General features: G+C 38.4%; 4 protein-coding genes and 1 long non-coding RNA gene across 8 annotated transcripts; 2 read left to right on the forward strand and 3 right to left on the reverse strand.

Annotated features, from left to right (window-relative positions):
• The first annotated feature begins 15,544 nt into the window (after window positions 1–15,544).
• On the forward strand, window positions 15,545–20,988 carry LOC131310467 (protein NSP-INTERACTING KINASE 1-like). The gene is made up of 11 exons (XM_058337490.1): window positions 15,545–15,924; window positions 16,057–16,186; window positions 16,281–16,352; window positions 16,450–16,593; window positions 17,281–17,352; window positions 17,505–17,564; window positions 17,648–17,745; window positions 18,277–18,426; window positions 18,708–19,049; window positions 19,488–19,867; window positions 20,358–20,988. Exons 1-11 carry the CDS (start codon window positions 15,822–15,824, stop codon window positions 20,676–20,678), a joined length of 1,872 nt encoding a protein of 623 aa, XP_058193473.1. The 5' UTR covers window positions 15,545–15,821; the 3' UTR covers window positions 20,679–20,988.
• Window positions 20,989–22,426: 1,438 nt separating this feature from the next.
• On the reverse strand, window positions 22,427–31,293 carry LOC131310468 (F-box/FBD/LRR-repeat protein At1g13570-like). Of its 2 annotated transcripts, XM_058337492.1 has the most exons (4): window positions 31,220–31,293; window positions 23,149–24,001; window positions 22,890–23,048; window positions 22,427–22,812 (listed from the first exon to the last, which is right to left on the reverse strand). In XM_058337492.1, the coding sequence occupies exons 2-4, from the start codon at window positions 23,998–24,000 to the stop codon at window positions 22,513–22,515; spliced, it is 1,311 nt and encodes a 436-aa protein (XP_058193475.1). In that variant the 5' UTR covers window position 24,001; window positions 31,220–31,293; the 3' UTR covers window positions 22,427–22,512. The 2 variants fall into 2 exon arrangements, with proteins under 2 accessions (XP_058193475.1, XP_058193474.1); XM_058337491.1 differs by lacking the exon at window positions 31,220–31,293 and having other exon boundaries at window positions 23,149–24,520.
• A 2,590-nt stretch (window positions 31,294–33,883) lies between these two features.
• LOC131310474 (F-box/FBD/LRR-repeat protein At1g13570-like) lies at window positions 33,884–37,035 on the reverse strand. Of its 2 annotated transcripts, none has more exons than XM_058337499.1 (4): window positions 36,877–37,035; window positions 34,685–35,575; window positions 34,429–34,587; window positions 33,884–34,332 (listed from the first exon to the last, which is right to left on the reverse strand). In XM_058337499.1, exons 2-3 carry the CDS (start codon window positions 35,531–35,533, stop codon window positions 34,543–34,545), a joined length of 894 nt encoding a protein of 297 aa, XP_058193482.1. In that variant the 5' UTR covers window positions 35,534–35,575; window positions 36,877–37,035; the 3' UTR covers window positions 33,884–34,332; window positions 34,429–34,542. The 2 variants fall into 2 exon arrangements, with proteins under 2 accessions (XP_058193482.1, XP_058193481.1); XM_058337498.1 differs by having other exon boundaries at window positions 34,685–35,602.
• Window positions 37,036–44,965: 7,930 nt separating this feature from the next.
• LOC131310476 (F-box/FBD/LRR-repeat protein At1g13570-like) lies at window positions 44,966–48,963 on the reverse strand. 2 transcript variants are annotated; one of them, XM_058337502.1, is made up of 4 exons: window positions 48,878–48,963; window positions 45,807–46,723; window positions 45,606–45,704; window positions 44,966–45,447 (listed from the first exon to the last, which is right to left on the reverse strand). In XM_058337502.1, exons 2-4 carry the CDS (start codon window positions 46,656–46,658, stop codon window positions 45,160–45,162), a joined length of 1,239 nt encoding a protein of 412 aa, XP_058193485.1. In that variant the 5' UTR covers window positions 46,659–46,723; window positions 48,878–48,963; the 3' UTR covers window positions 44,966–45,159. The 2 variants fall into 2 exon arrangements, with proteins under 2 accessions (XP_058193485.1, XP_058193484.1); XM_058337501.1 differs by having other exon boundaries at window positions 45,546–45,704.
• Window positions 48,964–50,867: 1,904 nt separating this feature from the next.
• LOC131310477 (uncharacterized) lies at window positions 50,868–53,417 on the forward strand. The gene is made up of 2 exons (XR_009195218.1): window positions 50,868–51,229; window positions 53,116–53,417. It is a non-coding gene; the product is annotated as an uncharacterized LOC131310477 (long non-coding RNA).
• Window positions 53,418–61,667: the final 8,250 nt, after the last annotated feature.

The raw sequence follows: 61,667 nt of genomic DNA on the forward strand, positions 1-61,667 counted from the left end.
AAACGGTTGTGTTCCCTCTTCTTTACATCAGGCATTAATATATTTTTGAAACAAGGAGAGGATAGAGAGGTCGACGGAATGGAAATTTTCTGGGCAGATAAACATCCATTCAAAGTAGATACCAACAACGTGGAGGCAGGTCTATATGATGAAGACTTATGGCCAATCAAGTTTGAAGGTTCAGAAGTGAAGTCGATAGGGGTAAGCCTTACTGAAAGTCAATTCCTTAAATACATTACAGATAGTTTTAAGGAAATAAGTGGAGATTTTGTTAGACCTAACATGATACTATGGTCTAGTGGTTTTAAATCTAAGGTTTCCCATGATTAGTGACAATTTGAGCTATGTAAATGAAGAGTTATCTACTTTAAAAGCTACTATTAAGAGATTGTTTTCTTTCATTATATCTAGAAAATTAGAGGCTGATGAGCCTATTTCTTGTAATTGGGCAGACTGTGTAGTAGATGACAGTCCTTTGACTTTTAAGGAATTGACTATGGAAGATCTAGAAGCTGCTCCTGCTAAACTTGATGATTATAAAGCAGAAGTAAAAGATCCTTTAGAGGATTTTAATGTAGGGACAGAGGAAAATCCTAGAATTCTTCATGTATGTGCTGCTTTACCTGATGAAATGAAGGATCGTTTGAAGTATTTGTTATTTGAATTCAAAGATTATTTTGCTTGGGATTATCCTGATATGCCTGGTTTGAATAGATCACTGGTTGAACACAAAATTTCTATTAAAGAGGACTTTGTTCCATATCAACAAATTCCAAGACAGATGACACCTGAAGTTCAAAAAGAAGTAAAGAAAGAAATGGAACGATTATTTAAGGCCAAATTTATTAGGCCTGTTAAGTATGTTGAATGGATTTCAAATATTGTTCCTGTAATTAAGAAAAATGGTAAGGTAAAAATATGCATCGATTTTAGAAACTTAAATACAACATCACCAAAAGATGAGTATCATATGCCTGTTGTAGACCATTTAGTGGATGCAACCGCAGGCCATCGATTTCTTTCTTTTATGGATGGATATTCTGGATATAACCAGATATTTATTGCAGAAGAAGATACACACAAAACTGCATTTAGATGTCCATGATATATTGGTTTGTTTGAATGGATTGTGATGTCATTTGGATTAAAAAATGCAGGGGCGACATATCAGAGAACAATGAATGTGATTTTTCATGACCTAATTGGAAGGTTTATGGAAGTTTACATTGATGACATAGTAGTAAAGTCACATACATTTGATGAGCATGTAGACTACTTAAGGCAAGTCTTGATGAGAATGAGACAGTACAAGTTGAAAATGAATGCAATGAAATGCGCTTTTGAAGTTACTGCTGGAAATTTTTTAGGATTTCTGATTCATAAGAAAGGGATTGAGGTTGATAAAGATAAGGCAAAAGCTATAATAGAAGCACAGCCTCCAACAAATAAACAAGAGCTCCAACAGTTTTTGGGACAGGTAAATTTTCTTAGGAGATTTATTTCCAATTTATCTGGAAAAACTCTTGCTTTTTCCCCACTTTTGAAGTTAAAGTCTCAGAAAGATTTTAAATGGGAAAAAGAACATCAGAAAGCTTTTGAGTTGTTGAAGCAATCATTGGTAAGGCCTCCTGTTCTGATGCCACCAATATTTGGAAAACCTTTAAAATTATATATATCAGCAGGACACCAATCGATTGGTTGTCTTTTGGCTCAAGATAATGAAAATGGTCATGAACAAGCTATTTATTATCTTAGTAGGAGATTAAATGAATGTGAGATAAAATATAAGCCTATTGAAAAGTTATGCTTAACATTATACTTTTCTGCCATCAAGTTAAGATGTTACATGTTACCGTCGACGGTACATGTAATTGCACAGACAGACATCATTAAATATCTCTTAACAAGGCCCATATTAAGAGGCAAACAAGGGAAATGGTTGTTATCTTTAATAGAATATGATCTACAGTACGTGCCTCAAAAAGCAGTAAAAGGGCAAGCTTTAGCTGATTTCGTAGCTAATCATCCTAACATGTTAATGAAAAAGGATGAATTTGACATACATATGATTGAAATGAAACCATGGAGATTGTCATTCGATGGTTCTAAAACTGACAGAGGGGTTAGAGCAGGTGTAGTTTTTACATCTCCAAAAGGGAAATTTTTACAGTTTTCTTTTCAGTTAGATGAAAGCAGGATCTTGACCAACAATCAAGCTGAGTATGAAGCTTTGATTATCGATTTAGAGATTGCAAAAGAATTGAATATTAGGTATTTAAATGTTACGGGGGACTCACAGTTGGTGATTCGACAGATAACAGATGAATATAAGTGCAATCATCCTTTATTAGAATTACAACTACAGAAGGTTAAAAATTTTTGTGTCATGTTTTGATGAAGTACATTTGCAACATGTGTATAGATTGGAGAATAGTGATGCCAATCAAATGGCACAAATTGCTTCTGGAATTAGGATTTCAGAAGGGCAAAATGAAAAATTAATAAAAGTCCAAAAGAGATTCTTGCCTTTCTCTATCGAAAGAGATGGGAATGATTTTGATATTATGGAAATAAGTTTAGTTGATGATTGGAGGGTTCCAATAAGGAAATTCCTAGAGAACCCAAAGGAGAAAACAGATAGAAATATAAAGCAAAGGGCCATTAACTATGTTATAGTGGGAAATGATTTGTTTAGAAAATCTTCAGATGAAGTATTATTGTTGTGTATTGTTAAATCCCAAACAATGACAGTTATGGGAGAAGTTCACGAAGGGACTTGTGGTTCCCATCAATCTGGAGAGAAAATGAAATGGTTACTTAAAAGATATGGCTATTATTGGCCAACAATAAGGAAAGATTGTATCTCTTATGCTAAGGGATGTCAAAAATGTCAACAATATGGACCCATTCAAAGGGTTCCAGCTTTTCCTTTACAATCGATTGTTAAACCATGGCCTTTCAGGGGGTGGGCAATTGATATGATTGGAGAAATAATTCCTCACTCTTCTCAACAACATGAGTATGTAATGGTAGCTACGGATTATTTTACGAAATGGACAGAAGCCATCCCATTGAAGAGTGTGGCGCAGAAACAGATAATTGATTTCATTGAAGAGTATATTTTCTGTCGATTTGGTATTCCTGAAACAATTACGGTTGACCAAGCATCTGTGTTTAATGGTCACGAAATAACGACTTATGTTAATTCATATGGAGTAAAAATCTTGAATTCTTCTCCTTATTATGCCCAAGCAAATGGGCAAGTGGAATCTACTAATAAAATTATCAAGAATACTCTATCTAAAATGATAACTGACAATCCAAGAGATTGGCATAATCTACTGCCAAGAGTGTTATGGGCTTATAGGACTTCAAAAAGGGAGAGCACAAGAGCTACACCATATGAGTTAGTATATGGCCAAGCTGCAGTATTACCCGTTGAAGTTAATATTACGTCTCACAGGGTTACTAGGCATTATGGCCCAAATAATGTGGATTTCGAGGAAGCAATGTATCAAGAGTTAGATGGACTAGAAGAATCAAGAATAGATGCTTTAAATAATATACAAGCACAAAAGAAAAATCTAGAGAGAGTTTATAATAAAAGAGTCCATGAAAAATCATTTGCAGATGGGGATTTGGTTTGGAAGGCAATTTTGCCTTTAGATAAGAAAAAGAAAAGATATTTTGGTAAATGGTCTCCAAATTGGGAGGGACCATTTCGTGTATTAAAAGTACTAAGAGGTGGTGCGTATCAGTTAGAATCTGTTCTTGGAAATATTCATGAAAGAACAATCAATTGGAAGTATTTAAAGGCATATTTTCCATCTCCTTGGGAGTTAATCGATGGATAAAAGAGTTAATCGACAGATACGTAATTCATACTTAAGCAAATCATCATTGAAAGCCTATAAACTTAGGCTTACTTTTCATTCAACATAAGATAAGTGACATTTCCTGCTTACAAAAGGAAGTAAACCTAATATTTCCTGTTTTAGAAGGAAACAGAGCATAGATAAAATCTAACTAATGCCTATAAATTTAGGCATTAACAGGCGCAACAGGGTTACCATCAGCATCAATTTGAATGATTTCGAAATAATGTGGGAAACTCCAAGTAACAAAAACATGAAATTTTTCCCAAGCATAGGTTAAGAATGCATGCTCTTTGTCCCTAGCCATTGCCTCTGCATCCATCTTTATCTTCTTATCTACTAATGGCCTCATGGCCATTACACTCTTTTCAGCTTGAGCCAAGAGATGGGCTCTCTTGTGATTTTTCTTCCGAAGCCAGTTCCGATGTTTTTTGAACAGAGTTTTTGAGGAGTTCGGTGGTAGCTCCCAGGTGGAATGATCTAGGTCTAATACTTTGTTGTGAAGTTTAACTACTGTTTCATGTTGAACTTCATAATCAATCCAAAAGGGTCATAGTAAACAGCAGTGCTAGTCTTCATCCAAAGCCTTATAAGGGGCAGTGCAGATTTAAACCCATGAAAGTGGGTAGTAATGAGGCTACTCTCATAAAATTGAAGGGTTTCACATGCCCACAGGAAGTTCAAATGTGGGACATGTTCTTCTAGAATGTGAATATCCAGAAAGGCAAAAGCAGCCAGTAGCTTTTTGGCTGTATTTTCATCAGAATCTCTATAAATCGAATAGCCTACATGGGCCTGAGATAGTGGGGGGTTATACCTTAATTTCTCCAATTCTTGAAACCAATCAGGATTCTCAAGAAGGGGAGAGATGTCAGGCTGATCATCAGAAAAGCCATCAGGAAAACATGGCTTTCTCACCACTTCTTTCCAATAAACTTGTTGATTTCTTGCTCTCTCGAAGAGGGATTCGTGATTTTCCAAGCTGGGCTTGCCACCTGCCTCTGCCAGTTGAAATGGCATGGGTCTATATGGCATAGAAAGTAGTGAATCCAGTAACATTGCCATTGGTTTCTCTCTGACCCAAGGGAATTGATAGCTGACTTTGACGTGTGAGCGTCGAATGCTTGAGTTGGGGTACAGATGAGGATTCTCCATTCTTACAACCACCCTTTCAGTGGGAGGCTTAATACTCTAACTAGATGGAGGATTGGATGGCAAAGGATCATCCGAGCTAGAAGTGGCCGTAATGGGAGAAAGTGGTCGATCGACGGCTTCAAAAGAAGACGAGGGGTTGTTTAAATCGATGTTCATGGTTTCAATTTGACTATGAGCAGAAAAATCACGAAAAGTGAGAAGTCAATTGAGAATAAAAGAGGAGCGATGTGCAATCATCCCACAAAGGTTTAATTTATAAAAGAAAAGATCAACAACGGTTCAGTTCCGAGCAGTTAATCAAAGCAGTTATTACGCACGATCATCTCCACTATCAGAAAGTGGAGGAGAAAACGGTTGGTGTTCCCCATGGGATGTTATTGGTTAATCCCATCGATCAAGGAATTAATATGTAGCCACGATTTATATCCACTATTGAGAAACGGAATAATCGGTTAGTGGTTTTATGATTTCCTATGAAGTGAACCTATCAATAGGATTGTTTCGTTTGTAAGGAAGAAAACAGGCAAGGTTTGGATTTTCCCATCGATTCTGGACAAGAGTCGTTCAGAGATCCTTGTAATTTTTGAGAAAATACAAGAATAAGATAAGCATACTCAAAACTTAATACAAATATTCTTAAAACAAAAGCTATAAAAGCCTGAAAAGTAGGCTAAACATTGCAAGAAAGTAAAAGATACAACTAGAAGATGCCTGAAATATATAGGCCAAAATGATAGTTGTACTATACAGACTAATTAATGGTTCTTGGACTTAACTTCCAAGAACAACTTGGAAAAATAGCTCCACTTGCTATTTGTAGCATTGTAGTTTTCCTGATATTTCAAAAAATCAGTGTTGGCCATTGTTATGATGGCTTTAGTCCCTGACTCATCACAGGAGATCTTGGATAATTCATGACTGATCAACTCCTTTCGTGCTAATAGAACCTGCTGTTGGTCATCAAGTTGACTCAAACGGGCAAGAAGGGCAGCCTTTTCATCTTTAATTCGCTGTAATTCATCCTTCAGCTGATGTATATTGCTCCCCATTGTGTCCAATTTGGTTGAAATGGCTGCAAATTGATTGAGAGTATCCTGTTTGTTCTTCATTTCTTTTTGACAATAGGCTGCTACTGTCAAACTCTCATTTACAATTGAGCCAAACTCCTTAAGCTTGATCTGCTCAGATAGTGGGAAAACCTTCTTGGATATCAAATGGTTCATACAGCTAGTAAAAGCTGTAGTGTGATCAACAGCAATTTCTAACAGAGGAAGCTCAAGCAGCTCAAAAAAGGTTTTCATCTCACTTTTTATCTCTTCACTAAGCTCAAAGGAAGGTGGAGGAGTCAGGGATTCAGAAAACTCAGAAATGGACCTTGAATAGAATTCAGAATATCTCTTAGTTTTAGATAGCATAAGGTCCAAATCAGAGGTTGGTGTATTGGTTGTCAAATTTGTATCAGCCCTATCAACAGACGAAGGAGAAGCTATTGGAGTCGTGGGTTTGATGGTCAAATCTGGAGTATTGATTTCCATTTCAGTCTGTGGCTGCTCTGGGATTTCAGTAGCCTCAATCGATGGTTCCATAGGCTCTGACATCATTTCTCCTTGAATAGGAGAATGAACTTCTGATTGTTCAACAAATGGCTTCGGTACTCTTTCTCCTTGAATAGGAGAATGAACTTCTGATTGTTCAACAAATGGCTCGGGTACTCTTTCTCCTTGAACAGGAGAATGGACTTCTAGTTGCTCAACACTAAAAGTCTCCTTTTCTACAAGGGGTTCGATTTCCAGAGTCATTGGAGAATTGGGTACTGAACTCAAAATGAGCTCAGTAATAGGATCAAATGGTAAAACCTCTGGAAAAGCTGATTTGTTTCCCATGTCAGAAATTTTGGCACCTTCATCCGAAATTGATGCTGGACATGTAAAAGTAAAGGGGTATTCAATGGGAGATCAAATTTATTGACAGAAGAGTAATTGACAGGAGTTAACAGCTTCATAATCGAACCTTTGTCTTTTTCACCTTCATCATCTGATTGAGGTGCCAGGTGAAGTCTTCTCTTTATTTTCTAAATGTAAAAGAAAAGAAATAAATCAATAAAGGACTGATACCTGATATCTAAAGTCCAAAAAATGAGATGCTTACCCTTTTAAATGTCACCAATATCTCTGAGTCTTCAGCTATTTCTGACAGACTTGTCTGTCGATTGGGCGAGTTAAGTCCTTTCATTGCATCTGCCATAAGTGGAGGATCTCGCAATGTACTTTGAACTTGAGAGCTTCTAGTCCTTTTTTTGGAGGGAGGGAAAACCTCAGGTTGCTTCCCTTTATCTTGACCTCTTGGACCCTTTGGTTTAGGAACAGGAACCTTCTTGGAAACTGAAATTATGAGAAATCATTAGTAAGAATGTAACACCCATGACTGCAAAATAAAGGGTGATTTCATAGAGGATACCTGGCAAGGAATCTTCAGGGTCAAGTCTCAAGAGACAGTTACTCAAATCTTTGTTGAATATGGTAGGCTTAATACAATCCCAAAACAGCTTAAATTCTGAAGTAAGGGAAGGATCGGCCACAAAACTCACAAGTTGGAAATTGGCCTTGATGCCTTGAAATTGACCAATCAGTTCAGTAATCAAGGAAGTTTGAGTTACATTTGGCCTTGTTTTGGCCAAATCCTTAATCCTTGGATGAGTATGAGGGATAGGGATTCCTTGCGCCAAGCCAAACTGTCTAGCTCATTGATTTGGCATATAAACTTCGAAGCTGCAGTTGGAGAAGCGTGTAGTTGATGGAGAGAATCCTATCGACAGGAACCTCGAGATCAAGATACTAGCCCAGAATTCGTTGACTGTGTGAGCTGGAACTAAGAATTTGAGGATGGGTTCTATCCTTTGTGATGCTGAGTAATGGCAGTCCTTAAAAGGGAGCCAATTAGGTAATTCTTCAAAAACAGGGCTATAAAAAGCCTTGAAGTACCTCTTAAAGGATGAGTCCTCATGTTTGGATTCATGGGCTAAAAAATATTCCGCATAGCTCAAGCACTCTCCCCCATCTTTTCTCTTCGGATAATAACTCGTGGGCTTAAGAAATGGAAAATAGGCATACAGCCATGCTTGAAGGATCCAGAAGGGACCACCACAATTACTGATGATCTTATTTTGTGTGAAAGTCCACAATCCTTTATACAATGTCCCTAGCACAACGGGAGCTAATGCAAGCTTTGCATCTTGAGCAATGCAAGCTTTGCATCTTGAGCTAAGCAAATGGCTAAGCGAAAATATTCCTTGGTTATCTTCAAACCAGACACACATAGCACATATTTGTTGAGCCAATACAAGTAAAATGCTGCTTTTTCAGTAAATGATGGCTCTTTGAGGTCAGAAGTACAAAAAATGGATATAAAATATGCATAACTCCATGAGTTATCAGAGTCCTCAAACGGTGAATCGCAAGGTTGATGGTCCAAGCAGCATTAACCTCTGCACCCATACTCGATAGGCCAGTCAAATGGATGATGTCCAAAACGGTAGGACTCATGGGGCCATTTGGAAAAACAAAAGCATTGGATGAAACAGACCAAAAACAAGTAGCAGCAGCAATCAAATTAGGGTTTAATTCAAAGGCCTGTGTAGATAGGTCTATTGCTTCATAAATTCCCATTGTATGCCACGAGAGATGTAGGTATCTCCTCATACGATCAACCCACTTTGTCCAAGATGGAAATACAGTGGGCCATGATTGGATTGTCCCTCTGGTATTCCAACCAGTACGATGGAGACCTGGGAGCGAAAGGAGCAAGGGTTCGTTGAAATTCACCGGATAGTATGTCGGCAGTGAATCAGGGGAGTTTGGAGAGTAAATAGGACCCAATATGAATCTGGAGGGATGATTGACTACAGAAACAAAATAAAGAGGTAACTGAGGTGCCTCCCTTAGGCATTGAGGATACCTTGGAAGATAGGACTCTGTTGGAGTTTCAGTTTTCTGAGAACTCGATTCTTTCTTCTGGGTTGACCGAGGAGTCGATGACTTGGAAGAAGCTTTGGGAGCCATCGCTTTGCTGTGAAGAGCTTTTTTGGGCACCATCGATTCCGGAATTGATGGTTTGAAACGGTGCCCTAATTTTTATAAAAGAAAGGGTATATATACGTTGGAAGAGCCTCGTATGTTAATCACGCCTTTTGAAAAGGTAAAAGAATTATTTATTCAAGTTAAATGATTTTTAACTCAAACAAATAAGGGGGGCATTGTTTGTACCATAATTGAGTTTTCCTTTTTACCCGTCGATTGAATGACACGTGGCAGGGGTAAATATGAAAAAGTAAAAGAATAGAATGGACTCACCTTAATAATTTAGAATGGAAGTAAATCGATGATGAAACTGTAAAAAGTCTTGTCCGTCGATTGGTATACACGTGGCGAATTCCTATGGCCTTTTGGTCCGTCGATCAAGTGACAGGTGTCAAAAGGAGTTAGATCCCATGATTCCACGATTAAAGAGGGTGTTAACCACGACTAACAAAACAGTTTTCCTAACGTGGACATGATTGGCAGTTGAAGAAAGTTCTTCATCAGAATTCGAAGGAGTTTTCAACTGCTACTTTGGAGGGAAGATTTGAATTCAAATTCAGGAAGGCCTATTTAAGTACAAGTTAGTAGTAGTTTCAATACACACAAACAACGCCAATCAGACCTTTATCTTTTCTTTTCTAGGAGTAGAGTTAACTTGTAATTGTTCACTCAATCATCTCGATTGATTGTTCTTCTACTTTGAGGGTTAATAAAGTCCATTTTGTTAATCTTCTTCCATACTTCATTCACTTTATTGTTTGTTTCCAAAGAAGTCCTGAAATACGGCAAGGAACCAAACTCCACTTTTCACACCCACATTCTAGCAAGCTTACGATACGATTTCCCGTCGATTCTCCGTCGATTGGGGAGAAAACAAGAATTTTGGTAACAATGGGTAACACTTTTGATTGCGCGGATCATGACCTCCTTAGTTCTTTTTTATCTGACGTCGCGAATTTTAAATGAGGTTCTCATTTACCCTGAGCGCAAGTGTTGAGATGCTTACAAAAATTTTACCTTCCCCACAAACTAGAGGTCGTCTTTTGTACCGAAAATTTTATGTACCTCTGTTCCTGAGCATTTTTAGGCGCAGAATATCACAATAGTATATCCTTGCGGCTGTAATACACAAGAACATAGATACGGAGGATTTTTGGTATAGGTGATCTGGTGGGCACAAATCGGCATAGAGAATGTGCACAAAAAATAAACAATCTCTTAATATCTTGTACGTCTGAAATAGCTTTGTCCCTGTATCTATCAGACAGTTGTAAAACTACTTTTCATGTTAGCAACGTCCCTCTCTAAACAGTACTTAGAACGTCCCTCTCTAAACCCCCAATGGGTTGGCTTGGTAGTTGATACCTGAGACGAATTTACTCCCTCTTTAATTAAGTGTCGGGTTCGAAACCTTTCAAGTGCTATTAACTTCTTTGGGGCTAGTCCATCACAGAGCTTTGCTCCGGCTTTCATTGGAGTTGTATAAGTGAGCGGTAGGATTAGACCTGCAGAATTAGTTGATGAGGTGTTCGTAATTTGGCTTAGACATTTAAGTTATGAAAAAAAAAGGTCTCTCTCTTATCAAATAGTGAGTTCTCAAGCTCCATAATAATGAACTTTGTCCTTGGATTATAATTTGGAGCCATTAGATCCAGTTTGCCTGCAATGATGATAATAGTGAACATTATTATGGCCATTTGTCCCAAAACAAAGTGATCGATTGAAGATCTGGTCAAGGGGCATCATTTGGTCCAAAGTGCACGTGTACGTGCACAACCCTCTGTTGTAGTCTTGTAGACAGGGATATGCTTATATCATTGTTTCTATTTGGACCCCGCACTTCCAATTTTGTACCATTTTAGATAGGCTCCTCGTGTAAATTTTAATCATTAGATAGGAGTAAGATTTTTAACTACCAACTCATTTAAAAGGTTATACTGTTAAAGGGATGTGCAAACTTTATAATTTATATTCTCAACATGGTTTAGGGTTTTGAAAAGCTTTCTTATTCTTCTTGAGAATGTTCATTCTTCATGTGGTAATGTGGGTTTTTTCCCTCACATAACTTAAATGGAAAAAGTTTGAGAGACATATTTGGTAGCACACTTATGTTTGCTCAACATTTAGTTTGCCTCTAAAGTGTGGTAGACTCCTATGACGCTTCTGTTGGGAACCGAATCCTAGAACCTAATAATGACACATATAGATTGGACAACAACAAAAAAACGCAAAACCCAACAAGGTGGAATTAGGGTTTTATCTCAACTTTCGCAATACAAACGCTGGTTGACTTGTTTCTTTGTTGAACCCAAATGCTACAGCACACCGATTGCTGTATCCTACGAACTTCGCTCAATCGTACCTTACGATATTCTGCCATATTTCCATATACCTCAATGATGTAGTCAAGTGTAGACTCCTACGTGGTCTCCTCGTTCTCTCTTATAGCCCACCTTTTGGTATTCTGTAATGAGTGTGTGAGACCAAGAGAATATAGTGGTATACTTATAAGGCTAAAACAGAGACCTAAATATAAATAATTTTGGGTTCCTTGTGGAAATAAGAAACCCTAATTCCGGGCTCCTTGCGTGGCAGAGGGCTGTGTGGCTGCAATGTGGCACTTTGATGATGCACTTTGCACTTAGCACGTTGGCGCCTTGTAGCGCGAAGGTGGCAGTGACGTGGCACTTACGTGTGTGCCAAGTGAGTCACGCAGTGACGGGGGACGTTTTATAAGGTTGTTGGTTAAGTGACAGTTAGCATTGGTTAACCGTGGGCGCAACTGTTAGTACAATTGCGATCACACCGCCGTTGGATTGTCAATTGTGTGATCAAATGGACAACATTGAAATTGAAGAGATGTGTATGCATGGTTAACACTTAACACAATCTTAAGGTGCCGTCGTCAATCTACATCGTATGATCCGACCCACCGGTCAGGTGTTTGATCAATATATACTTTACTGAGGTTCTGTTGCTTAGAACTTAGTAGAAACAAAACAAAATTGCAGTCGGTATTCTGTCGGTCAACGTTTGTGCAAACACAAATAGGAAAAAACTTTGAGTTTACGCTTTGTTGTATTTTGAAGGTCGTTTTTTTCTTATCGCGTACCTGATGCATAATTGCGTACTATCTGGTAGAAGAAAAATATCGTCTTTATAAGAGCGACTTACAAACGCACCTCAAAGTGGTTTTTGCATTCTATATTTTCTAGAAGAGATGCCATCAATTTTCAATTTGAAAAGACCAGATTTCCAACACTTTATAGAAGTAGTATTACTATAGCTAGTGTTCGATCGTTTGAGTCCAAGGAAATTTTTTCACCGTTCTAAAGACTAGAAACCTGTTAATAATGAATTTTGTGCAGTATTATAACGAGGATCAATCATGTAAAACATCAACTCATTCGGAAATAATATATATTTTAAAAAAAGATCATATACGGGAGAGAAGTATGGAGACTTATAAATACTGTATAAAATTGATGTAAGTCGTCCACTTTCTATTGCACATTGTTGATAGTTCTATAAGGGTCATTGACATTTTCCATTGTTGATGGGACTTTCAAAGTGAACGATTCCGATCATTATTTCAAAAAATTAATTAGGTCGAAGTGAACACAAAAAAAATTGGAATGAGTCGGATCCCCTAATTTTTAGGATTAGCTAAGTAATAGTACTTCCTGATGATTGACTTCTTATAGAACAAAACACTTTCTAAGATTCCATTTTGTATATTGCACTCAAACCAAAATACAGTAGTATCTAATTCAAACGTGCAACAATTTCTTTCCATTATATTCTTAATTCTATGTTCTTCAATCCTTCCCCAAATAAATTCGAAAATGAAATGAGTTCTTGTAGTAGCTGAACTGTTCAAGCTCGATTAAAATTTTAACAAACTCCAATTAAAAATGTGCTCTAGTTTAATTTGTTAACGAGGTGAGCCATCAAATCGATTATAGGGCTGAATACGAGTGGCTTGAATTTATGTATATCATAATTGAACAAGTTGAATAGTATTCTCTTCATCCCCAAATAAGAGTCCAGTATCCTATTTTAGGTTATCTTTAGTAAGTGTTCATTTTAAACAGTTAATGGGTAAAATTTTGTACTATTTCTTTTTGTCCTTTTGAAAAGTTAATGGATAAAAAGTCAACAACCAAGCTACGGAAACTGACAGTCTAAGGTACCGACGGCCCGGGGTGGGCTCCGCGTGGCCGTCGGTACCTCCTGTCGGTTTCTATATCTAGGTGAAAATGGAGAATAGCTTTAAAAAACAGAGATAAAAATTGATGTAAAAGATGCAAATATGATATTTTTTAATAAGTTCAAATTGTGAATCTGAACACTAAGAAAGGGACAGAGAAAATAACTTATTAACGGGTTTCAAAAAAACATTCAAACTTAAGTTGGTTACGTAACAATATTCAGATCTCGACAGAATGTCTAATGAGTGGACAAAAAGCTTAAACTCGAATAATTTTGTTCGCTTATCAACTCTCGGCTTGTGATAAACATTTCAACCGTTTATTTTTGCTGCATTTATTGAAGGCGATATCTATTTCTTCAGAAGCTTGCATGATGTAATTTGAAGTTTGGAACCACAATCGACTTGAGAGAGAGAGAGAGAGAGAGAGAGAGAGAGAGAGAGAAATTTCAGCTTTTGCTTTTTAAAGTTTTCTGCTTTTGATGTGTTTATTGGTTGGACTGTCGACCAGTGTGAGAGAGAGAAAGAGATGTTTAAAGAAATTGTAAAGTAAAAACCCAACTTTCATTAAACAAAAAAAAAAAAAAAAATACCCCAAAGGAGTAAAAACCCAACTAGGAATAGTACTAGAAAATGGATTACTAGGAAAGGGGGGGTTGATTTAACCCAACAAAGATCTCACGAGGAGCCATTACATCACTTTTCTCAAGCCCATACCTTGAGATTCGCACCCAACTATACATATAGACGTACTATGTATTCTTTTGGTAGTAGTGCATTATAATTGGAGTACTTTTGTATTAGAGGCATCCAAATGGTAAAGCATAAGGGCTCGTTTGGTAATAGTGCAATATAATTTTCTTCGTTCCAACTATTTTTTCGCCTTTCACTAAAAAAATTCTCCATTATAAAATTCCAATTTTGCATAAAAGTATAATGCTTCTGTCCGGTTTCCAAGGCAGACTGGTGTTTAGATGCCTAACTCCACTACTCGCCTCTAGTAGGTCTGCCTCAACAGTACGTGAAGAGCGCCTGATGTTCGCATTTAGTGTTTAGATATTAGGTTCTGCTTTCTGTGTTTATTGATTATATTTTGTTTGTTCCGGATTGGTTGCATCTTTTTCTCTATTTTGGATGGAAATTGTCATATGGTTTTATATTGAATGCAAAATTCCGTTTCGGATAAAAATAAATACATATATGAAATTTATTTTTACACTATTTAATTGATGCAAACACTCATTATTTTGTCTTTTATTGGATGAATTTACGAAACAATCCACGCATGTATAAATTTTTTCCGTCATATATCATGTGGGTGTTTATATTTAGAAAACATGGTATTTGGGCTTTTTAATGATCACGGAATGTTGGATTCCCCCTAGTCCAAAGTAGAAGCTTAGCAAACCAAAGCAAAACCATCCATCCCCACCCTTTGTCAAGTACACAGAGAAAGTGACAACAAACAGACAGACCCCACTACAGATTTTTTGATTCTACCATCTCTCAGTAAATAATTGAAACTGTGTTTGTTTTTTAGGAGTAGAAGAATAATTGAACTGTTTGCAGTGCTCAACAGTCAGCACTGAAGTTGCTTTCCATTTTAAATTCATGGGAATATCACAGAGAATTCAAAGGACACCCCCTTCTCTCCTCCCCCAATGCATGACTGAAGGAATTTTCTTTTACCCTTTATTCTTTTGGTGTTAGGAGAACCGGTAGAAAAGCGGTCCGACAAATGGTGTCAGAGTTAGGAAGTCATGGGTTCGAGTCGCGGAAGTGTCATCGTGAGGGAGAGATCATTGGGCCCGGAGTGGCCCCATGGATTTGGTTATACAATGTCACTCCCTGCGACTGCTCTAAAAACAGACTTGCGGGTGCGATGTCGAATGTCATAAAAAACTTAATTAAAGTCCTCCCTAACACTAATTGATTATAGGAGAGATGGTGGAAAAGCGTTCCGATATCATACATATATAGTCTGGTTCAAGTCAGGACGTCCGGATTTGTGTTAGGCTTGGACCACGACTCAGCCGTTGGATCGTGTTTTTAATGATCCGGATCTGCGGAAGGTATAAACCATTTATGACCGGTCATAAACCTTCCGCAAATTCGAATCATTAAAAACACAATCCAACGGTTGAGAGCAAAAATCCGGACCTAACACAAAATCCAGACGTTCTCACTTGATCCTCCCAGGATACATATATATGTATGCATAGGTTTAATTGGGGTTAGCTTTCATACATATCCTTTTTTGTGTTTGCTGAACAAGTGGGAGGCATGTTAGTTCTCACCTTTTCCTTTTTTTGCTACCTAAACCTTACTGGGTTTTTTTGTTGGGCCTGACATAAGCTGACTGAGTGCAGTTTCAGTTTTGGTATGATGAGAATGAGGAGATAACACTATTGGCGTGTGATATATGTATATATATACATAATACAAGAGAACCCTTTTGAATTTGGGTGTGTTTGAATTGGTTTTTGTGATTTTGGGAAACTCCCAATGGAAACAAGAAGAGCGGAATCTGTTTTGTGTTTGGTGGCTTTGTTCTGCTTCTGGACTTCAGCAAATTCTTTGCTTTCCCCCAAAGGTGTCAACTTTGAAGGTAAATGAGTTTTTTTCCCATTTATTTTCTCTTAATTATAAGTGGTTGATCGAAACTTAGGCTCGGTTTGAATTGGTTTGGCGGTTTCGCTAATATTTCTTCTTTTTTCGAACTTTAATTGGTAATTTCCAGTGGTGGCTTTGATGGATATAAAAGATGCATTGGTGGATCCTCATGGGGTTCTAAATTGGGATAGAAATGCTGTTGATCCATGTAGTTGGACCATGATCACTTGTTCAACTGATAAGCTAGTCATTGGCTTGTAAGTAGTCCTAACATCTCCAAATGAGAGAACTGATAATTTCAAATTTCTTTCGAAATTACAGAACTGATAATTGAATTTGTTTTTGTTTCAGAGGAACTCCAAGCCAGAATCTATCTGGTACGCTTTCGCCCAGTATCGGAAACTTGACAAATCTCCAGATTATGTGAGTACTTAAAAGTAGAAAACAGAATGGTTTTTTAGTCTTTGAATAATTTAAGGTTTTTAATGGAGTTAATGTTTTTTGTTTTGTTTTTTTGCAGTTTGCTGCAGAATAATAACATATCAGGGCCAATTCCCCCTGAGATTGGGAGGCTTCCAAAGCTACAAACACTTGATCTTTCTGACAACTTCTTCACTGGTGGAATACCCTCTTCTCTAGCCCATCTGAAAAGCCTCCAATATCTGTAAGCAACAAAACACCCGCCCACAAGTTCTGTTTTAGGAAATTTCTTGTTCTAGAATTCACAGTTCAATTGTTTAAACACGCGAAGGTAGCCTAGCAGTCCAAGGTTGTTGCATCGACTGTTGGGTAGTCGCAGGTAGGGCCTAGCAGTCCAAGGTTGTTGCATCGACTATTGGGTAGTCGCAGGTAGGGCTGAAGGCAAGCCGAATTTTGAAGTTTTCGAGCTCGGCTTGTTCAACATTAGATGAGCTCAAGCTCAAATGATGGAGCTAGTGTTTGTGAAACTAGAGCTCCAACTGAGCTCGAGTCAAACAAATATGAACAAGTTGAGCTCAAGCTCAAACTCGAGCTCGTTATAAAAAATTCAACAAAAAGTTGACTACATATATTACTAAAATATGGTCACATAAAACATATTTTCGTGTTTGCACGCGTACTTGAGCCTTAAATCCTGGCTTGAGATCTTTTTTATCAACTAAACGAGTCAAGCTTGAAGAGTGCTTTCCAAGCCAAGCCTCAAGCTGCTCTGAACGACTCTGTTCGTTTTCAGACCAGATTCAACTTCCGATGTTTACCCTGCCTTGGAAGGGTTAATCTTCAAAATATATTAACTAAGTTGTGCTGGTTAAGGACTTGCTCCAGTAACTACTAATATGATTCTTATGGTGGTATCTTGCATTCTGATCAGGAGGCTAAACAACAACAGTCTTTCTGGAGCAATTCCTCCATCTCTGGCTAACATGACACAGCTTGCATTTCTGTAAAGTTCCTTCAACCTTTCCCCAACAGCACATATCTTCTTATTATCTCTCTGAAATGGGTGTTTGAATTTCAAAACCCATGTGAAAAACCTGATGAAGAGTACTGAAAAAGGGATGTGTGCTTTTTTTTTTTTCTCTCCTCATGGTCCAGGGACTTGTCTTTCAATAACTTGACTGGTCCTGTCCCAAGGTTTCTTGCAAAAACATTCAAGTAAGTTTGTTGATTCTTTCAAATTTGTTTTTCCCTTAAAAATAAATTGTTTTTCTCTAAATTATTTTCTGTCATTGACTCAGCCTGCTGGGAAATCCAATGGTATGTGCAACTGGGACAGAACATGACTGCAATGGAACCACATCAGTGCCACTTTCCTACCCTTTCAACAGTACCCAAAGTAAGAAACTAGGCCTTGTCTGGTTTATACTTTGGTTCCTGTTTTCTCTTTCTAGTTTCCAGAAAGTAGGAAAAAAAATTGTTTGTGTGACCGTTCTCAAACCTTGTTTTGATGAAATAAATCTTTGGAAAAAAGCTCATTCTGGGAAAACACCAAAAGTGTGTTTTCAAATTCTCGAGAATCATTTCCACTGAAGTGTAAAAGATATGAAAATGATGAGTGTTTTTAAAAAGTTTTTCCAGAAACTGATTTTAGAAACAGCAACCAAAAATGACAGTCTGTAGTTAAGTATTATGCACAGAAGTGGTTTATTTTGGTATGAAAAGTGACGCGATTTTTGTAAAGAGAAACAATATGAGACTGAGGGAGTATTTTTATTACCTAAACCTTTACTTCTTGTCTTGCGAACTTAGGAAATTTTACTTCAATACAAACTTTCATTTTACCTCTTTATGAAGTACTTGAATCTATGAATACTCTTGTGAAGCTAATTTCATTTTTCCCTTTTCTGTTTTCTCTTGGCTTTATAAGACTCTCAACTGTCTGGAAGGCCAAAAGATCACAAATTTGCCTTAGCATTTGGATCAAGCCTTGGATGCATCTGCCTACTAATTATTGGATTTGGATTTCTTCTCTGGTGGAGGCGGCGTCACAACCAGCAAATATTCTTTGATGTTAACGGTTAGTAAACATGTCATTTTGTTCTACGAATGTTGAGAGAAAAAAAGAACTTTCTTATTCCTGCAGTTTTTTCTCACCTAAATTTGTGACATTTGCTGAGAAAGAAAACCAGTGGACATATAGCATTCACAACATCGAAATTGTCCATCAAAAAAAATCTCTAACCTGATGGTGTGAGAAAAGCTCAAATTATTTGTTTTCTTCTCACCAGATGAGATATCGCGTTCTTTTCTTTTCTTCTGTCACCTCATCCGTAACAAAGTATTTCTTCAAAATTGCAGAGCAACATCATGAAGAAGTATCACTTGGAAACTTGAGGAGGTTTCAATTCAGAGAGCTTCAGATGGCCACAAACAACTTCAGCAACAAGCACATAATAGGGAAAGGTGGTTTTGGGAATGTCTACAAAGGGTATCTAAGAGATGGGACTGTAGTGGCTGTAAAAAGGCTGAAAGATGGGAATACAAGTGGAGGGGAAATCCAATTCCAGACTGAAGTTGAGATGATTAGCTTGGCAGTTCACCGGAATCTTCTTAGGCTTTACGGGTTTTGTATGACTGCTTCAGAAAGGCTCTTGGTTTACCCCTACATGTCAAATGGAAGTGTAGCTTCATGTCTCAAAGGTAAAAAAAAAAGATCATTAAGAATTCTGTTCTTTTATACTCCATGGCTCTGCTGGATGAGGACTTCGCTATAGTTTGGAAATTGATTCCATTTTCTGTTTCCTGTTTTCATTTTGCAAAAACACTGAAAATTTGGTCTATTAGATTCATCAAAAACTCTGAAACTACATACACAAATAAATTCACATTACCGTGTGGGCTCCACCCACTCTAACACCTCTGGTGTGTGTAGAGCCAACACACCATGTGAGTGTTTTTATGCAATAATCTGTGTATGCGTGTGTGTGGTACTAGCTTTGCACTTAGATTCATAGTTATCTCGAATGTGTGCGGAGCCCACACACCATGCGAGTGTGTGTGTTTGTGCAAGTGTTTATGTACGTGTGTGTGGTACTGGCATTGCTCCTACATTCATAGTTCTTTCCTCTCTTTTTGCAGCCAAACCAGCCTTAGATTGGGGTAGAAGGAAAATAATTGCCTTGGGTGCTGCAAGGGGTTTGCTATACCTACATGAACAATGTGACCCAAAGATCATTCACAGGGATGTCAAGGCTGCAAATATATTGCTTGATGATAACTGTGAAGCAGTGGTGGGAGATTTCGGATTGGCAAAGCTTTTGGATCACCGTGATTCCCATGTTACCACAGCTGTTAGAGGAACCGTGGGGCATATTGCACCGGAGTATCTCTCCACAGGCCAGTCATCAGAGAAAACAGATGTTTTCGGGTTTGGGATTCTGTTGCTGGAATTGATCACTGGCCAAAGAGCTCTTGAGTTTGGGAAATCAGCTAACCAGAAAGGAGCTATGCTTGATTGGGTGAGAGAACATTACACGCTTTAGGAATTTTCTGAAACCATCTTTAGCATAGTTTTTGTTTTCTATTTCTAAAAACACAAAAAAAAAAAAAAAACTTAAATGAGGATCGGTTGTTTAAACTTGTTTTCGTGAGAAAAAAACCCCTGTTGATGTTTTCTGATTGTCAATAACTATCTCGCTTAGAAAAAGAATATGAAGTGAAAGCAATTCCGAAAATGCAAACTGAACTTTTCTTCGTCGTGTCTGGGAAACAAAAGAAAACTTGTTTGGAAAACTGTTTATGAAAACTATTTTCAGGACAATTTCATGAAAACAATTCCCTTACCAGAAACAGCTGGGATATGTTTTCGAGCGTTCAAATAAGGACATAACCAAACTGGTTTGTTAATTTGTTTTCACAAAAACAAAAAGTGGAAAACGGCGAATGCAGACAAAGAAAATGGAGCGATAGCATTTCTAATTTGCAATCAACCAATGCATATGATTGCAGGTGAAAAAAATTCATCAGGAGAAGAAACTTGATACACTGGTTGACAAGGACATGAAAAACAACTACGATCGAATCGAGCTGGAGGAAATGGTACAAGTGGCTCTCATATGCACTCAGTTTCTTCCCAGCCATAGGCCCAAGATGTCCGAAGTGGTTCGAATGCTCGAAGGGGATGGACTCGCGGACAAATGGGAAGCTTCACAGAGAGCGGATGCAACTAGGTGCAGAGCAAATGACTTCTCTTCTTCTGAGCGGTACTCTGATCTTACCGACGACTCCTCGTTGCTTGTCCAAGCAATGGAGCTCTCAGGACCCCGGTGAATCGAATCAGAGAGAGAGAGAGAGAGAGAGAGAGAGAGAGAGAGAGAGAGGCCATAGAAGCATGGAAAGGAATTCATCCATGGTAAGACATTGTGTTGAAAACTTGAAATGAGTTTGTTGTAAAGTAAACAGTTTCTGTCTGTATAACAGGGTACCAGACATACTGACATGGAGTGTAACAAGTATTATTTTTTTCCCCTTTTGGATTGGTGAGTGAAGGGTTTTTCTGATTCTTGAGCTTGTAAGAATAATTTTCTCAGAAAGAGAGAACCAATATGAGTTTAAGCATTAACTTGTTCTCTATAGAAAATAGTAGCAGAATTTTAGAATTCATCTATGACCATTACCTTCTGTCACTTTGATTGGCTGTTTGTACTCTATTTGCAATTAAAGTAGTCTCATCAAATTGTTTAAATGATAGTTTTTTTTTTTTTTTTTTTGACATTCGTTAAGCCTAATTTACTCTATTATAGGAGATTTGGGGAGGGGGATGAGTGCTTACGAGAATCGAACCCTGCCTGTGTATGGGAGTATAACGGAGGCACCAACTGCACTCTAGTCTACTTGCATTTAAAAGATGGGTTGTGTTGACAAAATGTGGTCAATCTGTGTAGGGTAGAAACTCACTTAAAATGCAGTCATAAAAGGACATATCTGTACCCTCGCCGAATTGCTTGGACCAGAAAAGCGAGTAATCATTTAATGTTCTTGAGGCACCGCCACGTTTCCACCGCACATTTTTATGGGATCATATACTTAGTATTAGATCCCACAACAATGCGCGGTGAACGAAGGAGTAGGGGCAAGGCCACCAAATATTTTTTTTCCAGAAAAGCACCCTCCCGTTTTGGAGGATTGATAGTTGCAACATAAAGTGTCTACCCATGCATTATTCAGGGCCTTTGAACTCTTTGAGAAGACCTAACATTGTCCTCAGAATCCAAAAACACCTGACAATGAGTGACTCAACCTTCTTCTCTACTGACATGGGACCAGATGGTTTTAATCCTTTACAGTTATCAGAAAAGAGCTATATTTATGCGTATACAGATGCGTCTTGAACCATCTAATGCATGTGGGCCCTACGCGTAATCAACAACTAGGCGTGGGATGTCTGGTGCCATGAGGTGGCTAGCATACGAAATTATGGCAAAGTATGTTGGACGATAAAATTGCATCAGAACCGGTACCACCTCAGATTAGTAGGAGAATTGGTATCACCTCAAAATACTTGTAACCAAAGCTGCTATGGAAGAGAAAAATGAACACCAAGTTCATATCACGGAACAGTTGGCAAGTGCTAAGAGATCAGTCGCAACTTAGTTCGAAAAGAGAGGAGATTAAGTCTGCTATGGGATAGGTATCACTGGTGATACATTGGGACCGAGTAGCTTTCCTTCCTGAAGCTACACATGAACTGGAAGAAGTCAGAATCGGCAACATCAACATTGGACTAAAATCAATCCCAACACGCCTGCAACATCACAACCAACAACCAAGCGTCACCATCCTTGTTTTTCACCTCTGGCCAGCAGGGGATGAACCCAGGTATACCAGCCATATCACAAAATCTTAAATGTTGGGAGGAGCTTCGCTCTTCTCGTTGACAAGAAAGAAATTTATTACATAAGATGAAAATTTACACGAGAACCATAATCCCAAAAGGATCCAGAGATCCAAAAACAAGAGGGAAACAAACATCAAGTCAAGTACAAGCCAATCAACAACAGAATAAAAGAGGAAGAAGTCAATTGCAACAATTGCTTTAACTTGGGGACCCAGTACACACCAAACACCTAAAAGATCATCTCCCTGCCTCACTCGAACCCATCTGCTAGACTGCAACACCGGGAATTACGAATATGATTTCTGCTTGAGGCGATAAGCTTCGAAATCGTGTCAACTCTTTCAATAAACCAAATCCAAAATAAACATCCCCCAGTGAACCTACTACAATCAACGTCTCCAGCATACGCCATTTGGCCAATATAAATTTAAGAAATAGCAACTCAGACTTACCAGATACTGAATGCATGTTCACTTCACGAAGTTGGTTTAAGGTTGTATCCGACCGTCCTTCCACTTCCATAAGTTCTAGAAAGGGATCAACTAAAGCATTTCCCTCGGGCCACGCCTGGAAAGAAGGAAATGTAATCTTTACGGCCTAAAGACCCAAAGTATACATACTATAGATGGGCTGTATTGACTTACCCAAACTTCCAATTTTTCCATGTTTGGGGAGCTTCTAATTAAGCAGAGAATGTTAGAGACCAAACTTACGTCCCCGAAACAAATATCATACAACTTGAGAACTTTAAGGCAGGCCAAAGTAGTTGGAAGACTCTTTGGTACACCACCTACAGCCATGAACTAGAGCACAAGACAAACAGAAAATAAATAAATAAATAATAAGATGAAAGAAACATGTTTACTAAACAAACAAACCACCAATGTTACTAGGATATCTCACCTTGATATTATAGGGGTCCAATTCCAGAAGCTCAATGGCAGGTATACTTTCAGGAAGCATGTTAGAGTATAAAGGCTCTCCTTCATTGAATGCCGACCAATTCCTCAATCTTTTTAGAAAGACTGAGACTTCTGCAAGATGACAACTATTTTGGACAGAAATAGATCTGAAAAGGCCCTCGCAGTGTAAGAATCTAAGATTAGGAGCGACAATTTGAAGGTAATCGACAATAGTGGACGAAATAACAGTCAGCCGTTCAAGTAGAGGGCAACTGGAGATTAGACTTGAGAGTACATCACCGGGAATGACAACTTCATTAAACACAAGGGAAAGGAGCCTGGTAAATCCTTTGAACGCAAGAGGAGGTTTATATACACAAGAAACAAGATCCAAATGCTCAATTTGTAGGCACAAAAATAGTGTTGATGGCAATCTGTAAGGTCCACCATTCTGAATGTGTAGGGTGAACTCCTGGATGCCATTGTTTAAGACAAAAGATACCACCAGGTCAAGTTCAGGACAGCTTTCCACTGCCGCCAAGGAGAGAGTGAACTTGAGTATTGGTCCTTGATGGAGTAACAGAACTCCAAGAATAGTCATTATATGTTTGTTCATCGCTACCCCCCTCGATCCTCTGCAATACTCATCATTAAAGATGAGATGGGGAAGTTTAGTCCAATTATACCTCCATTTCCTTGACAAAACACTCGTCCTCGCCGCATCCTGTATCGTCAAACACATTAAGATTTTTTCTAGTACATTGCATGGAAGATTACTGATTATGTCCGAAGTTGAGTTGCTCATTGTCTGTTCTAAACCTTGAGGCACCCGTTTCTTCACGTTACAAAGCATCCTGACAATCATAAAACATGACCAAATCAAAGTTAAGGTCCCCAGAAGCATTGGCAGAATATAGAAGAAACCATATGGTATATCTTCCCGTCATGACAATCTACTACACCAAATTTGCAGCTGCAGAAAGAAAAAACATGAAAAATTTCCCCTGCATAGCTATCTGCTGGATTAATAAACTGCATTGTTCTGTTTCTTGGATTCAACATCTCGAGTCAGGTTACTACTATGTCACATGCAACATTTTTACTTTTCGTTCCCTTTTGCAGGTTCAAGGAATGAACTCTTGGCTACCTTAATTAAGGTTGTGTTGCGACAGACGTTTTTTAAGAAAGGACTTGACAAGGGAAAGAAAAATGATGTGGAAATCAAAAGAATAAGCTACTCAAATCCATAAGGAAAGAACTAACCATTGGATAACCTTCTCATATATGTAAAGACTAAAGAGTGCATGGAGAATGTGAAAAGTGAAAAGAAAATTACTAGTTAAGTGTGGAAATATGTGAATGTGAACAAAAATTTACTTCCAAGTTCCAACTTTTCCATTTTTCACTTCCACCTCCTAACTATTACTAATACAATTACTTACCCACACTCTTTTTCTTTCTCTGGAATTTTGGATGAAACAATCAAATATTTTTAGTCTAAGAGCATCCGCAATGCTAATAATCAAAACCAATAACCAAAATGTGCCACGTCAGCATTTGATTATCCATTTAGTCTATAATCAAACTTAACAACCTCTACCTCTACATTATTGTTTTTGCATCCCTAACCATAAATCCCTCCACAATGCACAATCCACATCTATCCAATCACAAAAGAGTTCTAATCACGCACCCGACCACACAAAATTTTTCGTCTTGATGAGACAATTCCAATATGAGGTGTTTTTGAGTTATTGAATTTGGTTATTGGTAAAAATTGTTAAGTTTGGTTATGGAATAGGTATTGATTATTTGTTAAAAGACTTGTAACTTTACTTATTATAATGTGGGGTGTTTTTAGAGCATTGTTGTTAAATTTGTTTATCCACACTCATTTGCTTATTACAATGGGAATGCTCTAATGGGTCAAACTAGATAAGAATACTCAAAAGATGCCAGAAAAGAACCACTACTTGACCGTGGTGTCTATCTAACCCAAGATTCAGTTTTCTTTAATTTGGGTAAATAAGGGCTTTCAATCTTTCACTCAATTCCTTTAAAAAATCTCAACACAATGGTGTTAAATTTTTTTTTTTGATCCGCGTGTTAAATTGACAATCCCAAAACTGCAATCTATTTCCCCGAACAAAAGACATCAGATTTCGACCATACCACTAAAATAGGTCTATCAACAACTCGGATGATTCAACAACAATGGAGAGGATGCGAGTGCAGCAGTCGTAATCAGAGATAGCAAGGGCATCCTATTGAATGGTTCAACTGGTTTGACTCACGTTTCGTTGCCCCTTCAAGGTGAATTGGTAGCTATTCATCAAGCGTATGGCATGATTTCAGATTTGGGGAATCAAAATGCGCTGGTCGAGTCGGACTCTCAGGTAGCCATCAAATTGAGTGTCTCTGAATTGGTCCCTCCTTGGGAAGTTTCTGCAGTGGTTTGGGACATTAGGAGGATGAGAGAGGAGTTGAACATCAGATTTGTCTAGGTAAAGAGGACGGCAAATAGGCTCGCTCATGTGGTGGCAAAGAAGGCTTTGAAGGGTCTGCTTCCTAGGGATTGGGTGGTGATTCCCCCAAATTTTGTTTCCTCTCCTCTTGTTAGAGATTCTCTTCTTTTTGTGTAAGCCCTGAGGGCGTTTTTGATTATCAAAAAAAACAACTCGGATGATCGAATACGAATCTGATTCGAGACAGTCTGAATCCTATTACCTAAATCCCATCTGATAATTCATTTGATCCAAATAAGTTAATCCAAAAAGTAACGGATTGGATTCGGATATACTCTCCTCGTCCGGATTTAATTGTCCCTGGTTCTATTCTAACAGGCTAAAAAACGGGTTATATCTTTGAATCCGTAATAAATTTCATATTACAGCAAATTGGTCTACAGTCCATTTTGGACCAGCCCATTTGGATTCTAGCCCAGCTTCTTTTACCTTGCTGGACTTGGTCCATTACATTGTTTAATTTGAAGTCTAAGGTCCTTGAATTTACTATTTTAGCCTTTTGTATTTAAAACTGGGGCCAATTTACATTCCAATCGCCCGCTGTTTTTCAAATGGCGCGTTGAACGCTAGGGCTGGCGATCGTCTCTCTCTCTCTCTGGATCTCTCTCTGGATCTCTCTCTCGATCTCTCTGTCGTTCTCTCTGGATCTCTCTCTCTTGATCTCTATCAGGTACGTCTCTCTCTCTCTCTCTCTCTCTCTCTCTCTCTCTCTCGTTGATTTTTTTGCAAGTTATGGTTTAGTTTTGAGTTCGTGCGATTTTGACTCTGTTTTGAGTTTGTGCGTTTTGTAATTGTACTATTTTTTGGAGTTTTGCAAGCTGTCATTGTTCGTTAATGCTGTTTGTTGATTTACTGGCACAATGATCATTTGTGCATTGGCATATTTGTATCTGTTAGTCTTTCTGTGTATCTGTCATGTTATTTTTTGTTCGTATGCTGTATTTGTATCTGTATCTATCAGCGCGATTTTGTTGGCATGTTTGTATCTGTTAGTCTCTCTGTGTTTCTGCATGTTTATTTTCTGTATCTGTCAGCATGTTCATGTATCTGTGTCCCTTTGTCTTTCTGTTTTGTTTGGTATATGCGTTTATATTTGTCCTGTTATACCTTTGTTTTCTATTTGTTTTTGCAGAGTAGGATTACTCTATTTCAATGGCTTCTTCGGTTATATTGATGTGCAAATATGGTGAAGTTACTCTAGTTGTCATGGCTACAAGAGGTTTTGGTTTCAATGATCTGGTGGAAAGCATTCATAAAAAGTGGCAGAATTTGGGTAGTTTTGAGCTTTTTTATGCTGTCGCTGACCATCATAATTGCAGTCTGGACAATGATGAAGACTTTTGTAACATGATTGCATTAGCTGCTGCGTTTGGTGTGGCTTGTGTTGATGTATCTGTTGGGGTTATTTCTTCTTCTACCATTGAATGCGGTAAAAGTTTGGGTGAATGTGTTAGGAGTTTTGAATATGGTGAGTGTAGTACTTTTCAAGGAGAGGAAGAAGATCCGCTTGATAAATTTTGTCCTCATCATGAGACAGTGCGTCTTTCAGCCGATTGGGTTAATTTGCTTAAGTGTGTTGGTCAAGAGTTCAGAGATGGTGTAGATGATTTTAAGGCTTGTTTGTCCAAATATGCCGTTGAAATTGGTTTCAAGTATAAATATCTGAAAAATGACAGATCAAAAATAACGGCCGAGTGCTGTAAGAAGCTGGATGGTTGTACATGGTTTATTCACGCAACTTTAGAAAGATCGAATAATTTTTTTGTTATTAGGGAGTTTCACAAAGAGCACAACTGTATTGGTACGTTTTTTAGTTCAAAAAATCCTCGGATGACCTCAAAAATTATTGCCAAAGAAATTGTTGAGGAGGTTCGTTCGAAGCCATCTTATACACCGATAGAATGTTTGAAACATTTACGTTGTGGATGTGTTGAGATCGTCAATGAATGGATAGTAAGCCCAGCTTAATTTTGGTTGTGAGAGTGGGACAAAGATTGTCGCGAGAACCAACATCATTAGCACACGTGCGATGTCCTGCGCACTTTGAGTAGAATCTTTTGTAAAAGCTTTTCTCAAGAATATCTTCATCCTTGAAACTAACATTTCCTTTTGTTTTTTGAAGACTCTGTCGAGAAAATCTGAATTTGGCCTTCTCGGGTTCATCTGGAGGTGTATTTTGATTGGTCCAGATTTGATTCCAAAGATAAGTGTCAAATCCTTGACACTTATCTTAACTAATTTGCCACCAAGATCAAAGTATCCCTCCCCTTTGTACTTTTCAACCAACTTCAATGTAATTTCATCGCTTTTCTTCACGAAAAGTTCATTAATTTCCGGTTTGGTCATTGCAAACAAGAGATTTGCAAAAGGGGTTTTTTTGATCTCACGAACTTGGAGAGGAGTGAATTTTTTGCGTTTCAGAAGCCGTACAAGGCTGACGAGATTAGACCTGCAGAAGATTTTATACAGATGAGATAATGTTATACAGATAAACCAACATAAAACAGATACACCAGTAATGTAACAGAGAAACCAACATAAAACAGATTCATCAATATAAAAACAGATACACCAATAATGGAATAGATACAGAGAAACCAGTATAAAACAGATGAACCAATATAAAAACAGATACACCAGTAATGTAACAGATACATATAAACTAACATAAAACAGATGCACCAATATAAAAACAGATACCTGTATTGGCAGCTCTCTTTTTTGATCTCAACAACATCTTCGTTCTCCTCTTTCTCCTTTTTCCTTTCTTGTTTTTTTACCCTTTTGTTAGGAAGACGTGGGCTAGACTTCTTCCTTTTTCCCTTGACCTTGACGAACTTGACGTCCTCCTCATCTTCCTCAACATATTCCTTGTCTTCCTCCTCGTCTTCCTCCTCGCCTTCCTCAACACCTTCCTCGTCTTCCTCCTCGTCTTCCTCATTTTCCTCCTTGTCTTCCTCAACATCTTCCTGCTCGTCTTCTTCATCATCTTCCTCTAAGACTACCACATCATCTTCTTCCTTGTTTCTAGTCTTCTTGTTTCTGTTTGATTTTCGAACATGCTTCTTTTTTATTTCAATCGTCGGTTCAATTTTTTTTGACATCCTTGTCGTTCTTATTTCTCTTTTGGTAAGAGATCTTGTTATTCTCCTCGATTGAGTACCTTTAACAGGTGATTTCTGTGAAGCCCTCCTTTTATGCGGCGATTCAATGTCATTCTTCTCTTGTTCAGTTTCCTTTATCTGTGTTTCATCATCATCATCATCTTCCTTTTGATCTGTTGTTTTCTTTACAGCATTTGAAGGTGAGTTCTTTCTTGCTCGCATCTTAAATCTTACTTTTTTTGCCTCTAACAGTCTAGTCTGTTCTACTACATCTTCCTGTTCAGAATAAAAAACACAAATCCAAAATAAATATACCAACACAAAACAACAGATATACAAAGTGTACTAACAGATACAGAGATACCAACACATGGATCCAAACAACCAAACAGATATACCAAATATGCTTAAAAAGAGATATACCAACTGTACTAACAGATATAGACCTAAAACAGACCTACATTGTTCCAAACTACAAAAACTACAGAACAGATGTACAAAACATGCTTAACACAGATATACCAAGTGTACAAACAGATACAGACCTACAAACAGACCTACATTGTTCCAAACTACAGGGTAATAAGTAGGATATCGAAGACATATTAGTTTGCACTTCGTTCTTTAGGATCCATGACTTTGTGAACATAAACTCTGAAAGAAGGTTCTCAAAAGAAACTAAAAACTTACAAAATACGCTAATACAGGCACAACGATATACATAGAAGACAGTTAGTATACCAAACAACAACAACAGATGTACCAAGTGTACTAACAGATACAGACCTACAAACAGACCTACATTGTTCGAAACTACAGAATAGATGTACCAAAATAATGTCAAAAAGCAAACAGATACCAGCACAAAACAAACAGATGTACCAACTCGTTCATAATGAACTCAACAATAACGATGATGAACTCAACAAACAGATGTACCAAATCGAACAGATTTACCAATATGCATTCAGATACAGACATGAAACCCTAAGTTAGAAGGGAAGACAATAATGAACTTAACAACAACGATGATGAACTCAACCATGACGATGAGAAATGAAAACGAGAAAATGCGATACAGACATGAAACCCTAAGATGAAGAAGACAATGATGAACTCGATCAAGAGGATGAGAAGTAAAAACAAGGTCGATTAACTCACCGGACGTTCCATTAGTGATCGATCGATCGAAATGAAAACGATCTGCTGATTCTTTGTCGATTCTCTCTTTGCCTTCTCGTTTCCACAGACGTTTGGCGTACAGTGAGCTCACGTGTTTGTTTTTTGTAATTTTTGGGCTCGCGTGAGGGCTCGCGTGACGTAAGGGTTTTTTTTGTAAATTCTGGACACAATGTCCTTTAAACTCTAAGAGTAAATATTTATGTCCTTATTATAGTTAAAAACCTTATAGTATGTCCTCCTACTCAATTTATCCTTCATATTAAATATGGATCTTATTTGATAAATTTCAATTAGTTCTATAATACAATATTTTCGAAATCATATGAAACATTATAAATTGAAACATATAATCGATTGAAAAATGACACGAACTTAAAAAAAAGACTATTAAATCCGGACGGAGGGAGTAGTTTCTGTGATAGCAGGGGCGGAGTTATGTTAGGGCCCGGGCGGCCCTGGCCCCAGCTCTCCGAGCGTCCGAATTATTAAAATTTTATTTTGTATATACTTAATTTTAAATATTATTGATAATTAATCATGTATAGCTACTTATAATCTTACTAATTTTGGTTCGATTTGGTAAAAAAAAACCCGGTTATTTTCCATTCTAATTTCTCAATTTCTTTCATAAATAAAAAATAAACATGTAATAGTAGTTGAAGTAGCCTAATGAATCATTTCAATGTACAAATATAATGAATTGGAAAGCAAAAACTTTATAATATAATAAGTATACGTTCCGATAAAAAAAAAAAATTATTAAGCCGGCCCCCGGGATCTAAATCCTGGCTCCGCCACTGTATGATAGGGATTTGTATATTCCAGCAACAACTAGTATATTTGCCTTCAAAAAAACCCAACAAATCATCAACACGAGTCTTAAAATGGAAATTCCAAAAAACCAATAAAGTATAACTATTGTAAGCATGGTCATCACTACTCATCTATCGGATTTGACTCATCAGGAATTCCAAAGGCAGCGATTGTAGGGATGGCAATTTCATCCGCTCCGCTTGGATACGCTCCGTTCCTCGCCAGGCTGCCAGGGAACGAGACGGGGACGGAGGGAGATATTGAATTCGGGGATTGAAGGCGGGGATCAAATTCCTCCCTTTGCCATCCCTAGCAGCGAGTAAAAATCATAAGCATTTTATTTACCAAAAAGAACAAATCACAAGCAATTCCAAGAGTTGAAGTGCGAAACTGCAGGGAAATCTGCTATCCTTATTCAGAAGCAATCAAATGGAAGAAGAAGACAAACCAGCTTCTTAAGCAATTCCTTTCCTTCCCTATTCTTTGACTACTTTTGTTGGGTATTCAAATTCAGTATTCAAAAGTTTGAAAGGCCAAAAAACAGAGAAACCCAAGAAGGTTTTGGTCTGATATGAGAAAGGAAGAAAGAGAGAGAGTATATGAAGTGGGACTTTATAGTGGGAGGGGAAACTGTCATCCGGCAGTTATGTGTTGTAAATTGGCTATTAAGTCCTGAATATTACAGTTAATTTGTTGACCCTTTTAATAGGGTGTAAATGTGTTTTAAGTGTAATTTTGGAAAGAAAAAAAGAATGAAAAAAGCTATGGGTACATATGAGCATGTACATATCTATTTTGGATCTCACGGAGATGATTTGAAGCGTTCATCATTTTTAAAATATTTTTTTATGGAGCACTGTAAAAAATCAACAACGTTATACACAGAAAGACCTACTGTTGGTTTTACATGATATTTTAATATTTCGTGATTATTATTAATTTTCAATTACTGTCGGTGAAGTTGTATGAAATTTTTTTCTCAAGAGGATGATACTCTAGATCTTTAGCATTCTGTGGTTCACGTGGATTGATATATATAGAGCCTTATAAGGGAGGTGTGAAAGAATATACGGAGTATTGAATAGTGAATGCATTTAGTAGCCAACTAAACTTGGTCTCCTTGTCTGTGTATTCTTTCAGTTATACTCCAATGCATGCATGAGTGGTTTTGTATGCAAGAAAAGAATCCCTACAGCCAAAAAACCGAGAGTGAACCCCTCTCAACAATTGGTCTATTTTTCATACTCTATGATGCTGGTCAATGACTTTGAAGTCATTAAAAAAATTGAGTCGATTGAAGAGTCTAATTAATTAAGTTTATATGTGTCTTTTTAAATGATCAAGAAGTCTTTCTAATTTTTAGTAGTCAACTATCTTTATTTACATTTAACGTTCTAGTCTAGAAAATCTAAGTTTATGTTTCCTATGATTGGAGGGATGCTCCAACAAGTCTTCCCCGTTTCTGTAACTCGTTAAATCCTCGGGTGGTGTTATTCTGTATCCCGTTGGATCCCTAACTTGGATGGTAGGCTTTACCTATTTATCCTTTTATATTTTTTTACAGTACTCTTATTCCTCAAAAATGCTACTCACACAACAATCCAAGCATAACACTAAAAACAACCTCTCACATACATGTGGGGCCCACACACATTGTATGTGGGCTCCACAACACACTACTATGTGCAGGCCCCACATGTATGTGAGGTTGTGTGAGTTGTTGTGTTTGGATTGTTGTGTGAGTAGTATTGTCCTTTCTTCCTTCCCATTTGCAAAATCCGGTATCATTATGTTCTTCCCTCAAACTTGTGTTTCCCTAAAAAATACTCCCTCCATTCGGATTTAGTAGTTCTTTTTTGGAGTTCGTGTCATTTTTCAATTGATTATATCTTGTAATTTATAATGTTTTATGTAATTTTGAAAACATTATCTTTTAGATTTAATTGAGATCTATAAAACAAGATCTATATCGGATGTAAAATTCATTACCAATTTAAAGATATAACTCATTTTTTATCCAGTTAGAATTGGACGGTGGACTATTAAATCCGGACGGAGGGAATAGCCTATAAATTTTATGTATGTACAAGAGATTTGTGGGCAAAATGTAAGGGTGTTTTAATCTGTAGAGTTTTAGGTTCTTCTACTTATGTAGAGTAGAGTTCGAATCAGACGATAAATTATTGGGTTGTTTTATTATGAAGGGGACAAGTAACAGATTTTCTATTGTACCAGTTTGTTATTGCAGAGGACTTGAATTTCCGTGACTTAGCCTATTAAATTTTTGTAAATTGTTGTAATATCACCAACACATACAATGACAAACTATGATGTACCGACACCGATACCGACACCGACACCGACATGGGGACACTGAAATTCTAAAAAAATGGAGACATGAATACGGCGGGGGACATGCCACTTGTATATTTATTTATTTATAAATTTATTTATTTATAAATAAATAATTAATTATAGTTTGACACCCAGAAATTTTTTAAAAATTACAATTTGACCCCCAAAATTTAAAAAAATTATAGTTTAGCCCCTCAAAAATTACAATTTGACCCCTGCCGTATCCCCAGCCGTGTCCCCCTAAAAAATTTATATTAAATTATGGGACCCGTACATGTTCCCGAGGTGTCCCCGTGTCCGACACTGCAATACTTTGACCTCTAGAGGTGTCGGTGCTTCATAGATGACAGACTATGCCAAAAGAGGCCGAGGACTTGTGCCAAGAACAAGTACAGTGAGTAGTTGGCAAGTTGAGGAAGGGAGAGCTGAAATAATGCCAACTCTTTCAAAACTCACAATACTGGCAATACCATCCTCGACTGATACCTCTATTGCATCCTTCAATTTTGTGGGAACCTATATATTGAGTAAATATTACAGCAGACCTCAACAGATTTCCAAAATACAACCAAGGACATGATTGCAAAAGTCGTGCGATTGGAAGTTGGAACACTTCTTGTAAAATGGTTGCAACCGATGACGTGATGCAAATGTTGGAAGTAAGATAAAAAGAAAACAGGAAGACAAAACATCAAAGAAATTTGCATAACAAATGAACAAAATAAAGCTCAGGAAAGACCGACATAACATTACGCCTGATAGTTTTCATGAGAAGCCATGGTTCCAAAAGAGTACCAATACCCAGGGTTTAAACACCCAGACAAAGAAACATCCAGCTAAAAATGAGCATCCATAAAAGCCAGCCAAAACAAAAGTAACTCCAGCAGGTAACCTGATGAACTTGATGTTCATAAACCTTTATTTTGGGAAAGTGATTACTGCACTAACTGATGCACGTCGATATCCTATCAACTTCTTCACAATCCTCAACTCTTTAGCAATCTGCATCGACTTCAGCTTGATATCCATGCTCTGCAGCATTGGAGATTTGGCTAACAGAAGCTTAATGAACTCCATTTCAGCCTTTGTGCCAGACACCTCTTCTATCACCACAAATAAAAGCTTACTTAAGGAGACGTTAGACCAGCCTTGCAAGTCAAAAAGTTCTACAACAGGATCAATAGCAGCAGTTGCACTGTGAAATGCCTGGAGTTTGGAAAGGAAAAAAATGCAACTGTCTAGGCATTAAGATTGTACAAATATGCTACACTATACGAAGGAAAAACATCTGGCATTACTCACACGAATAGAAATTCCTTCCAAGTTTGGGGAGCATCTAATTAAGTAAAGAACAATGGAGACCTCATCTGGTTCCCCAAAACAGATATCATGCAACAGGAGGTCTTGAAGGTTGTTCTATGTGTTTGGAAGCCTCTCTTGTACACCTCTTGCAGCCATGCACTAAAAGCAAAGACAAAACATCAGAAATTTAAGAAAGCTAGCTGTAGAGAAACAAAATATATGAATAAATGACGAGGGTTTTACTAAGCTAATCTACCTTCACGTAAGGATAGTCCAATACCAGAAACTCAACCATCGGTATACTACAAAGAAGCAGCATGACAGAGTTGGATATTTTTCCTTCATTAAATGCTAACTGATTCCTAGATCCTTTCATAACTACTGTGGCATCTGCAACATGAGGCATTCTGACGCAAATAGATCTGAAAAGGCCTTCACACGAGAAGTATTTAAGCTTAAAAGCCACAATTTCAAGGTAATCGAAACTGTTAAAGCTAGAAAATGTTAGCCGTTCAAGTAGTGGGCAACCGGATACTAAACTTGAAAGTACGTCACCAGCAATGACAACTTCATAAAGCTCAAGGGAAAGGAGCATGGTAAATCCTTTAAAGCTAGGAGGAGGTTTAAACACACACCAACTGAGATTCAAATGCTCGAGTTGTAGGCATGAAAATAGCGTACATGGCAATCTATAAAGTTCACCCTTCCAAACGTAAAGGGTGAATTCCCGGATGCCTTTGTTTGACACAAACAATGTCAACTGATTGATTTCGGGACAGCTTTCCAGATTGGATAAAGAGAGAGTGAACTTCAGTATTGGTCCATGATGGAGTAGCAGAACCTTATAAATGGTCATCATAAGTTTGTCTGACCTTGCCCTCATCACCGATCCTCTGCAGAAGTTATCATCGAATACAAGTTTGGGAAGTGTAGTCCAGATATACCTCCATTTCCTTGACAAAACACTCGTCCTTACCGCATCTTGTATCGTCAAACAGACTAATATTTCTTCAAGGAGATTTCGTGGAAGGTTACTGATTATGTCTGAAGTTGAGCCACCCATTTCCCTTCTTTTCTGGGTAGATACTAAGCCACCCGTTTCCATCAGGTTACTATCTTTTCCTACAAATCAAAATGAAAGCTCCCCCTGCACGTTTTGTCGTTGTTACATTGCCTGCACAAAGGAGAATACAACAAGGATCATCCATTATCATATCTCTTACTGTAGCAATCTATTGAGCAAGTTTGCATATTAGAAAGAATTACAATTAAAACCTTGCATAGTAAAGTTTCCCCATAATTTATCCACAGGAATGCTAACTGAATTCTTCTTTTTTGATTCATCGGTTACAGTGGCGGCACAGTAAATTTCTAGGCTAGACATTGACAAACATAAGTTCACAAACAATATGACGAAAATCCCTTTGATCAAAATCGATTATTTATTTATAGCAAAATTACTGATCCAAACTTAATCATCTCCGAAACTGAAAAAAATTTCACTGAATTGTTGCTATTGTACAGATGAAGATGCATGATGTCTTCAGGTCAGCATTGTACCTTTATCTGTTAAAACTTATTCCCATGCCCCGAAACAGAGCTAATACCACACCTCCTGACAACTAATCCAATGAACGAGACCACCTTCAATCCTCAATAAATCTTTTCAATTTGAGTAAAAACTTTATCTGGTATGAAGCACTCCCATAAGTAAAAGCTTCATTAATTTCGAATTCACAAGTTTAAGAGACACAAAGTAGTCTATTCAAAAATCAGTAAGGATTTAATTCTACTTTGATTGGATTAAAACTCAGGTTTACATGAGTTTGAGTCGAGCGTAGTGGGTTCTAAAGAAGTTGCCTCCTAGCCCAGTTGGTCGGGCTCTATGTTACGATGAAATGCTATTACTCTAGTCAATTAAAGTTCGGTATGAACGTTTTGAACTCATCCTCAGACCCAAATAAGACTAAAGGTCTGGGTAAGGGCCGGACATGCTCAGACCCAAACTCAATTTCACCATCCTAAAAGTGTTTTGGACGGTCTAAATTTTAAAAAAGTTAACTTTTCTCTTGAAGAGTTTTTTTAAAATTCGGATCATTGATTGCCGAGACAAATTGTAAGATTTGAGCTTGCAATAAAACAAGAGAAATGTTAGGGACAAAGAAAATTTATCCCGAAACTAACCCGAAATGATCAACTAGTGGTTGAGATTCACTTTGATGTGTGTGACCCAATCATCAAAGTGATTTTTAACCGCTGATTGTTGTTTTCGGAGTACTTTTTGGATAAATTTTCTTTCTACCTAGCATTTTCCGTAAAACAAAGAAGTGAAAGCGTGCGGTAAGCGTACTCGTGCTGTTCTGCAAAAGTGTTTTGAGTCCACAAAACCCTAGATTCAATTTCTCTCCTTTTTCTTGTGGTAGGCATCTGAGTATTCACAGAATATACCTCAAGGCTTGCACAGGTGTTTCGTGATGATTCCTCTGCTGCCTCTCTATCGGACTCTATTTACAAGATTCTGAAAGATTTCACTCATTTCATTCAAAGGCTTCGAGAGACACTGATGAAAAATACTCCTATTCCATGAGATAAAGAGCAAAAAGCCTTCTCCTAGCATAGGGGATGAGGCGAATTTTAGACCCATCCTCCCTAAATTTTGGCAAGGTATATTTTTCGTAATTTTTTTTTTTTAGTTTCTTGTCGTAGTTTTTTGAATTAATAATTTGTGTCGATGAGAAGAATAAAAAAATTATTAAATTATTGATTGGTGTTGGAAAAAATTATTTTTTTAACGGTAAAGAAAATTCCATTAATCATAACATGAAAACGCGGGACCGATACAACAAGAGAAAATTCCATTGAGAAGCCTCGAAGAATAGAAAAAAAGAATCATATAAGACGACACTAGAGACAAGAGTATTAGTTATTTGATATTTTTTCTGCCTTCAATTTTTTTGCTTTGATCATAATTTTTTAAGACTGCTCTCATCGAGAAAAATGATTAATCCCAAAAATAAAGAAGAAAAGCTAAACAAAAATTTATGAAAAGCAAAAAAATACCAAAAAGAAATATCGGACCAAAAAATTATAGAGAATGGGGTCTTAATGACAAGGGATGCTCCACTGAGCACAAGACTTGTGACTGTGATTTATTTCTTGTTTGGGGGTTGGTACATCATTTAAACTTGCTTCAAGAGATTTTTGAGTATATTAATTGTATTATGAGCAATATCATATCACAAAATTAGTATGAGCAATGAATATAATTTTAAATTAACCATCCAGTTTTTGAATCAAGATATGTTTAGTTAATGTGTCTTTTGATGTTCATGCTGAGAAATCGGTCAAATCACAACAAACCCAACTGCGCAAAGCACAATAAAAAGAAGGGTTAAATATCTAGACCTCACTTGGAGTTCAATCACATTTTTGGATTTGTGATTTCATAGTGGTCGGGTTAAATCACATTTTTGGGTTTATGATTTCGTAGTGGTTGGGTTTGTGATTTTCGTATTGTGATTGTTGCGGTCAAGTTCGTCATCGATTAGTAGGGTCGAGTTTGTCGTCCATCAGTTCTTCTTCTTCTTCTTCTCTCTTCCTCTGTGTGCTAGGAAGGGGAAGGAAGAACGTGGGAGTATTTTGGCCTATTTAATTTTTTTGTCCAACGGAATTAGGTCCTCCAAATGAAAACTTTAATGAGGGGTCTGGTCGTAGGTGAAATTCTAAGAGAGTGTGAGCGAGCCAAAGAGATAAACTTGAAGGGGTGTTCCGATATTTAACCCTAAAAAAGAAGAAGCAAACAACAAAACATGTGATTTTTATGTGACTTCTTAACTGTACTGCCAATTACAATCACCGAATCACGGCTCATACTAAATTTTACTATGTAACTTAAATAAACCTTTTAAAATCATTAAGAATATTGTTAAAGCTTGTTAAGATATCATACCAAGCTTCGAACAATTCAATACTCGGTTTGTTCAGCTAGTTTATTGCTCCAACAGAAAAACCCATTCGCCTATCGTCTATCGTCTCAAAGTCTACCATCACTTTTCTCGCTTATACTTAGGACCGTAAATGAGCTGAGCAGCTCGCGAGTTTGGCTCGGTAAGGGCTCGGTTCGGCTCGGTTCGAAGGATAAATGAGCGAGCTCGAGCTCGATTTTGCAGCTCATTTGATAAACGAGCCGAGCTCAAACCTAGCAGGGCTCGGCTCGAATAAGTTCGCGAACAGGTTCGTCTCGGCTCGAAATATATAGGTTCGGCTCGGCTTGGTTCCAACATGCCAATATTCGGTTCAACTCGGCTCGTTTGGCCAATTTTTCAATATTAAAGTTGAAAAGTTGACGAATTCGAGCCGAGTCGGCTCGTCTATTCCAGACTGAATACTAACGAGTCGAGCTCGAGCTTTGTACATTCTTGTCGAGCCGAGCTCGAGCCAAGTTTTTCCGGCTCGATTCGAACTCGAGCCGAAATCGAGCCAGACAAATTCTGATCGAGCCGAGCTCGAACATGTCAATATTTAGTTCGGCTCGGTTCGTTTACACCCCTACTTATACTCCAAATTGTTAGCCACTCTAATTTACTCATCTCCAATATCAATGGTTACCAACCTAGAATTTAAGGCGGCCCCGCTCACGCTTTTTTTGACACCTATTTTGACATTCAATCTCAACAATTGAAATCAATTGCTATTTTGACCCATCGCACTTTTTAGATATTTAGGTCTCCAAATTGCTTTTAATCCTCCAAATATGGAGACTCTGCTCCACTTTTAGAGATAAATTTTTTAAAAAGTACGATGGGTCTCTCATAAATTGCAAAAAGTGAGTAAATTACAAAATCTCCCTTTGATATGTTAGATCCATTCTCCATTTTTGAATTTTAGAGATGGGTTGGAGATGATCCTAATCTCTCTCTCTCTCACAACAACCCACTCCCCTTCCCACTTCGGCACCTCCATGTCTGGCCAACCGCAACTCCGGCCAGGCCCATCTCGGGCGAAACCCAACTCCTGCCAACCCCAACTCCAAACTCATTTGACTGAAAACAATCTGATCATAACCTTAGCCCAAATCTAGTTCACTTTAAAAAGCCCTAACCATTTACAAATGAACAATCTTTCATCTCACAGCTGTCTCCATCTCCTCCAAACATTGGGAGAAAATTGCTTAAAAAACCTCCGGATAAGAACAAAAAGCTTCAATCTGTCGTCATATTCTACTGTCATATTTAAGCTAATTTTTTGCAAAGACACTTTAAAAACATACTTTAAAATTTATCGACGGACCGAATCATTCGTATGGAACCCATAGTGGGCCCCACACAACAATGTACACCGTATGTAAACTCTTTCATCTGCACTCTTAGCATTTCTGTTTAATAACTCACTTCCGGAAATCAATTGGAAACAAACAAAAAGCTCAAACCTTTTTTTTCCCTCTCTTTTTCCCTATACTAGTGAGTAGGCACGTGCGTTGCACGTAGTTTGGTTTTGCCCCCCATATAATTGTCTATATGTTATTAGTAGAGGATGAAATCGAAAAATGCATGATTGTTGAAGTACAAACAACTGAAAAGTGGTAAAAAAGGAAAATGACGGACTTCCAAAAAAATAACATCTGAAATCAAAATACATGGTTTGATGTAGGCTTAAAAACATATGTGTAGAATTGTTCTTCAAAAACCGGAAAAATAGGAAAACAAATGTGTAGAATTGGTCCAAAAGTTGAATACATTTATGCCACTGGAGTACGGTTCCTCTTTTTTGATCTGCTTGTTCTTCTTCTTTATTGATTGTACATTGGTTTGAAGTTGCTTGCATGAATAAACAAATAAATTTTTTTATCATCTTTTATTACAATAGAGATAGTCTATTTGGCAATTTGAGTTAGAATCATACCTTTTTGTCCCCCATATAAATATTTCATAAGCATTTTGATATTTTTTGAACGTCCTTGCATATAAGCCACCATATCATATTCTACAATATTACTCTGCATATGGGGTATTATTATGTTTGATGGTGTTTGGTTGTTGTGATGGACTTTGATTCTCCTTTTTGGCATTGGATTTGGTTTGATTAGTATATGCATCTTTGTGTAGTTGTTTTCCTTAAACTCAACCACTTTGATTATGTTCGTCAACATTGTAGTGTGTAACTCCCATTTGAGATTTTTTACCTTTGTTTGGAAAGCCTTTTCTATCACATGTATTTCTTTGGGTAATTGAGTCTTCACTTGATGTAGCTTTGATTGGAATTAAAGCCTTCTCTATCAAATGATCTATGTCTTTGAGTATTTCAGCCTTCAGTGTTGAAACTTTGTCATCATGTTGGTCAACATTGCCAAACATTGTTATCCAAGTATCTTGTTTAATACCTCTTAAAAAAGATATATCAAATCTTCTAATATTTTGAAGAACTCCATTTTTGAAATTTTATGATTCTTTTCCTTTGCCAAAAATCAAGTGTAATGTTAATCTCTAATACTAAGTGCTTCTTACAATTGCTCAATTTGAAACTGTTATGAAGGCAAAATAATAGAAAAAATTATACATAATCAAAACGTATTTAAATAAGATGGTAATGGGGTTTCCCGTAGATATATATCACTTGATTGTTATGGAAACCAATTAACTAAGATGGAAATGGTAGAACTTGTGAGGTATTAGTCAGATTCTGAAACATACACAAGTAAAAATTGTGTATAAAACTAATTAACCCAATGTTAAAATAGATTTTGGAGGAATTATATAAGCAAACTACTTAAATAATTAATTAAAGTAACTCTTGAGCAGATTAGAACATGAGCAGTTAATGGAAAATTTAACTCACAAATGAGGACACCAAAGAATACATTGTACTCCCGATTCTCGACGTCTTCTTCATAGGATGCTACAATCTTTACGCAAGTTAACGCAACAATTTGAATGCACACCTCACGAACTTGAATGCAACGTATGAACGCAAAAGGTCTTCAACAACCGAACGCGAAGTTGTGTAGTACTTTCTCTCAAACTCAATATGAATGCAACGTATGTGCTTTGTAATTTTTCCGGGGTCTTAAAAAGATGCAATGAAGCACTATTTATAGAGCTGAAATAAGCCTTATGGAAGGGTGGGAATAATTCGGGAAAAAACCAAAATAGAAAAGATGCAACTGTTGGTGGCAAACAAATGCCACTTGGAAGAACACACTTTTTTGGAAAGCCACAACAGAGTTAATGGCAAGACTTGCCAATTAACCGACACACCTCGTCAATTAACGGCGTAAGTTGCTTAATGTACTTAACAATTCAAACCCCTGTCTTTCCCCTTTTCTATATTCGGAAATATTTATTTATGTTCACTGGGTTAATTAAGCCTTAGGTTTTCACATTAAACCTTTTATGTGCTATCAACTACTTGTGGGGCTAGTCTATACAGACCCATTGCTCTGATTTTATTTGACTCCTCTCAAGTAGGCGGTTGGATCAGGCTCCTGAGATTAGTCGAGATGCGCGTAATCTGACCCAAACACCTGTGTTTCCTAAAAAACTGATATTTATGTTTTTTTGCCGATTGTTGCATCGAATTATTTTGACTTTTTGAAAGGGACTTTCCACTGACAGTTGTCCAGATTGGATGGTTATTTGGAGAGGCGTTTCTGTATTGTAACGGTTCGAAAGAGTTGATGGGTGGGGCTGGAATTACTTGCAAGTGCCAGGGGCATTTGTGAAAAAGAAAAAGTAGAAAACACCTTCGTACATTTAAAAAAAGTAGTATAGATAACAAACCAAAACCTAGCTAAAAATCGAATCAATATTTATACCAGTATAATCCGTTTACACCCTGAGTTGAAAATTGAAACCATTAGATTTGCCACATATTTCACACCTGATGTTGACTAACACCCAAATGACCCATCCGTGCAATTTGCACACAGCCACACATTTAGGTGAAATCGGCGGCGGTAGGTGGTACTTCGTTTTGGGTGGGTATGGTGGGGGAGTGGGAGGGGTCGGGAGAAGGTCGGGTTCGCTGGAGTTGGAGCTCATAAGGGAGCGAGGGAGAAAGAGATTTTGTGCGAGTGAGATAGAGGGGAGAGAATAAAATATAATCTTAGCCACTGATTTCAATGGTTGAGATTGAGCGTCAAAATAAGTGTGAAAATAAGTGCAAGCGGTACCAGCCCCAAGATTTAAAATGCACACGGTATACATAGATAAATTGTAAAAAACTACAGAAACATTGTTGTAGGGATACAAGGTTATACAAATCAGCCTGTAGAAAGGGCCAAGTATAGACACCATAACGATCACGTGTATATGCCTCTCATACAGTGAGTATAGAAGGAATATCATGTTCAAAAGAAAAAAAAGTAGAAGGAATATCCAGATCCAAGAGAGATGAAGTAATGCCGACTCCTTCAAAACTCAGATTACTCAACTGTGGGCACAAGCCCCTGAAAAATCGTAATGAAAATTGGGTGCGCCCCTTTTGGAAAGCGCGGCGAAACGCTTCGATTCAGAATCGTGATTCGGGTTTTGCGGTAAACCACCCAAGGAACCGAACTTGAAACATTTGCTATGTTGTTTGATTTTGAAAGGCGTAGACTGGTCCGTCGTCACTTTGATATCTGAGGTTTGAGAGCTAGGTTATGAGAGGGGAAGGGTGTTAAGGCACCCCTCTTACCCAATCCGGAGATCGATCTCTACTCGGGCATTTTGCAAAAATGTTTGATTCTCTCTTTCATTAATCATTCTTTTTAGCTAGTTAGGGCGGGAAAACAATTAAAGGGGATTAAAAATGTAACATGTTGGCAGAATGTGATAGATGACATATTTGCTTTATTGAAACAGTTAATATATGATGAAAACAGATTGTTGTGGGAGCCTTAAACAGACTGGAAGACACGGTCCTAGAATGAAAATATGCAGGAAAGAATCAGCATGCATCGATCAAGTTACTGCATGCTGACCCTACCTGCGTATGCCATTCCATGACATGCGTGCGCCAGTAAACTCAAACCCACAACTCTTATGTTCAACCATCTGGGCTCTGGAAATGACTAGTGCACACCCAGGACAATCCAAACAGTTTTTAGAACAAATAATATACAGCTCTAAGCAGTTTAAATGGGCTCAGCGGCCAACAAAAGAATAAAACACCCCTTAAACAGTTAGGGGACAAAAATAGAAGCCAATGCCTAGTTGTCATGCAATAGCCAGCCACTGGATTGGGATACATTGGCGCACACAGGTAGAATATTGCCGTACGCTGCTTGTTACCATCTTTCCAGTGCTTGACTTTGCATTTTTTGAGTTCTGGAACATGACCAGAAGAAACCCCAGAGGCATTCCATAGCAGTAGAAATGAGTATTGAGAAAGTAAAGCTAGCAACTTTAACTATGGAAAGTAGTAAACTGGTTTTAACATGCTCAAAGGTGATGAAAATGAAAAGATAAGGATAAAACAACTAGACACTGATCCCCACGCCAGTACTGTACATACAACCATGACTGGCATACGCGTACTTGGGACCGGCGTGCGCCAGTTCTAGCCACGAATAGCTTTGAAACTTTACCACCTTTAGCGCTAGGACTGATATTGATTACCAGCTTTGATCCTGCCAGGCCCCTCAGAGATCAGAACATAGTACTATCAAAGGCAGTATACCTTTGGTTTTGAGCTTATAGGAGTGTTTGAGCTTTGAACTTGTAGTTTTCATGGATGGATGAGGAATGTATGCAGGTAGAAGGGGTGTAAGGCTTGTTTATCACTTCCTTTGACCGAGAAAATAATGAACAAGAGGTTAAAGGGAAGAAGCCTTAACTAGGGGTGTTTGAAGTTGGTAACCCTTTGCATACAAATGCAAAGGGGGTATTTATAGAGGAGGGATAGGGAGGTAACCAGCTGAAATGGGCTTGATGGAGCGGAGAGTAAGTCTCCATGCATTAAATGCATGGGACAAGGTGATGGGGAGGTTGTGTGAGAGAGGGGAACATCTCCCTGTCCGAAGTCACTCATTAGACGGCTGCACAGTGTCCTGGGGTGGCCCAAAAATCTTATGCATGTGGCTGAATAAAGGTGATGTGACTACCATTGACTGGTGTACGCCAGTACTGTACTTGCGTGCGCTTGTCAAACGGCCCAAGCTGACCGATGACTGACACATGGCAGTGGCCTAGCGCACGCCAATAGGGTACCAGCATACTCAGGTATGGTTTTGTTGTAGCTTTTTGGTTCTAGCTGGAAAAAGTTTTGAAAGGGTTTGCAAGAGTTTCGGAACGCTCGAAGCTCAAACACACTAACATTCTCGGGGTGTTCTTGATCGTACTCATCATCGGAGAATCAAAGACCGTAAGTAAACTAATCTGGACAGTTCAGAATAGGGTGTCTACATCAACCCTTTGAGGCAATAACATTCTCCACTGACCTCTACTTCTACTGTATCCTTCAAGTTTGTGGGGGTGTTCATTGAGTAGGCAATATTGCCAGACCTCAATTGTATCCTTCAAGTTTGTGTCCATGATCGCAAATGTAATGTGATTGGAAGAAAATAAAGCACAGGAAAGACCTTCATTACATTAGCCAACAATTTCCATGAGCAGGAAGGTTCCAAAAGAGTACCAAGTCCAAAGTTCAAAAAGTGAGCAGCAAACATCCAGCTAAACACGAGAATCCATAAAAGCCAACCAAAACGAAAGTAGCTCTAGGAGTTAAGCTGTTGAACTTGGTCTTCGTATGCCTTTACTTTGAGAAAGTGATTACTGCTTGAGCTGACGCACGTCGAAATCCTGTGAACTCTTCCACAATCCTCAATCTTTCAGCAACCTCCTTCGACTTCAGCTTCATATGCATGGTCTTCAGTATTGGAGATTTGGCTAACAGAAGCCTAATGAACTCCATTTCAACCTTTGTGCCAGACACCTCTCCCATCCACACAAAGTAAAGCTTATTTACGGAGACATCCGACCAGCCTTCCAAGTCATAAAGTTCTACAACAGGATCAATAGCGGCAGTTGCACTGTGGAATGCCTGGAGTTTGGAAAGAAGAAAAGTGTAACTGTTTTAGCCTAAAGATTTCATTAAATCAAACAATACAAACATACGATTCAACATCTGCCATTACTCACACGAATATCAAGTAGTTGCAAGTTTGGGGAGCTTCTGATAAAGTAAAGAACAGTGGAGACCTCATCTGGCTCTCCAAAAGATATATTATGCAACTGAAGAGAAAAAAGGTTGTTCAAAGTAGTAGGAAGCCTTTCTCGCACGCCATTAGCAGCCATGCACTAAAAGAAGACAAAAATAACAAAAATCAAGATACAAAACAAATTGGAAAACAAACACATATAAATAAGTGCATAATGAATATTTTAGTAAGCCGACCTTACCTGCAAAAAAGAATAGTCTAATACCAGAAACTCAACCACCGGTAAACTACGAAGAAGCATGACGGAGTTGGATATTTCTCCTTCATTAAATCCTAAACGATTCCTCGATCCTTTCAAAGCTACTGAGACAGACGCATCATCATGAACTCTGATGCAAATAGATCTGAAAAGTCCTTCAATCGATAGGTATTTAAGATTAGGAGCAAAAATCCCAAGGTAATTCAAACTAGTACTGGAGCTACGAAGTTTCAGCCGTTCAAGTAGCAGGCAACTTGAGATCAAACTTGAGAGTACGTCGCAAGCAATTAAAACATAGCTAAGCTCAAGGGAAACAAGTCTTGTAAATCCTTTAAACCCGGGAGGAGGTTTAAACACACAAGAATGGAGACTCAAACGCTCAAGTTGTAGGCACGAAAATAGAGTTGATGGCAATTTGTAAGGTACACCCTTCCAAATGTGAAGTTTGAATACTCTGATGCCATTCTTGGACACAAAATATATAAATTGGTCAATTTCAGGACAGCTTTTCAATTCTGCTAAGGAGAGAGTGAACTTCAGTAATGGTCCCTGATGGTGTAGCAGAACTTTATAAAGAGTCATCATAAGTCTATCTGTCGTTGCCCTCACTACTGATCCTCTGCAAAACTGATCATTAAATACAAGTTGGGGAAGTGTGGTCCACCTATACCTCCATTTCCTTGACAAAACACTTGTCCTTGCTGCATCCTGTATAGTCAAACATACCAAGATTTTTTCTAGGACATTGCATGGAAGATTACTGATTATGTCTGGAGTTGAGCATCCCATTTTCATTTTTTTCTGGGTAGATCCTGTGCCACCCGTTTCCATCATGTTACAAACTATCCCCACAAATCAAGAGGTCAGCTCCCCAAGCATATTTGTCGTTGTTACATTGCCTGGCACAAAAGAGAATAAAAACAAGGAACAATACATTATCATCTCTCATATCATAGCAACCTGTTACAAATATTTGCAGATGTAGAAAGAAAAAACATAGAAAGCATCCAGAGTAAAATTCCCCCATAACCTATCCACTGGAAGACTAACTTCACTCTACTTTAGAGATTCAGCAGTTCCAGCAACATCACGATAAATATTTTAGGTACACATTGGCAAATGTAATTTCCCAAACTCTATGAAAGAAATCACATTCATCAATAGCTGGATAATTTGTTAAATAAAAACTGAAAATCATTATCATGTAGTGTTGATATTGTACAGATGTAGAGGCATGCTGTCTTAAGGTCTGCAGCAGTTCAGCTGTCTTTTAAAACTTAAGTTCTTTTTATCTCTGTGTTCAAAATAAGTTCAGAAGATAAATTGACAAGAATTAGACATTAGCCGGGATTTAAAATTTGGACTTGAGGTTTTTATTTTTAATTTTTGAGAATGACTTGAGAGTTAGATGTCCAGCTTTTGAGACTAATTTTATTCAATTGAATGACATGAGGAAGGAATCGCCACTAGCTTAAGGCTGTTTAGGATGATGGATTTTCGGATTGACTTGCTAAGGCCCTTAGGAAAAGGAAAATCATAGGAATAAAACCCTTTTCAAACCCATGCCCCAAGATAGAGCTAATACAACACCCCGTGACAACTAATCCACTAAATGGGACCATCTTCAACTTTTACTGAAATTTAACATTTTTGAGTAAAAAGCTCTATTTGATGTGAAGTACTCTAATGAGCCATCTCAAATCTAGACAATTTCATTGATGACATATTTGCAATTAAATAAAAAATAGAATTTATAAGGATTCGGGTAAGGATTTATTAAAGTCCACTCCTATTACAGTAAAACTTGGTTTGACATAAGTTTGAGTCAAGTGAAGTGGGGTTTAAAGATTATTTTCCTTCAATATGAGATTGACGAAACACAGATCATACATACACACTATCCACTTTCCAAGTTATGTTTTTAAAGAACTAGATTCTCTCAAGTCCAGCTGGTCGATTGGAGGGTTATGCAATTTTGGGGGCCCTTCCCTAACCCTAGCTGATAATTGAGACCTAATGTTTTAAAAATCACAAGGCGCTAGCTCCTAGGCCGGGACTAGGTGTCAACTAGTCGGATGCCTAATCTAGACATTGGACCACCGCCTAGCGCCTAGGTGTAAAACAGTTGGCTCTAGGCGGCCGACTTTAGAACCTTGCTGAGACCGTTTACTTTTTAGAGCTTGCCAACAACATGATATCCACACAAGGTGGTTTTTGGCGGGATTGATGTTGTCAAGTAGCCCTAAAAAGTTAACAGGTCTTGAGATTACCGAGGTGTAGGGCCGGCCCAATGGGGAGGCCCAAGAGGCCGCCGCCTTGGGCCTCCGTATTTTGGGCCAAAAATGGGGCACCCCCTTCCTAGATAAGTATATATATTTTCTGTGTGTAATTATAATACAAATTCCTTTGATGGTTCAATGGTAAAGTGTTTGCTCTTTTACATAAGTTGCCTAGATTCAAATCCTGTTAAGGTACTTTTTTGAAGTGTCTTTTTGCCAAAAAAAAATTTCTTCTATCACACAAATTGGGGCTGTTGTGATTCAAACTTGAGTCTACTGAATATTATTGCAACCGTACAAGCCATTAAGGCCAAAATATTTACCATGTTAAATAGTATGAATGAAAATTATATACAGAAAAGTATTTTTGTTTATTGTTTTTAAATTAGAAAATTTAAGTAGGGCACTGTTCCACCACTTGGCCTAGGACATCCAAATACCTTGGGCTGGCCCTGCCGAGGTGGGTCCAGAAAAGACCCGAAAACTGCATGATCTGGACCATCCAATCCATCAAATGGACCGGAGAGAATCAATTTCCTGTTTTTGATGAGTTTCTCCAAAATAAGCCACAACTTGGGGGAGTGTATCAAACCCTAGATTCAGTTTCTCCCCCTTCTTTTGGTTGTTGTTGTCGTCGGAGTGATTTTGGGATTTTGAGTACTCGCAGTTTACGTTGCTAAATGCACATAACAGGACAATAATAACCGAAACCAAAGTAGCAGTACAATGAAATTTCCATACAAGAAATATACTTAAGAGTATCTCAAGACTTACATTACATGGGTATCTCTTGAAATTCCCCAATGATGAGCGAGACAAACGAAGAAGAGACGACGTTTAGAAGGGCAAGACTTCTTAGGAGTGGCTTCTTTGGGAGGTTCTTCAGCACTTATTTTCTGGAGAAGTCCTTTTTTCTTTTCTTTTTGGGATCTATTTTCTGAATAAGTTTATACTCTCTTTGGAACTTGTGTTAAGTATTTCGTTTGTTTGATTCGTGGACTTAAAATGATGGAATTAACAGTTTTTAGATAGATTAATAGTGCCTGGACTATTTGTTTTGAATTAATTTCATCTAATGTTTGATTCGTGTGAGATTAATTATGGAATATGGAATAGTTTTTTTTTTAAAAAATATTTGAAAAATATTTTCCAAAAAAAGAAAGTTTTGAAAAAGTAACGTTTTAAAAAAATAATTTTGGGAAACATTTTTATTACAAAACAATTTGGGAAAAGTTTTTTTTTACCTAATTTTTGGAAAAAAAATTTCTTAAAAAAGTTGAAAATCGATTTTTGGAAAGAAAAAAAACTAGTTTTTGAAACTTTTTTGGAAAAAAAGATTTTTTTAAACATTTTTCAAACAAAATAGCTTTTGAAATCATTTTTTGAGAAAAGAAAGTTTTAAAAAACATTTTTTCGTATTTTTTTAACAAAAATAATTTTTGAAACATTTTTGAAAAACAATAAAGTTTTGAAAAATAAGATAGTTATGTAAAAAAATTTCTTAAATTAATATTAAAGAAAATAATTATGAAAATACTTTTTGAAATCAATCTCAATATCATCAAAATATTTTTGAAAAAAATCCCTTCTTTGTCAATCCTATGTAATCTTACCTCCCCTAGGATAATATAGTACCCCATATAGGGATAAAATTAGTCCAGGGATTAATAATCTCGATAGTCATTTCGGAAACCAAACGTGGAATAATTCAGGATTATGTACAATTAGTCCTATCGCAGACAGTTAATCCGTGAATCAAACGAAAAAATAACTAAGAAGGAAAATATGAGAAAAGAAAGGGGAAAATTTTACTATTCTTAGAATCCAGTTTTTCAGTTTCTCTTCTCTCTCAAACCAAACAAGAGAAGGGAAAATTTACTCTCTTCTTTTCCTTTCCATACCGCATGTTCCAAACAGAGCGTAACAAGCAAAGAACTGTAGAAGAGAGTGTGTTGCTCTCTCTACTTACTTATCCCATATTAAAATTTGATATGTTGAAGAAAGACAACGGTTGTTAGGAATGTGCGAGAGTCTGTTTCGACAAGTCAAAAGACAAATCCTCAATCAATTTATAATTGATGGGTTGAATATTTTGTCATCCGTAATCAACCTACACAACCTCAAGACTGGCGGCCGATGGGTTTGTTGGATTTCTAATGATTACGAATTGCGAATTAAGGCCGGTTAAGCAGATGAAAAATTTTAAAAGTAAAAAAAAAGAAAAAAAAAAGAAAAGAAAAAGAAAGGTACTCCATTTAAGATGAGAAAAAAAGACTATAGTACAAGACTAACAATGGTTATTTTAAATCATTGGATATTTGGAGAACATACTTTACAAGTTGAATGACAATGGAAGTAATACTCCTCAATACACACAGACATTGTAACGACCCGGATTTTTGACCCAATTTTTTTTTTAAATATAATATTATTAGAATTATTTTCCTTAATGCAATTCTTTTTTTTTAAAATGCAATATATACATGCATTCTTTTTAAATTTTTTTTTACACACACATGCTTGCATGCACACTCCTTCTCCTCCCTCACCTCAAACTCCTTCCGCCTCTCCGTCTCCTACTTAGTCTCTACTTCCTCCCTAACCCTAAAATCAAGCTCAATTCGTCCATTCCAAATTCCATGAACCCAACCCCAATAAATTCACTCTTATCATCTGTAGAGACCCAAATTTTTGGTCCATATTTTTTTTGTTTTTGGAATATTGTAATTATTGAGTAAAGGCGTAAATTGTGGAAATACGAATAGTGTCGTGGTTATATGATTATGGGGTCGATGTGATATTATTGCAAGTGTAAGGGTGCAAGTGTGATAAGTATATGTATATACATATATATGGACGTACAGGAAAAAAAAAACCATTTTTCCCTTTTCCACTTTTTTTTTTCCTTCCTTTCTCTCTATTCTCTCGGCTCTCCTCCTCCGAAACTCTCCCTCCACTTCTTTCTTCGATTTCATCTACTTAGAGCGTGATTTTGAACAAAGGCCAAGAATTAAAGTTGTTATACGGAGCGCGGGCTTTCTATCCATCCAAGAAGAATCACGATCGGGCCTCGTGGGAGCTCGGTTGACTTGGTCAAAGGGTTGGGTTTTGCTCAAAACCCATGAGGTAGGGATTTCTTACTCTTGTTATGCGTTTATACGGTGTTTATGTGCCTAGATCGTAACTTGCTTCGTAGTTTAAGCTTGTTCCTTCCATTCCCGAAAATCAGCAGAACAGGGCCTGCGTTTTTGGGGTTTTACGCCTTCTTAAACTCAGATTTGAATTTTGATTCCTTCGTATGAAATAGAGTAGACTTAAAGCTTGTTCTAATGCCGCTGGAATCACCCGAAACCGTTGAGAATTGAATTTATGGTGGTTTTTAGAATACTGATCTGCAATCTGTCTCGTTTTCTGGGTTTCAGCCCACTTCGGATGGCCATAACTTCCTCGTCTGATGTCCATTTTATGCAAACTATATATCGGTTCGAAGGTCTTAAAGTTAGCTTTCATTTTCCACTAGAATCGTCTTAAAACTCTTAGTACACAGAAAGTTATGTTCGTTTGAGTGGAGGTGTGTCTATCTGTCATGCTGCGCGACAGATTCGTGTAGCCTGGGAAAACCCCTGTTTTACCACCCTTTGAGTGCAGATTGGACAAGGGTTCCTTCGTGACTTTTAAGCTTCGTTCAATCGCGCAACTATTGGGACTGGAATCACTCAAAAATATTAAGAACTCGATTTATAGTAATTTTTAGAAGATTGAACGAAAATCTGAAAATCTGGGCAGTGTATCGGGCTGCGTTTTTTTTATATATTGTTTGTTATGGTTAAATGATGCTATTGGTGGTTATGGGTCCTTGTGGGTTTTAAAGATTAGTAAGTTGGTGATAATTTGGCGTTGGAATCATTGAAAAACATTGAGTATGCAATTTTTAATGATGTATAATCGTTTTAACTCGATAATGGGTGTGAGATAGATTATGGATGGATTGTGCATAATGAAGGATGTTTATGGACCTATGAATTGAGTGTTATGGCTACGTGTGACATCGAACTTTGTATGTATCGTGGTTTGGCATGTCATAGCATATGGACAATGGATGGAATCATATCGAACTTCGGATGTCGACGAAGGTTACGGGGCCTAACACCGCCCGGAATTCACGTCAATATGGACGGAGCCTGGCTCACCTTCTTGGTGTGACCTTGGCGAGGGTTACGGGGCCCAACACCGCCCGGAATTCACGTCAATATGGATGGAGCCCGGTTCACCTTCTTGGTGGGACCTTGGCGAGGGTTACGGGGCCCAACACTGCCCGGAATTCACGTCAATATGGACGGAGCCCGGTTCACCTTCTTGGTGGGACCTTGGCGAGAGTTACGGGGCCCAACACCGTCCGGAATTCACGTCAATATGGACGGAGCCCGGTTCACCTTCTTGGTGGGACCTTGGCGAGGGTTACGGGGCCCAACATTGCCCGGTGTATTACTTTGCATCACATGTCACGCATTGTTGATTGGTTGAGCTAGACTTATGACCCGTGTTGCTTGAGAAATGAAAAGAGAGAAAGTTGTTAATCTAATGTTTGGCTTGTCATTCGACTTTGAACTGTATCTTGGATTACTATCCTTCCTCATTGAGCCTCTTGTTCGGTAATTGAATATAACATGTTTTCATGTATTTCATTTCAAGATTTCTCTACGAGCTAGTGAGCTCACCCTACCTTAACATTTTAGGGTACAAATCAAGGAAACTAGTTCTTGTTGCATGGAGTGGCTAATACTTGAGAAATAAAAGACAAATCGATTATGTTCAAAAAAAAAAGGAAATCCAATGATATATTCGTGTTATTCTGCCGATAGATATACTCATTGTCATTAGCATCTTGGGGTTCGTTGTACATATATAATGTTGCTCACGTACCACTGCTGGTGCATGATTCATCGCATTTTTATATAGCTTGTGTATAGATTTCCCTGCTGGGCTAGTGTAGCTCACCCTATCATTTTCAGGTATGATTCAAGGATGTTGGCATGGAGTGTTTGTTGTGCATTTGTGACTAAACCTTTAAAAGGTATTCAAGAAAGATTTCATAGCACAAGATCTGAAAGAGCATTTTTAGGAAAGATCTTATTTGTAAATTGTAATAATATTTCCGTAGGATACTAGTATTTTGATGACTTGGGGCCTTCGAGTTGGAAATGTAATATTTGAATTTTATTTGAGAACAGTGAACAGAAAGGTCTTTTGGGGTATTATTTATATTACGGCGAATACTTTATTTATTAAAAGTGTTTATTATTTATGTTGAAAATCGAGGGCGTGACATCATCTTCTACCAAAATTCTCCTATAAATATCCCACCCCATTGACCCACGAAATTTACACCACAATATTCCCTACGCCCCACCAGTTTAAAAGAGAGAGAAAAACCAGAGAAAATCAAGTTTCAATCCATGGAGTTTTAGAGAGAGAAAGGAAGAGAGAGAAAAGTGGGTTTCGTACCAAGACCCAACCGAAACTCAATTCGACCATTCCAATCTCTTCGTACTACTCCTAGCATCACCAAACGTCGTCCAATTCGGTCCCAAGTTTCCCGATAAAAAAAAAAATCGAAGTATTCTTTCTCAAAATTCAAGATTCGTTTTTAAATCAATTCGATCCGATTCAAGGTATTATAATCCTATCCAACCTCTTCTCTAAGTATATTAAGTGTTTATATGCTAAACCCTATGTCCCGAACGGGAAAAAATATAGTTCACTGCACGTTTTCTGTCGTAATTACCAATTTGTTATTATTTTTGAGCCCAATACATTATTTGTAATTATTTATGAAAAAGATGACCCATATAACATTTTTTTACAATCTTTCTGATATTAATAATATTAAAAACTACTTCCTTGATATTATTTTCTTACAATATAATATCATCTTAGTATAAACGTATTAATTATATCAGTTTAATTTATCTGGTAAATTGAGTTGGTTTTAAATGTTTTGAAACAACTTTGCGACCTTCCAAACCTCATTTTTGACGCTCGGACTATTTTTTCTAGAATTTTCGCACCTAAATGATCATAACTTGTTAAGATCATATTTTTTTTATTTAATTATCTATTTATTGAATTATTTATTAGTTATCTATCAAGTTTACTAACGAAAAATCTTTGCGACCTTCGAAACAACGTTTTAACGCCCAAACTATTTTTTTTAGACTCCTTGCATCTCAAAAATGATATCTTGATTAATTTAATATTTTTTATTTATTATTATTTTTATAGTGTTTTCAATCAAAATTACCTTACGACCTTATAAACCTTATTATTAATGTCCGAGTAATTTTATTTAGACTCCTTACTTTCCGAAGATGAAACTTTGTTAACCTCAACATATTTTAATTAGTAAATTATTTATTATCTATTTACTTCACTTTCGGCCACTTTATTTAACGTCTTCATTTAAAATAATCCCGCGACCCTCCGAACCCAACTTTTGATACTCAACTGGTTGCATAGGACCTCTCGGACTCTTAATCAGGTCACGTTAATTATTTTAATATTTTTACCTAATTAATGTATTAAATTAGTTTTTAATTAATCTAATTACTTAGAAATAATTAATGAGAGTCTAGAAAAATATATTTTTTAAATTCTTTTAAAAAGCTCTTACTTATTATCATCTTGTCCATACGAGATTAAGGGCAACGGCCCATTCATAAAAGGTTGTGTGATTGTTTGCTTGTAGTTTGTTTTAATTATTATTCGTTTTAATTGTATATTGCACTATTACTTGATTGGAATGCTAGACGGGACCCTAGAGACATGGGATGGTATGCGAGTAGAATTCACCAAGACGATGCTAAATAATGGATGAATTGGAAAGTTTTATTTTTAGATTGCCTGCAGGCGTGATTTTGAGATGTGATGAAAATGAAACTGGCGGGTGTCCAGTGATGAATTGATAGACTGGCGGGAGTCCAATGATGATTGTGAAGTGATTTGTGAAGTGGTATATAAGATAGGCGAACCCTAGTTGTGATTCAGGCATGATAAGCTTTCCCCTTGTTGTAGTTATTGGGGTGCACACTCGGTATATAACTTAGGTGTATCTGCGACAGCAAAGGGAAGTGATCTCATGGGACCGAGCATAGCTAGCGGTTGGGGAGGAAAGATCTCGCGGAGAGATCTTAGATTTCACATTAGGATAATGAATAGTAATAAATTGGTGTTTGTAAATTCTTATTTTGCTCTTTCGCATTATTATTATCTTGTTGCTTGTTAGCTGTAAAGTAAGAGAGGTGGTTGGGTTGGATTATTCTACTGGGTGATTTATCACTCACGGATACGTTTGTATCTTGGCAAATCGTTTGCTTCGGCGATCAATTTGCCAAAGGGCGCAGGATTTAATGAAGGAGATCCAATGATAGTGCAGTTCGACACGGAAAGAATATCAGAAACGGAGATCGAGTATGCTTGGGATTCGTGACAAGCCTAGAGTCGGCTCTGAAGTTAATGTATTTTGATTCAGTAAATTTATCTTGAGATTGTAATAGCTAAACATTTATTTTGAAATTTTTTTATTTATTTAGCAAAATTTTCCTAAAGAATTATTTTATTTTGCTTCTGAAAAGTCGGGGCGTTACAGACATGTATACCTAGAGGATCCAGATGTGTTCATGACAAATGGACAAGATTTGACTTGCAATCAACAACACGTCATCACACACCTTATCAACCGCCCAACCCAACTTGTTCATCCTCTCCAACCATTGGTTGCAGTATGGGTTGGCTTGGGTTAGTTGATTTGGCGGGTTAATGTCTTTTGCATACCCCTAGCTATTTTCTGTAGCGCTCCCTAGAACATTTCCAACAAGAGAGGTCAAAAGTAGAGATGTCAAATTATTTTGAAGTCTTACGTGGCAATTTGACATCAAGCTCTCCTTCTCCGACTCTTATGTCAAATTGTTTTGAAAGCTTATGGTCAATTTTTGAAAATTGGCAGTCTAGAAGGTTGATGTCAAAGTTGACATATTGTAGACACCCTATTCTGGACTGTCCAGATAACGTTATTTGTCGATCTTTTATTTCCCCGATGATGATTTTGGTCGAGAACAGTCTGAGGATAATGGTGTGTTTGAGCTTTGAGCGTCCCAAACCCCTTTTCAAACCCATTTCAAACCTTTCAAACCAGAGCCAAACAGCCCCAGCAAAACCCAACTGACACACGCCAGTGTATTGGACGCGTACGCCAGTTAGCTGCCACGTGTCAGTCATCGACCGTTGACCCAGTTATAATCGGCGCACGCAGGTTCATATGTGGCGCACGCCAGTCAATTCCAGTCAAATCAACTTTATTCAGCCACTTGGGCGGGACTTTTGTGCCACCCTGACGTCGGCCACAGTAGCCCTTGATGATTATATCGTCCAGGCCCGTTCCCTCTCTCTCCTACAACCCCCATCAAGGCAAGTCCCATGCATTTAATGCATGAGAGGCTCCCTTCCTCCTCCAACCAGCCAAACAAGGCCCTAGACCAAACTGATCTCAGTCACTCCCCCTCTATATATACTCCCCTCTCACACTCTTGCAAAGGGTTACCAAGTTCACAAAAGGGTTGGCCTCATTAAGAAGAAGAAGCTCTCTCCTTCCTCCTTTCTTGCTCTCCATCTCTTTGTCTTCCATTGAAAGAGAAAGAAAAACAGTCCACTTCCACACACCCTGCTGACATCCAGTCACCATCTAAGCTTCCATCTCCAAGCTTTAAAGTTCAATACCACCTTCAATCTTCAAACAAAAAGGTATACCACCTTTGTGTCCCTTTCTGTTCTTGGCCCCTGAGGGGAACCAGTGAGGCCCAGGCTAGTAAGTAATACTAGTCCTGGCCTCAAACTGGTAAAATTCGACGATCGTATCAGATTGAACATGGCGCACGCCAGTAACACTATGCCGTACGCCAACTTTGGCAGTACGAGCACAACTGGCGTGGGGATCATGGATCGTCATTCCTTTTGTTCTATCTTTATGTCGATCACCCTTGCATGCTAAATAACCAGTTTATTGCTTTCTGTATGTTTAGAACTGTTGAGATACAAAGGTTATTGCCTATTCTTTTTCTGTTTGGAAGGCCTCTGGGATCCTTCTGGTCATGTTCCAGAGCCCAGATGATGTAAAAGCCAAGCACTGGATTAGGGTCAAACGTGCGTACGGCAGTTAATGACTGGCGTACGGCAGTTAAAGCTAGGATCCAGTGGCTGGCCCTTGCATCTTAGTTTAGTCTTGGCCTCTTTTCTGTCCCCACTCTGTTTAGGGGGTTTCTTGTCTATGTTCATGGCTTCAAGCCATCCCAGCTGTCTGTAAATATATATATCCTGCTTATTTAACTGCATGGTTTGTCCTGGGTGTGCGCTGGTCCTTTTCCAGAGCCCAGAGGGTTGCAAACGAGGACTGTGAAACCAGATGAGTGGAGTACGCCGGTCTCCCTGTGGCGTGCGCAAGTCATATCAACATGCAGTGGCTCGGCCAGTGCATGCTGGTAGAACTTGCTCACGCCCCTGCGGGGCAGCGTACTGCATTTTGTCCAGTTTGCTCAGTGCTTGTTCTCAATCTATATTGTAGCATTGCGATCAAGCCATTCATGAGCATTGTTGTCATAAATCACAACTTGTTACAGTGCTTTAATCCCCATTAACTGTTCCCCCGCCCTAACTGGCTAAAAAAATGATCAAATGAGAGAGAAATGCAAATATTTTATAAAATGCCCGAGTAGAGACCGATCTCCGGATTGGGCGAGAGGGGTGCCATAAAACCCTTCCCCTCTCGTAACATGGCTCCCGAACCTCAGATATCGAAGGTGACGACGGACCGGTCTATGCCTTTTCAAAATCAAACAAACGTGGCAAACGTTTTTTCGAGTTCGGTTCCTTGGGTGCTCTCACCGCTAAAACCCGAGTGGCGACTCTGAATCGAAGCGTTTCGCCGCGCTCCTCCAAACAAAACGGGCCGCACCCCATTTTCACAAGCAAAATTTCCGGGGGCGCGTGCCCACAGTGGCGACTCTGCTGGGGAACATTGCGTTGATTGATATTTGGCGATTACTACATAATTGAACAATTTTCAAAAGCTTGTCAAAACAGTACGCTTCGCGCTACTGAAGAACGGAATGGTAACGTAACAGGATCTCAGCATCCGACCAATCCGAACTGGGGCTTTTACTATTGTTCTCTTGTGTAGTTTTCTACAAGTATCAATTAACAAAAGTGAGCCAAGCTTCAAAAGGCATTTGTTTTCAAAAGCGTTGCATTTCTCTCTCATTTGATCATTCTTCGGCATTCTCCGTTCGTATCGATGGTTGGTCAGCCCCGTTGAGGTGTTTTGGGTAACCGGCACAGTTTACTGGAGCCCGGGGTCCTCGAACGCCCAACAACCTTGGACGATGATGAGTCGTACTACCGTTCGACCATTGCTTTGCTCTACTCGTTGCAATGGGAGGTATATCGCGGCTCTAGTCAGAGGAACCCCTTTAAGCCAAAACCGGCCTCTACAGCGTGTACAAAGCATTAGAACCTTTCAACATAAGACAGGAACCCGCAGGGTAGGATTACTTGTTTCTAACCCCATATCCTGTTTATGTGTTACTGCTTTTCCTATCGCATGCTTGTACATACATTCATGACCGTTTTTGCGTAGGAGCATGCTAGGGCGGCTTTTAGGATGTCTTTTGTCGAGTCTGTCTTGCACCCGTTCGGCATTGCCTTGGACCGATGACGAGTCGTGCATCTCGATGTTGCACGTTATCAAAAATTTTCAAGTCCTTAATCAATGAGACTTCGGGAAATCAATACTTTCTAAGTCTTTATCTAACGCCCGATCGAGATTTCAAACTGAAAAGCTAGGAACAACGGAGAGGATGTCGTGATGCTTACACCGCTCAGGCTCCAGCACAGTGCTGCTTATGCCACTTTGGTTACAGTATCACGCCATCTACACTGAGTCATTCCGAGCTCAAAACTTTGAAACTTCGAGAAGGGAAAAGTCAAAGGCTCAGGCTGTTTTGGCATCTCTTAGTAACATTCGATTCAATCAAGGATACACCGTCGAAAAGAAAATCCGAGGAAATTAGGCAACTGTCCGAGTGTCGTAGGGCAGACTCTCTCTAGCTCTAGAGTCTAGGAGGACACCGACGACGATGACATGCGCGTTGCATTCCTTCAAAATTCTTTCAAAAGCTTGCTGCAGGAACACCACTGAGTTCTCATTTACTTTGCTGTCAGAAGCTCTAGGCCGTTTCACCGAAAGAAAGAGCCAAGCCTACTCGGGAGGGTCTGCCAGGGCCATTTCACTATCACTTCCAAAGCCATATCACCCTCCTCAACCATTAATCCAAAACGGCAGCACAAACAGAGCTGGCTGAGCTAAAGAGGGTTGTTCAAGAAATGAACCAGAAAATGGACAAACAAATGGCTATGGTCTAGGGACTGGTTGACCTTTTTGCCTCTGTCATTTCAAAGACAGATCTGGGGCTAGTCAAAGAACCTCTTCAGGCCCGCCACGCTCCTGCGGTTGGAACCAAGCTGTGCTCGAAAGACGTGTTCAAAGACCTGGTTGAGTTTCATAAAGCCAGGACTCACCCGGAGGAGAATGTTGAATCCTTGTTCAAAGCCAACGCCGAAAGGGAGGATATGTGCGACAAAGAAATCAATCCCAAAGGTAAAAGAGTGCACCCTGTTGATGGTGCAATGTTGTGCAACTACAAAGCAAGCAAAGGCTCCACCTTGAACCCCCAATCCAATCGCTGAAACCCACCAAGGACCTTCTCCCGTTTCTCCACGCCTTTGTCCTCGGTTTATGAGAAGCTCCTCGAAGCTGGCTTCCTCAAGCCACTCCTTCCAACTCCTTCGCCTCGAACATTCCCGACATCCTACAACCCAAACGCCTATTGTGCTTTCCATCAAATGCCAGGCCATCTCACCGATGCTTGCTTCCGCCTTCGACATGAAATTCAAAATCTCATTGATAGTGGCACCATTCAAGCTCCACTCCCATCAAAGCCCAGCGTCATATCCAACTTCATGCTCCAACACGGTTCAAACCCATGTGTTAACCAGATATCCATCAACTCTACTCAAATCAACTCAAGCTCCACTCAAATCAAACCTAGCTCCACCATATTCAACCCAACCCTTTTCATTAGCCCAGAAAATCAAACCAAGCCAATTTTGTCTCTCCCATCCGAACCCGAGGTTAACCTGATGGCCATAGGTGCAATCGAGGTCCTTACCGCCGATACCTGGGTTGATAGTGATGAGCAGTCTACAAAGGAGGAACTCAAGAGGAAGCTTAATCAATCAAAGGAGAAAACGGACTGGCTTGGATCCTTCAATCATGAGAATTTGGGGCTGTTGTTCAAGGAGTTCTCTCAAGTGGGTTTGGATGAAGAAGCTGAAGAAGCCGAAGTGCTATTGCTTGAGCCTGTTGTCCTCTAGCTCCCACCTCTCTGCGAGGAAGTCAAGGGTAACTATAAAAGTTGCATTTTCAAATCGCGTCTCTTTTGCATTGACATTTTCGAGTCTGAGTCTGACGCAGTGTCTGTCAAGTCGTCTAAGTCTAGCTCTGAGTCGGAGCTCGTGCCTCTTGGCCCTCCATGTCGTCGCTTCTATTCTCAATTTGAGTCTTTTTGCTGTACTTGGCAACCTCGAGGGTTCTTATGATATGCATTATCCTGCTTTTAAGTACTTTGCTGGCTTTTGAATAAACCGTGTCGACCCCGACGACGAAGGGATAGATTTCGATGGGATCATCCCCAAGGAAATGTGTTCCCTCGCCGAAAGGGAAGACGAATGGCATGCTTAGCCTCTAAAAAGAAGAAGTAATTTCAAATAAACTTGAAAGATGGGGCAGACCCCCGGATGGTTCAAATTGGTTCAACGCTATCCCCATAAGAGTATTGCGCCCGTTCAGACTTGTTCAAAGAATTCAACAATACCTTGGCATGGTCTCACAAAGACATGCCTGGTGTTGATCATGGGATAAAGAAATATCAAATTCCCGGCTACCGGATGCCAAGCCAGAAAGCAGCAGCTCAGAAGGCTCCAGGCCTCGTACCATACGCAAAATAGTAACAGCAGCGTTCCATCAAGCGCACATTATAAGGGTGCAAAAATGGCCTGGAGCGAGGCATTTCCAATTATAGCAGTCAGGACCCTTTCACTATCAAAGCCGTTCTATCTGGGGCTACAATCAAAGATCATCGACCTCGACGATAGCACATCAATACCTCGGTCAACATGGATCAACACAAGTGTTGCTTTTTCCTGAGAGAAGCTCGTTGGACTGAAAACCCCAAGGGTGGGCAGTTCCAAGCAAAAGTTAGAGCAGCCTGCTAGACCGAAAACCTATGAAGGCGGTCTAGGCAAAAGTTGGCAAAAAGTCGAAAGCTCGCTAGACCGAAAACCTGAAAAGGCGGTACTAGGCAAAAGTTAGAGCATAAAAGGAGAGGTAGAACACACGAGTGAACCTTTGCCTGAACTACGTTTTGACCTGATTCCCAGAAAGGGATACGTAGGCAGT

This window comes from Rhododendron vialii, chromosome 12a, assembly GCF_030253575.1.
Source record: "Rhododendron vialii isolate Sample 1 chromosome 12a, ASM3025357v1".
In the NCBI taxonomy this organism is placed as follows: Eukaryota; Viridiplantae; Streptophyta; class Magnoliopsida; order Ericales; family Ericaceae; genus Rhododendron; species Rhododendron vialii.

Coding starts and splice junctions, on each gene's coding strand:
- LOC131310467 (XM_058337490.1), top strand. CDS start 15,822: ATGGAAACAAGAAGAGCGGAATCTGTTTTGTGTTTGGTGGCTTTGTTC. Junction 17,565..17,647: donor TTTCTTGCAAAAACATTCAA/GTAAGTTTGTTG, acceptor TCATTGACTCAG/CCTGCTGGGAAATCCAATGG. Junction 19,868..20,357: donor AAGGAGCTATGCTTGATTGG/GTGAGAGAACAT, acceptor ATATGATTGCAG/GTGAAAAAAATTCATCAGGA.
- LOC131310468 (XM_058337491.1), bottom strand. CDS start 24,051: ATGCTTCTGGGGACCTTAACTTTGATTTGGTCATGTTTTATGATTGTC. Junction 23,049..23,148: donor TGGACCCCTATAATATCAAG/GTGAGATATCCT, acceptor CTTGTGCTCTAG/TTCATGGCTGTAGGTGGTGT. Junction 22,813..22,889: donor TGGAAAAATTGGAAGTTTGG/GTAAGTCAATAC, acceptor CCTTCTTTCCAG/GCGTGGCCCGAGGGAAATGC.
- LOC131310474 (XM_058337499.1), bottom strand. CDS start 35,533: ATGGAAACGGGTGGCTTAGTATCTACCCAGAAAAGAAGGGAAATGGGT. Junction 34,588..34,684: donor TGGACTATCCTTACGTGAAG/GTAGATTAGCTT, acceptor CTTTGCTTTTAG/TGCATGGCTGCAAGAGGTGT.
- LOC131310476 (XM_058337501.1), bottom strand. CDS start 46,658: ATGATGGAAACGGGTGGCACAGGATCTACCCAGAAAAAAATGAAAATG. Junction 45,705..45,806: donor TAGACTATTCTTTTTTGCAG/GTAAGGTCGGCT, acceptor GTCTTCTTTTAG/TGCATGGCTGCTAATGGCGT. Junction 45,448..45,545: donor TGCAACTACTTGATATTCGT/GTGAGTAATGGC, acceptor TCCAAACTCCAG/GCATTCCACAGTGCAACTGC.